Genomic DNA, 72,089 nt, shown 5'->3' with positions numbered 1-72,089 from the left:
CTCAGGTGAGGATTACAAAAAAAAAAAATAATAATAATAAAGTGAACAGTTGGGGCTGAATAACACTTTCTCAGGCTTTTAAATGAAATTAGGAGATTCCTAAATAAGAACTATAATGGGGATTTCCTTTTCTAAATGTAAGTTGAACACACCTTTATTTTGTGAATCATTATCTGTATAAGATCAATGTATTTTAAGCCAGAGGGTTTTCCCTAATCGTGTGCCTTTCCTAACCCATTCCACTAATCTTATTTTGGAGTCAATTGTCATCCTATATCCAAAGCTTACTGTGTATGCTGTCATAATTGTCACCTGGAGTGATACCTTCAAACCCTGGAGGAAATACTCATGTATAGTTATAATTTATGTCTCACACACACACACACATATATACACACTATTCTTTACTATTATCAATAAAATTCTGCGCCCTAACCAGTTTGGCTCAGTGAATAGAGCGTCGGCCTGCGGACTCAAGGGTCCCAGGTTCGATTCCGGTCAAGGGCATGTACCTTGGTTGCGTGCACATCCCCAGTAGGAGGTGTGCAGGAGGCAGCTGATCAATGTCTCTCTCTCATTGATGTTTCTAACTCTCTCTCCCTCTCCCTTCCTCTGTAAAAAATCAATAAAATGTATTTAAAAAATAAAATAAAATTCTGCTTACGGGGCTTCCCAGACTTCTAACCTATCTAAGAAAATATTAGAATCATTTTTGACATTTTATGGCTTGATACACATGACTAATGATGCACTTTGTAACACAGGATATATTCTGCTGCTGGAAAGCTCTAATGTACTTAAAATTGATGGAAAAAACTAATCTACTTGGGGTGACAAGTCAGTGTACAGTGAGTTAATTGCATGCTCAAATTCTCTTTTCAAGACAGGATTTTGTTTTCTAACACAGAATCGAAAAATTTATGATCAGATCCCCTCAGTAACTGTGGCCTCACCTCTTGGCATGTGTAGATAGTATTTTTAGTTTAGGTACATTTCACAGAGTAATTGTCTTCTGTTTAGCATCATCACCCAATGAGAATGAGGTTAACCATGTCAACTGTGAATGGCCTGACTTTGCGAATTGGAAATTTCCATGGAAAGGCTACACATACACTGATCCTTGGATAGTTTTCTCACCCTCTTGGTAGTTTCCTGTAAGGCCAACATATATATGTTTCTGGCTGTATCCTTCAAGCCCTTTGTCTATTAACTGAACCATAGAATTGGTTTCATTGCCTTTTCTGTCCCATTTCAGTCTCTAAAAACTTGTGTGGGTTTCTTTGCTGAGATTTTCTCACTCACTCTAACCTCTTAGGATGCCTTCTTTCTTACTGTATCCAATATATGCTTTCTCTGAAGCCTTCCCTGACCAGCTTGGAGATGACCTTGACTGACCATCAACTGAACTGAAAAATGCGTTCCACTTCTCCTGAAGTACTGTCTTGTCTTGTTTCCCTATGCGTATCCTCCCCACAATCCAGATTCTTGATTCTGAGCGCCCTAAGGGCAACTTTACTACCATAATTTTGTATATCTTTTCCTCATCCAGTATATAGATTTGTATATAGGTGAAGCAGTTGGGCAAATTGAAAATTTAATGTAAGTCCATCTCTTTGCCTTTATATTAGTCTCGTATCCTAAACCAGAAGATTATAAGCTTATTAAGAGCAGGGGTCATTGTTGACTTAACTTTGAATCTCCAACTCCTAGAGGCCATTGTGTTGTAGGCACTCAACATTGTCTGTTGAGCTGAACTGAATTATCTCTAGTAACTGGATATATAGCATGCCTATTTTAAAGATGTTCAGAAAAGAGATATGATGTAACAATCCTTGATAACTTGACTTCTGAATATTATTTGTATTTAACTGAAGGGATCCTGGCTGAGGCTGGCATTGAGATGGCTTCTGTTTTGGCTTTGGCCAAACCTTTCAATTTTTATTATGGTTTGACTTAAACCACCAGCTCCAATGAGAGTTGTGTTATTCATGTACACACACACACACACACACACACACACACACACACACACACACCAATTTTAAATATTTAAAAAATAAGATATCTACAATCCCAAGATATTTTAAGTTATATTGATGGAACATGTCCACTGAGAACTTTAAGCATAAATGGAGATGTGTAGCTACATTTCCAAATTTATCAGTCTAACCCTCAGCCTTATCTAAAGAATATTAGAATCACTGGCTAAAAAAGAATAAAAGTGAAGTCATTTGACTGATCAGCCTGACACTATTTCTCTGTGTTGACTGATTGATACACAACCCCAGTTAGCCCCCTCTGGTGGCAATCCCCGCATTTACCACCCCAAGCCTTTTTGGCACACAATATGGATGGTAGCTTATGAACAATGTCTAGACATGGCATTAAATCTCCTACCCTGCCATTTTCACTTGCCCTGTCATTTTTAGGGACATTCCAACCATCTTTGTGAATAAATCTACGGAGAGTAGACCCACCTTCGAATTTCCAGGTGGCTAGATTAATTGCCATTGACCTTTAAGTATAACTATAGAGATAAAAGGTGCTGATTTTAAAATGCAGTCAGAAGAGTAGGAGCTGGGAAGCTGCAGAGCACATAGCCTCTTTCTCCCACCCCCAGCAGTTTCTCAGCTGTCTGCATAACCTAAAGCACCGAAAGACCCTTCTTCTGAACCGCAGACCCGAGACATTTGTTGGACATGGTATATAGCCTGGATTTTACACTCAAGTAAATATGCTCTGTGTGTTCCCAAAAAGGCCAATATTTATATATCAAGCTCACCAAGTTAAATTTACTTTCCCACATTAAGCCTGCATGATGAATGGTTTTATCTTGCCTATTACAGCCTGTTATATCATAAATCCCCAGGCAGGAGAAAGAAAAAACCGACTTGAATGAAGAAAACCACGGAGGCGCAAGCCATTACCATTTAAGATGGTTATACTGAATCACATTTGCTAACAATAATATGTAAAATACCTTGGAAACCCCATTTACTCTTATTTCCCTCCCATTTCCATTTCTGTTGCTAACAACAACCAAAAAGGAATGTTGATGTAGGAATGTCTGACTAACCCCACATTTCCATTTCCCTATTTTATTGTCAGCATAATATAGTATCCCTTGAACCAATTTTACTTATATTCTTATTTGTTAGATGAATAAATGAATGAATGAATAAACATACATGGAAAAGGATTTCCATATTCTAGTTGGAATGCCCCTTCCAGTCACTGAAATTTTCACCTATGGCTCAGCTTTAAGGAAATTTCCTATTTTCAAAGAGGCTTTTTCTTAGTTGGTTGTTCTCTTCCTCCACACTTCCATAGATCTTTGTATTTTGTTTAGGTAATGTTGTTGTTGTTGTTGTTGTTGTTGTTGTTGTTGTTGTTGTTAATTCTCACCTGAAGATATTTCCCCATTGATTTTTAGAGAGAGTGGAAGGGAGGGGGAGAGACACATGGATTGGGTCTACCAGGGCCAGAGCCTGCAACCAAGGAATGTGCCCTTGACCAGAATCGAACCTGGGACCCTTCAGTCTGAGGGCCGACCACTCAATCCACTGAACCAAACCAGCTAGGGCTGTTCAGATAACTATTTTAATCTGCTTTGCAGTAAAGGTATTTAAGTAGTGTTAGTGGTCACTTATCAAGTGTCTCGTTCAATTTAAAACTACTCAGAGATCTTTATGCTTCTTTCTTTCCACTCCAACAAGTGGAACATAAGGCATTTAGAAGTTGGATAGCATCAGAATGACCAGATAACTTATAGTCCAAATTGGACACTTTTGAGAGGGAAGGGAGTGGTATTAGTGTGATGTTGGGACAACAGGCACAAGCCAGGACCCTCCCAGGCAAACCTGATGTATGGACTCACTAGGAAGCATGGACCATGATTCTGATTGCAGTAAGATTCAGACATGAGCGAGAGTTGTGCAGAGGGCACTGTGTTCAGGTCTGTTTTCTGATCTCTAAGAATAAAAGGAAATTTAACGGGAAGTTGTGAATAAATGTGTTCTTGGTATTCCTACTGGGGCTAAATATTTAAAGACAAGAGAATAAACATGCCTGGCAAATTATTGGATGGTTCAGGCTGCAATTCTTAGAGGTGAAAAGAAAAGTAAGATCTGTGGTTTCTACTGCACAGGTTTATTATGTGCACTGGTTGCTTTTAGGAAATAATTGCTTGTAGCTCAGCATCTTGCTTGTGCACATATTTGTCTTCATTACTAGACTGAACTACTTCAAGGAAGGAATTGTTTACTTATATTTGTATCTCTTACAACCCCTTATGTGCGTGTAGTCGAACACACTGTGCTGTGAAATTGTGTGAAAGTTTGAAAGAGTTTTGCTAGTTCAACCTTTGCTTAATGGAGGCTCTTCTATAAAATTATTGACTAGTTGAACTTTCCACTTATGAGGAATTTATTTTCAAAAGATGCTATTCCATTCTTGAATTGCCATGTTTATGGGAAAATGTTCCTTTAACTGAAGTGAAAAATATGTCTTGTTATAACTATGACTGGATTTGACATACCGCTCAAGCCATCTACGGGGCATTGTGAGTCCACTCGCTAGTGCTCACTTGACCTCAGGATGTACCCGGAGTAAATCTAATCCCTCTCCTTTCAAATAGTTGAAGCCTCATATCATGGTCTCCTGAGTTCTCTCTTATCAAGCTCTGGCTATACCAGGTTTTAAAATCCTTCTCATATGATTTTCTTCCAGACTAATTGCTATTCTTGTCATCTTTGACAGTATCCTACTTTGAAAGTATCTCTTAAAAAGGAATACACAGTGCAGAGCAAAATGCAGAGTACAGCAGGTTAGTAACAAGGCTGCCGCGCAGTTATGCAGATTGTACATTGTACAATGGTGTCTGACAGAGGTGGCATGGGGAAGCTAAATTCTAGCCTGCTCGTCACCCACCAAGCCTATGTCTTCACAGAGAAAGGAAGGACCTCCTTTTATTTCTTTTATTAGCACAAAGTGATGGAATGGGCTTGCCGACACCCCTCTAACCCCTGCTCACCTTGCCCACCTCCTAGATTCTGTATGTCTTTATAATGCAGCCTAAGATTTCCTATGCTTTTTTGGCAAGCATATCGTTCATACATTATTTTGACCTTGTAGCTAGCAAAAGTCCCTGGTCTTATTTATATGAGCTTCTGTTAAGCCAGATTTCTCCTATTGTACCTGACGTTGATATAAGTCATTGAAAGGATAGAAACTTTCAGAAACTTGTACAGATTTTCCCCCCACATTGACCTGGAAGTCATTAATCAACACTTTTGGAATACTTTTTTCCCCCCACCAGCTGTTAAGCCATACCACTCTTAGTCATTTCTCCATGTTCTCTAGAAGGATGTCTTGAACCATAAAATCTTTTGCTGAGTTTGTTATTTCACGTTCATGGTACTTCATGAATCAACCAGGTAAACGAATATTAATTCTTAGTAATCACTTCTTCTTCTTTGGAAGCAGCCACGCTTTATGTAATATACTCATTAGAATTTAATTAAGGCTTGATATCAATCTCACCAGTTTCTGGAGTCTGTTTTCTCTCCTTATCGCTCATTCCTTTTGAAAACCAAGACATTCATTTTTCTCTGGACACCTGACATCTTTCCTGTTCTCCTTAAATCTTCAGGGAGGAATCTGTGAAGATATCTGCCCAATTACTCATTTTATCCACCTTTGCCTCTGACCTCCTTTTCTGGAGCATGCCAGCAACCAAAGTAGGCGGGCTAGAGGACCCTTAAGGGTGAGTCTGTGCCTCCACATTCCCCAGAGACTTCTAAGAGAGCAGGTGTGGAGCTCTCTTCTCAAATCATTGAACAAAAGTCAAGGGACAGGTAACAAAGAAGGTGTTTTGCTTCACCATAAATATTGAGGTTGGTCAAGAGGATGACTTTTGAGATTTTGTGAGGAGTTCACATCTTCCTATCTGATGTTTTTGCTCTTCTGAGGGTCCCCAATCTTGCTGAGTCTGTGAAAGCATAATATGTTACTATGTGAGTCATCTGAATGCCTCCTGGTCTTGCCATGTACAAGAGAAATGCCTCTTGTATTTTAAGAAATGAGATTAGTAAGGTCTCATATCTGAGAAGAACCAGCTCATTCATAGCTGGCTTATTAGTATGAAAAATACCCTTTCCCTTCACTCCTAGTTTTCCACTGCATGAGAAATTTCAGTTGCTTAATCTCTTCAAGTCACTCAAGGAGCTCACAACAGTTTATCTGCAAGAGGAAGACTAAGCAGACTGTGTCAGTCAGGATATATACTAGACTTTGCTGCAATAACTAATGACCCCCTAAACGAAGTGGCTTAAAGTAAGACTAATTCTCTCATTCACCCTACTTTTCAGTGAAGGTTGGTTGAAGGGCTCTTTTCCATGGCACCATCATTCTTCCTACAAGACTCAGGGTGATGGGACAGCCACTAAGTGGCACAATGGTGGTAGCTGGGACGGAGAGAAAGGAATGTTGTGCAGCATGCACTGGTTCTTAAAGCTTGTGCTCTGAAGTTACCTGCAACACTTTTCTCACAGTTTAGTGGCAAAGCAAGTCACAGTTATCTTTTTATGGGCAGGAAGTATAGTCCCACATGTGTCTGAAACATGTGTGAATGGCCAAATAAACCACTTGAAAAGGTTTTTCTCTTGATATAGAAGTAATGGAATTGACAGATGCAAACTTTACCTCAGAGGCAAGACAATTATTTAAGGAGATGCAATTAGAATACCCAAATTCTAGAATTAAGAAAAAAAAAAGCTTTGTAAATTTAAAAATTCAGCAGGTACTTTGAAAGGATATAGTCTCTTCTGAAGACCAAATTAGATTCCTAGAAGATCAAGTGTAATAATTATCTCACAACACAGAGTAGAAATTCAAAATAATGAAGATATTAAGTAAAAAATACAAGAGACATAGAAGGCAGTTCCAAAACACCTTACAAACAAAAAAAATTAGGAAGAAAAAAGGACAGATGGAAGAGCAATGTTAATTTAAATAAAAGAAAAAAGAAGTTTCTTAAGATAAAAAAAAAACACTTGAAATTTCTGTTTGAAAAATATAATCAAGTTCCAGGCTGGTTTCATAAAGAAACAAAAGTATGTGTACATAGCACACATATATCTACACATATTTGTACACATACAGGGTGTCCCCAAAAATATATACACACTTTAACAGCTGATAGCTCAATTTTGAAAATGAATTTTAATAAACACTGCCTTTATAATTATTCAAAGTGTGTGTTTACATATTTTTGGGACACCTTATATATATAAATACACTTATGAATACACATGTGTGTGTACACTGGACTTATAAATACACATATATGCATATAACACATATAACATAGTAGTACATGCATGAAACATTATACGTAACATACATGCTGGGGCAGTGTACTAGTATATAACACATGGGTGTATATGTATAATCTTATCTCCTGGTGAAATTCAGGAAGGACAAAGAGAAGCATAACTTCTTTTAGGCTTGAATATATTTCTTAGTAGAGAAAGAACCAGACCAGCACTCGCCTGCAGCTATTGAAGCTATAAGGCAGTGGGATGTTTAAGAGTCTACAGAGAGGATGAGTGTCCAGGAATCTCATCTGAGATTTCACTCATCAATCAGAGAAACATTCATCATGCAAAGCCTCAGACTGTAATCTCTTCTTACATGATATCTGTGAAAATATTTGATGAGTTAATATAACCCAATGAAAATTGAGCCAGAATAGGTATTTCAAGATAGAGGAGAAGAATGATGAACAGTGAAGTTCATAACATATATTTAGATATTTACTCAACAAAAAAGTTCTATAAATGTGATACTGGTGGGGTTTTTTCCCCCAATTTATAAATGGGAAAATAGAGACTTAGAGCAGATTGGCATTCAGAGTGGCACAGTGGGGATTCAAGCTGAAGCCGTTTGAGAGCCGATGCTCTTAATTACTTATCCATGTGACTTTCCTTGAAGCCTTGGTGTCTTAATCTGCGTGGATTTCTATAACAAAATACCATGGACTGGGTGGCTTGTAAACAACAGAAATCGATGTCTCACAGTTCTGTAGGCTGGAAGTCCAAGGTTAGGGTGCCAGCATGGTTGGGTGAGAGCCCTCTTCCAGGTGGCAAGCTTCTCCTTGGATTCTCACAGAGCAGAAGGAGCATGGAGTGCTCTTTTATAAGGTCATTTACCGTACTTATGAGGACTCCGAATCACCTCCCAAAGGTATTGCTAATACCATCACACTGGGGCTAGGATTTCAATATATGAATCTGGGGAGGACACAACCATTCAGACCATAGCACTTAAATAAAGCCATTCTCTATACCGGGAGTAACAAAGGAAAAAGATACACACGGGTTAACAAAAAGTGTTTGACAAAGGATAACAAATATAAAGTCTAAAGATATAATATAGACTAGGAAAAAGGTATTTGTAATACATGACACAACAAAGTTGATGTAGCTAATATGATCAAACCCAATGATATAAAAAGTAAACAAAATTAAAAATCAGAAAATTATACCGAACAGGCCATTCATAGAAGAAGGAATGCAAATTGCCAATAACATAAAAATATCCCTCACCTAATTTGTCATTTGGGTGGGTTGCACAAATTAAAACATCATTGGAATAAAATTTTCCACCATGTGGATTGGCTACAGTTAAAAACAGGTATAACATTCACCATATAACTTATGAGGTCTGTGATCTATATACTTATACTGGAGGCCCGGTGCACAAATTTGTGCACAGCTGGGGTCCCTAGGCCTGGCCGGTGATCAGGGCCAATTGGGGCCGTCTCACCCAGTCCCGATCAGGGCTTGGCTGATCAGGGCAGGCAGATCAGGGCCAGCTGGCCGGAGGGAGGGACCAGCCTGGGGGAGGGACTAGGGGAGGTTGGCCAGCTGTGGGAGGTTGGCGGTGGGAGTGCACTGACCACCAGGGGGCAGCTCTTGCATTGAGCATCTGCCCTCTGGTGTTCAGTGCGCGTTATAGTGACTGGTCGACTGGTCGTTCTGGTCATTCAGTCGTAACGGTCGCTTAGGCTTTTATATATATACTAGAGGCCCGATGCACGAAATTCATGCAAGGGGCTTGGCCCTCGCAGCCCCAGCTGCCTCAGCCGGCCCTTGCAGCCTCTCGCAGCCCCTCACAGCCTCAGCCAGCCCTCGCAGCCCCAGCTTTGTCCGTAAGGTCGTCCGGACGGTCATTCTGCTCTTCGGTTTAATTAGCATATTAGCTCTTTATTATATAGGATAGATATGCTTATGGTATAGATTTATATATTAAGCAAAAATGATCTGGCAATACATCTGAAAATTAAAAAATATATACACTCAACAAACCCATTGGAAAACACAATTCTGTAGAAGTCACAGCAAAACATTAAGCATATTACATTAAGACATTGATGTAAAGGCTCTAAAGCAGTGATGGCGAACCTATGACACGCGTGTCAGCACTGACACATGTAGCCATTTCTGATGACATGTGGCCGCCTCAGCGGCCGCATGCCGAGGATGAAAAATTTGCTGCTCCTGAGGATGAAACATTTGCGACTAGAGTCTTGGAGTTACTCCAAGACTCTAGTCGCAAATGTTTCATCCTCCCCTATTAGACACTCTGTGCCGGAGGTCTGTAGGCCAAAACAACAGAAGTCCGGCACAGAGCGTCTAGTTCTGGGACTTCGGTTAAGCCGGGATCTTTGTCCTCACTTCCGCCGGCAGAGCAGGGAGCAGCGGAACGCAGCAGGGGATGCATCTCTGGGGGCCCTGCCATTACCAGTAACCAAATAACAGTTAACCATAGCAACCATTATCTACTGTTCTGGGGTGTCATGGATTTCTAATCCATCATTACTGAGATAAGTGAGGGGGAGGCTGGGAGAGGCGAGGGTTTGTGGCGTGCTATGGGTGCCGTTTCCCGCCATTAGAAATAGCGGCAGCCATTTCAATTCACATAAGGAACACCATCTTGCTCCATAGTGCAGACTCCATTTCACCACTATTACTGTTGTGCATCCTTATTAACCCCTATTTCTGCTTATTAACCCTGCCCTTTCCTAAAAGACAGTTATATGCACCATTTTGTGGTTAGTTAGGCTAGTTAACCCCTAATTGCCTGTAGGCCTAACAAGGTATCTATAATTCTGTCTTCTGTCACTGCCCCCCTGATGGAGAACCCAAAAACTAAAAAACTAAAGTTAAGTAAAGGAAGTGGTAGTAGCAGTGGCCTACCCTTTCAAGGGACATGGACCGAGATGTATGGCTTTATAGAAAAAAATGGCAGATCATTTTGCATTCTATGTACTGAAACGGTAGTAAGCAGAACATGGACTATAAATACACATTTTGAAACTAATCATTCCCAGCTCTTGGAAAAAAGTGAGGATGAAAGGAAGGAATACATTTCCAGGCAGCTACACCTTTATAAGAGCCAATCTAATTCCATCCTTAAATTTATGAAAGACTCTACAAATTTACCATCTGCAAGTTTGAGCATTGCTCACTCTATAGCTCAGCATGGAAAAGCGTTCAGTGAGGGAGAATTTATTAAAGAAACTCTCCTAAGATGTGCACCAGTTCTATTTCATGATATGCAGAATAAAGATGCAATTATTAAGAGAATATCTGAATTACCACTCAGTAGAAATATCATAAAAGACCGAATAATGAGACTGAACACAAACGTACAACATCAATTAAAGAGAGACATAAGGAAGTGTAAATATTTTTCAATCTCTCTTGATGAAACTACTGATGTCACATCACATGCTCAGTTGGCCATTATTGGTCGATATTCTGATGGTCTCACAATGAGAGAAGAGTTGATAAAGTTAGTATCAGTGTCAACAAGTAAATCAGGAAGCGAAATATGTAAGGTTGTTATATAAACATTTCGTGACCTAAGCATTGCTATCTCTAAAGTTGTGTCAGTGACGACAGATGGGGCACTAAATATGGTGGGGAAAAAACTCGGATTTGTCAAATAGTTTACAGAAGCTATTGGACATCCGATTGTGCCTCTTCATTGTATTATCCATCAGGAGGCTTTATGTGCCAAGGCAGGATTCACCGACTCAAATGACTTAATGTCAGTTGTTACAAAAATAGTTAATTTAATAGCTGCTTGCCCCCTTCACAAGCGAGAATTTTCGGCACTTTTACTGGAGGTTGATTCCACCTACAGTGGACTGCTGATGTACAATAATGTAAGATGGCTGAGCCGAGGCAATGTTCTTGAGCGCTTTGTGGAGTGCTTTGAAGAAATTAAGGTATTTCTTGACGATAAGGATCTGGGAAACTTTCCTCAGCTTAATGATGATAAGTGGGTCAACACCCTGATGTTTTTTACAGATCTCTCTGTTCATATTAATGAACTGAACTTAAAGTTACAAGGTTTTGGCAAAAGTATTGACGTTATGTTTAGATACATAAAAGCTTTTGAAAGTAAAGTTAAAATTTTCAAGTGAGATGTAGAAACTAAAACTTATAAGTATTTTCCTCGAGTAAATACAAAGTATTTTGAGAAGGCCAGTGCAGCTGTACAAAATGAAATGGAACTCTTGCATATGAAGTACCAGCATGTTTTAGACTCGTTACTTGACCAGTTTAGTGATAGATTTAGTCAATTTAGAAGTCTAGAACAGACCATGAAAATAATTAAGTATCCTGATGTAGTAGTCTACAGTAGTTTGGAATTAAATGGTTTCCAGTGGATGCAAATTGATGATTTGGAGATGCAACTTGCAGAATTTCAAGACCGTATCTGGGCTCAGGTGTTTGTCGACTTGAGGTCAAAGCTTGAGACTCTGGAAAGGTGCCGCTTGGAGAATCAAGAGGAGTGCCACTACGAACAGGAAATTTGGAGTGCCTGGAACCGACTACCAGGCACTTTTAGCACCCTGAAAAATATAGCAATGGCTTTACTCACAATTTTTCCCTCTACATACTTTTGTGAGGCCTTATTCTCAGCGTTAAATAATATCAAAACCAACAAAAGAAACAGATTGACAGATGAAGTTAGTAGCGCTTGCGTGGGCCTGAAGTGTACAAAATACCAACCTTCAATTGAAGATTTAGCCAATGAAATTCAGCAACAAAAAAGTCACTAATAGGCAGGTTAGTTAAAGAATTACCCCTCCCCCTCACTTATCTTAGTTCACGGCACCCCACACAAGCTAAATAATATCAAGACCAACAAAAGAAACCAACTGACGGATGAACAAAGAAGTCACTAAGCAGGTAAGTTAAATATTTAGTTTTTGGTTTATTAAATACAATTATATATAACAATTATACATTTATGTTATTTAAACTATAAATATCGCGAAATAATGTTTTTTCCTCAAAGTGACACACTACCCGAGTTATGCTCAGTTTTTTGGCGAAGTTTGACACACCAAGCTCAAAAGGTTGCCCATCACTGCTCTAAAGGAAGAAAAGAAAGGAAAGAAGGAAGGGAGGGAGGGAAAGAATGTAGGGAAGGAAAGGAAGAAAGAAAATTTCTTATTGTAGCATTTTTCATTTTCCATGGTATAAATACTCCCACCATGACCAAGTTCAAGCTACTAATATGCAGAGTTGGAAAAAGATGTTCACTATTGTATAGGCATGCTCCAGTTCATCACTGAACTAAGACTTGTGCACAAGAACCTCAATTACAACACAACTGTCATCCCACACTGTGTTCCATATTCTCTCTGTATTCTTATACTTGTTAAAACAACACATTTAATACTTCTGTAATTTTGACATTCTTATAAAAAATTTTGAAGGATGAGATTCACTAAATGGCCTATGGCTACCCCATAAAGCCTTTCCATATTTTAGGATCTGATTTATTGGGTTCGGGAGTCTCAAACTCAGTCAAATGCTCCATTACTATCTCCTCGTCATCAGTTAGACATTGTAAAGAAATCTGATAGCTCCCTTAATAAAATGCATCTTTAACACTCCAAGGTTGGCAAAGGAGAGATAGATAACTTCATTGCTCACCTCAGAGGACCTGAGTTGGCTGTACTAAGGGCACGGTCAGGTTTTCTTTCAGTTTTAACTTCACTAGAATGCAAGTTGCATGAAAGCAGAGACCATGTTTACCTTACTCTCCAAAGATTCCAGAAGCTAGCACAATTCCTGGCACTCTGGACTTAGTGAATAAATAATTAATCAGCTAGGAAAGAAATAAAGATGTACATTTTCTCTTTGCCACACTGGGCCCTTTTTCTTTGAAAACCATCTTGGTAGAGAAAATGACCACAGAAGACTGGTTATGTTCCTTTCCTGCTATGAACGTGAACTAGAGACTACAGTTAGCTGAACTCTCTCTACCTTTGTTTTCCTTGAGCTTAAAAGAACACCTAGAAGAAAATGGCTTCTCTATATTTTTCTAAAAACATCTGTGGTTCTTTCTCCACTTTAGCCTTCCGGACACTTTGTGTGTGTCCTTCACATTGCACAATTTGTTTTTCTGGCTTTGTACTCGCCCTTTGAAAATAGAAGCTCATTAGAGAGCTCTCTGTACAGCCAGTGGGTTAGTATGATCATTTAAAAATCTATTCCTGTTATGTTCATTGGATCTTTATGACGATATTATCAGAATTTCCCTTTTTAATAATTTCTGGCCTCATTTCAGCCATTTCCCTTTTTAATTTCTTAAGCCACGTTGTCATGGTTCTATTTGTTTTGGTCTGATGAGCAAAGAACTTCTGGTTTCCCAGCATCGTTAGTCTACTGGACATGGTGTCACTAGATACTGGACTGTTTTCTTCAGTTTTATAACCTATATTTGTTCCTCACCCCAAAAGCCCTTGGGCTGTAGTATATGGGACAGACATTTCACTGTCCCTTCACCGTTTAATGATGTCGGCAGTGTTTGCTGAATGCCCACATGCCTGTCTGAGTCAGTATTGCCTATTTTATTATAAACTCCTAGGAAAAAGCAAATGTCCAAGTATCTAATATAGTGCAATTCCTTTGGGCACTTAAAAACTGTGTGGGTGGTGCATGTGTATAAAGAAAATATTTGATTCACATGTTTCTAAAGGAAAGGGTCTGGAATAGGTTGGTATTTAAGTAATTCCAAGTGCTTTTAAAATAGTGTAGTGCCTGTGAGCTGTATGTGCGTGAGCTAATCAGGGCAGCCGCTATAGAGGGTTATGGAATGGAACCTTAGAGTAGAACACTGAGTGACTCCTTAATATCATTATAAAACTCTTTTCCAGATTAAAAATCAACTAGAAGAGGTTTCACAAAATTTGTCATAGCTGTAGGCTGTCTGTTGTAGCCCTTTTGCAAAACATGTGAAGAGAAGAGGAACCAGGAAATTTGGAAAGGGAAAAAGGGCATATTCTGTGCTAAACACAGGAGAGAGGCATTTTTCTGTTAGTTGCAATGCTAGAGAAAGTGAAAACTTAAATATGAAGAAAGGCCACATGGAGTTTAGGCACTCATAATGCTGGATAAATGATTTTGAATGAAGAACCCCATTCAAAGCACATGCACACACACACACACACACACACACACACACACACACACACACACACATATCCAAGAAACTTAGCATAGCATGAGGCCTAATCAAATTTGTACTTATGATCATGCTTAGATTAAGTGATGACTGATAACAGCATAAGGTTTATAAGCATGGCACGTAATTTTATGTAAGTATTTGAATTTGCTATTTCTCTGTGTTATTTGACTAAAAATAAAAAAGGTGATTGTTTTCTTAAACAGTTATATTTTATGGAAAAAATCTTACCTAAGTAGCATGACTGTGCTATTTAGAATCTGTTTTGTCCCATGAAATCATTGTTAAGTCACGACAGCTCAACTTGCAACTGACTATCTGAATCGTACCGTGTTTAGGAAGAAATAAATAGCCCCATTTAGTAAAGGCATGCCTATAAAGTGACAGTAAACTTCATTGTAATTAGCTCTTACATTCTCATTTGGAACATTAACTTGCCAAAGAATCTTTATCGTGAAATCTGTGGCCTAAACATTCTATTGTCTGAGTTGAGGTGACAGAGCTTCCATCTCCAAGGAACCTGGGTTCTTCATTGAGTTCCTCTCTGCTTTACCTGCAAAAAAATAGATAGTCTTTGTCTCTTGCTGGATTTCCAAGGGCATCTGAAGAATGAAGTCTTTAAAACTCTATAGAACATATATAAATAATCATTTTAATTAAATACCTTCCTTGGGCAGACAAATAGGCCCTGTGATTTGACAGGTGCCTTTTCGTCTCCATTACTTATGATGGGAATGCATAAATCCCACTCTAACCAGCTCATATGTAAATATCTCCAACAGGACCCTGATAGATCTGCCAAACTAGATGGATGTGATTTCTAGCCAGCTTCGTATTCCAGTCGTGTACCGAAGTAGAATGGCCAGGCAGACCCAATTGGGGCTTTTCACTTTGTCAAGCATAGTGATGAATTCTTTTCACTTTATCCTGTGAGAGCACTCAGAAGAATCTTAAAAGGTTGAAATATCTTAACATGATGGCCATATATGAATTTGTGTTGTAATTCAATTTAACAAGTTATTATGAGGACACCTACTAAGTGCAGATCATTCTACAAGTTGTTCACTAGAGGAAATGTTTCCACATGCCAACAATACTTGGCCCTGCTCTCAAGGGGCTTAAAATGTAATCAAGGAGGAAAATGAATACATACTTGATACTAGTAGAAACAAATTTTGGTGATGCAGAGTCTATAACCAATGAGAGATTGACCCTGTCTGTTAGAACAAGGGGTAAGTAGATAGAGAAGATGATTTGAAGCAAGCCTTGAGGACTTTAAAATGTACAATTATGCCCAGCCGGTATGGTTGAGCATCGACCTATGAACCAGGAGGTCATGGTTCGATTCTGGTCCAGGCACACGCCTAGGTTGCAGGCTCAATCTCCAGTAGGCAGTGTGTAGGAGGCAGCCAATCAGTGAGTCTCTCTGATCAGTGATGTTTCTATCTCTCTCTCTCTCCCTCTTCCTCTCTCTTCCTCACAGAAATAAAACTATTTTTAAAGGTATAATTATTATTATTTCTGCAGTTTTAAAGCTAAGGATCTAACTAGATAAAAACAAAAATGGCCACCCAAGATTGCCACCTGTTGAATGAATGGGCCTTAATGTGTCAAATCAGTGCCTGACTTCCAGTTAGTATTCATTAAGTCTTTAAGCAAATGAGAACCTTGGGGAATGTGAGAGAAGAAGCAGAAGAAGGCAACTCTGAGAGAAGGACCACAATTCTCTATGAGTCTTCCAAGACCATTATTAAATGGAGACACTGTGTGCTTAGCATAGACTTTCCTATTCAATGGATCTCAACGTGGTGATCATGAGTCTGAATGTGAACTTGAGAGCGAATGGAAGATTTTAGATCATTAGGATCTACTAGGAGACAAGATGTGAAGAATAGAGGAGGACAAAAGAAATGGAGTGCACACAAATGAGAGAAAGCAGGTGATGAACAAATTTTAACAAATCGGGCTCTATTTTCAGGTTTACATTTAAAGGGAACTTCATGTTTTGAGCTATCGGTTTTGTTGATTCTATTTTTTAAATAAATATTTTTAAATGTTTTATTGATTTTTAGAGAGAGAGGAAGAAAGAGGGATAGAGAGATAGAAACACCGATGAGAGAGAAACATCATCTATAGGCTGCCTCCTGCACGCCCCCTATTGGGGATCAAGTGCACAAGCCAGGCATGTGTCCTGACCAGAATCAAACCAGTGTCCTCTTGGTTCATGGGCTGATGCTCAACCACTGAGCCACACCAGCCAGGCAGTTTTGTTGATTCTTTACAATACTATCTATTGCCTGGAATTCCAAACACTTTATGCAGTTTTGCTTTCATAGAAGATAATGTTGGCTTCCTGAATGCTTTCCTTGAGAGTGTTAATATACATTAGCCCTGATTACCCAAACAATGGCATGGGATAATTTTGTTTGTCTATTAAGTAGAATAACATTCTTTTCCTGCAGACATCAAACATACCACTGTTTGTGATCATGATGAGGTTGTTGGTTTCTGGACTGTCATAGGAAAAGAGACAATTCTGATTTTATATAATGAATCAAAATGCAGGTCACTTGATACAGTAAGAATTTTTTCTTTTTAAGAAAATTAGTTGATGCTTTGGATTTTATTGAAAAGTAGAAACTATCTCCTATGGCTTTTATATAATAGAGAAAGTCTGGTAGTGTTTGTCCTCTCGCCCTTTCCCCCTTTATCAATAAGTTAAGACAGCCATATCAATTTTATCAGTTATCAATAGCAACTACAAAATTAACAGCAGCCTATTGGTTAATTTTGAATATCTTGGTGAAACTAATCCAGAGAAAGAGCGGTTTCTGAGCCAAGGGTTGAGTAGAAACTAGGGCTTCCTGGGAAAGTTTACTGGTCAGGAATGAGGAAGCTGTTCCTTGATTCTGGCTTTGCTGCCCACTAGCAGAGACTCGACTATGCTGTCTTTTCCTCTGGATCTCTGTGTCCGCGCTGGTCAAAGTTAGGATCAAAAACAGGTTTCTTGGTTACAAATAATAACAACAAACATGAAGCACTTATTTTCTGTCAGGCTCTCGGCTAAGCCCCTTGTTTGTATTACTTCACTTAGTTCAAAGGACAGCTCCTTTGAGGTAAAATTATCTCAGTTGAGGGAATGGAGACATAAAGTGTATCATGGGTATAATATACCAGGCATTGCACTGAGTGCTTTCTGTGTATTTAGTTCATTTTAATGCGATTCTCCTAAGAGCCCTGCAATCTAGCTGCATTTTAGACAGGAGGAAATGGACTCCAGAAAGCAGTGATTTGTCCGCCTTCTCCCTCTCAGAGCATCACAGATCCAGGACAAATATACAGATCTCCTGACTCCAAGTTGGCACCCTTCCAATACACCCTATTTACACTGAAACCATTGGAATTGGACTTTTTCCATATCTATAATTTTAAAATATATATGTTTTTCTTGATTTCAGAGAGGAAGGGAGAGGGAGAGATAGAAAACATCAATGATGAGAGCAAATCACTGATCGGCTGCCTCCTGCACGCCCCCTGCTGGGGATCGAGCGGGCAACCTGGGCATGTGTCCTGACCAGGGATACACCCATGACTTCCTGGTTCATAGATCGATGCTCAACCACTGAGTCACATAGATCTATACATATTTTTAGAAGAAACCTAGGAATTTGGCAACTTACAAGCCAAATTTGGCCTCATTTGCATGCACAGTAATTTAAAATTTTTGTAGTTGCCAACATATTAATGTTAAGAAGCTTCCCACAAATCATTGAGATCTCTAGCTTCTCTGAAAAATGAAAAGATCTGCTATCCCTAGGCTCGCATCTCTCCATGGCAAGTGGCCACAGGAACTGAATCGGGTGCTCTCTCGTTTCACACAGCGCCCACCCAGCCTCCTTCATTTGTGTTACCTCCAGGGCTTTTGTGTTCAAATGAGTTTGTGACTTCTGGATTCAATTAAAAATTTCTGCTGCTCCAACATCAAGGAATTTAAAGGTGTGCTACGGAGCACAGCGAGTTGGTTATTCTGTTTGGCTTCCTCCACATGAAATCAATGGCACTGAAAGTCCTCGTGGTGCGGTTTCTCTTTTTCAGGGTTTTCACAGACAGAACATTTCTCCAGCGTGACATTTTAAAATCAGGGAGGTGAGCCGAGTCATAATTGGTCCTGTCACCATTTGGGTTTGCTGCTGGCACCTCATGTGTTTGCCCTGGTTGAGTAATCTGTTTGCATCTGGGTAGACCACACGCAGACAAATGTGAACTCTGTTTATATTCATTTCCTGCCCGGGAACTTGGTTCCTCTGGGTCACAGCTTTGGAACGACTGATAGATTGGAAATTTACTGGTATAGACGTGGATGCAAAACGTACTTGAACCCATGTTGGGAGCTGTCCTTAATAACCTTCCTGGGCTACAGCTAAGGGGACTTTAGAACAATTGTGTAAGCATCACGTCTGAATACTAGATAGTCAATGGAATTGACCCTTGAACAATGCAGGGGTTAGGGGTGCCAACCCTCAGCGCAGTTGAAAATCTGCATAAAACTTTTGACTCTCCCCAAACTTAACTACTTTTGACTAGAAACCTTACAGGTAACCTAAACAGTTGATTAACATATTTTTTATGTTATATGTATTATATATTATATTCTTACAATAAAGTAAGCTGGAAAAAATAAAATGTTACTAAGAAAATCCCAAGGAAGAGAAAATACATTTTTAGTAGTGTTAATATTCATTGAAAAAAAATCTGTTGTTCAAGGGTCATCTGTATTCTCACCTAACAGATGAGGCATTTGAAACCCAGAGTTGTCTAAAATTATATTAGCTAGGTCAGTGGTCGGCAAACTCATTAGTCAACAGAGCCAAATATCAACAGTACAACGATTGAAATTTCTTTTGAGAGCCAAATTTTTTAAACTTAAACTATATAGGTAGGTACGTTGTTATTAACTTAATTAGGGTACTCCTAAGCTGGCCTTTGCTAAAAACTCAAAGGGCCAAAGAGCCGCATGTGGCTCGCGAGCCACAGTTTGCCGACCACTGAGCTAGGTAATTCCCATTATACCGCACCTATACCTCTCAGTAATGAGCAGAGTTCCATGTTATTTTCTGGGTGCCTCCTCCAGGCAAGTCAACAAGCTCCACTCCCAGAATTCCCAAAGAAAGGCAGATTCACTACCCCTCCCCCATTTCATGTGAGCAGCAGTCTGCAAAGGGCCAAGAGGAAAGTGATCAAGTTTAGGAGACTGGAAACTCCTAGGTCTGCTCTGTGCCGGGCCTGGGCCAACCACAGAGGATGCTTAGGGCCTCTTTCCCCATGGTGATGATTTGCAGAATCTTTGCAGAATTAACACCAATAATATCTCATTCTTAACCTCCATCTTCAACCAGTGGGTTACAGGTAAAAGTGGGGGAGAGGGGTAAATGAGACAATCCTGGAAGGCCTCTAGCAGGAGACTCATTGGTACCATCTTCATTAGGGGCACCTCTGTGGACCCATCCTTGGAAGCCTGGGGGATGTCTAATCCAAGATTGACAGCCCTGCAGGATGTCTTCTGTTGCAGTGAGCATCAGATATCTTAGTAGCAATTACAGTCTCCTGAACTCCATCTCCAGCATCCTACTTGGCATTAGGAGACTTACAAACGGAACATGCATAAGAAACACCTGCAGCCCTAACCGGTTTGGCTCAGTAGATAGAGCGTTGGCTTGTGGACTGAAAGGTCCCAGGTTCAATTCCGGTCAAGGGCATGTACCTTGGTTGCAGGCACATCCCCAGTAGGAGGTGTGCAGGAGGTAGCTGATCGATGTTTCTCTCCCATCGATGTTTCTAACTCTCTATCCTTCTCCCTTCCTCTCTGTAAAAAATCAATAAACTATATTTTTTTAAAAAAAGAAACACCTGCAGCCTTCACTGAGTTTATTTTCTAGCTGCTAAAGCCAAGCATGCGTATAAAAATGTTCAAATAGGGGCTTATAGGCTTCACTGAGGTACTATGTATCGGCATTATAAAAACACTCCACACAACAAATGGCCATTCCTGATGTATAACACCCAGAGACTGTCAGGGACAAAAACTACTTTGGGGAGAAAGAAAAGAATTGCTATACAACTAAGGTGGGGAGATGTTAAACTGCCTTAGGAGTGGAGACTGGGCAGAATTAGAATTGACTTCAAATAAGCCACCCTTTCATATTTAGCTGTTTTAGATATTAATAAGACAACCCAGGGGCCAGGTTGAATATTATAGCTTGCTGCAGGTTAAATAGTCAATGCTGTGTTCAATGTAAACTTGAGCACCATTGGGGATAGTACAGAATGCTTTAACCTCACTCTTAAGAACGCGCTAAAGTCTTCCTTCTGTGTTGGTAACAGGTGATGCCATTTTCATGCTGTCATGGTGCTCACACATGCAAAGAACCCACAGAGTAAAGGACCCAGAGGGTAATGGAACATGTTCCCTATTTCTCTTTATAGTTCTTTCAAGCAGCTTTAAAGGTGATTGTTAATTAAGCATTCCATTGGCATTGTGTTTCTCATGTGTGAGAAATTAGCAGGGAATTTCTCCCATAAATAATGCACAGCATACTTTTGAATTGACTGGATTTATCTAGAACTTCATTCCAAGACCCCACTGTCCTGGCTGTCCACGGCGGGGTCTATTTTCAGTGTAGTTGTGTCATACATGGATTATTTCCAAAGTGAATGTAGCTGGCTGTGAGATGAAGCATTTCTGTGTGGCTGGGGGCAGACGTTAGAGGAAGATGGTGAGAGCATGCTGTGTGTGCCTTTGTATTTGGTGCTTAGACGTCTCTGGTCTTCGTTGTGCTTCCCTTCCATGCCCTTCTTAATTCCAGCTTTTCCCTGGCCACATGACAGCTGTGTTTTATTCTGTTTGCCATTCATTTCTGGATGCATTACCCATTGCTCTGTCTGTTGTCATTGTTGTAGTTTCTTCAAGTTCCCAGGTGATGGGGGGAAAAACAACAACAAAGCAGTCTGGGCTTTGTAAAGGGCTGGACTTTCTATTCAAATTAGAATTATTTTTAGAAAGCTGCTATAGAGTTTAGATTTCCTTGAACAAAAGGCTTTCATGAAGCCATATGCCGGTGTGATTTCCTCAGATAAAGCCTTAGAAATGTTCTTTTCGAATGCCATCACTGGTGGGCGGCTGCATTCTGTGGGCAGGCCTGCCCCACACACCTGGGGGTCGGCAAAGTCACTGTGAGGTGTTGATGCTTGCGCTTCCGGTGGCCATTGGCTGAAAGAGTATCACAGTGAACTCTGTCATCAGCAGAGTTGGGCATGTGGAGTGATCTGTTGAAGCAGTACCTTTCCTGGATTGTCAGTTGTGAAAGGCTTAGAGAAAAATGCCACCACACTCAGTTCTGAAATAACGTGGAGTGTCATTTTACAGTTCTTTCATTCAGAGGGTCCTGTAGAATCTTTGTATCCTGGGGGCGGAGTTAATAAAGATTCCGGGTCTAGACTATCTGAAAAGCCAGCCTTTATTCTCCTTAGAAAGGGAAATAGGTAAGTGGGAAGGGCATAAAGTCTCCAGGGCCCAGGAGAGGGAAGAGAGAGAGCCCAAAGCAAAGGTGGGAGTGATGTGGAGATATTAACATTCACCACTGTCTGCCTCTGCTACTAGCCCTCCAAAGCCTTGGGGGTATAAGATGGGTCAAGGAAGGGCCTCCTCTTTACCTGTTTTGGCGCCTCACATATTAGCACCCAGTTCTTTGATGCGTTTTGAAGTGCTTAATCAATGAGAAGGCTCTGATTTTCAGCAAAGGCCCAGGCTTTTCCAGAAAGATCTCCCCAGGATGAACCTGACGTTGATCCATCTAGCTCATCTGGCTTAGTTTGTCTTCGACTGGACTCTCACTCCAAAATAGGCTCAGAGAACACACCTGATGCAGCAGCATCTCCCATACTGTTGGCCTGGAGGGCTCAGCCCATGCATGTGACTCTAGTGTCCTGACTTGGTGCCTAGACTCAGGGCCAGCTTCCATTCTGGGCTCCCAAGCATATCCTTCAAAGGGTTGAAAATAGCATCACCATTTCATTCTTGTAGGAGCTTTCTCACCCTTGACAAGCCTGTGGGACAGAAGCACCTGCCCTCTAGGGCCCCTTGTCTATCAGCCCTGATTGAATATTTACTCTACAGAGCATCATGCCATGCATCGTGGAGAATAATAGAAGAAGGTGATGATGCACTCCTGGCCTTTGAACATCTTATCAACTTACAGGATAGACAGAACCAGCACAAAGCAAAACACATGAGCACTCAAATGTCAGCCAGACATATATCATTCATTATTTATAAATCCAATTAACTTGGCCTGGGAATACATATTTATGTATATATTAGTCCATATACCTATAGGTACATAAAATTGAAGCATTTTTCTGAAAAGACTAAAGTGACTGGAGCTGGAAAAAGTGGTTTTCGCCCTAGCTGGTTTGGCTCAGTGGATAGAGAGTCAGCCTGCAGACTGCAGGGTCCCAGGTTCGATTCCGGTCAAGGGCACATGCCTGGGTTGTGGGCTTGATCCCCAGCGGGGGGCATGTAGGAGGCAGCCAATCAATGATCTCTCTCATCATTGATGTTTCTATCTCTCCCTTCCTCTCTGAAATCAATAAAAATATATTTTTTAAAAAGTGGTTTTCTAGTGCCTAAGCTTTTGTTCACAAGGAATGACCCAGAGACAAAGATTTGAAAGCAAGTAGTATGTTTGAGAAGTATTGGAAACACAAGTAAGAGGAGTGGGAAAGGGAGATAGGGGAAGGAAGGCAGCCAGCAAAGTGAAATTCTGCGAACAGCTAAGCACATGCATCTCACAGTTATCTCCCAGACTCTGTCTCCAATGGTTGAGGACTCCTTTCAGGACAAGTAACACCGAGATACGCTTGGACTGCCATGCCCAATCAAACAGTTTTGGGCAAAGCTCTTCATGCAAAGAGATGACATTAATGGCAGTTGGAGGTGGGCCTTGGAAAGGCCTTGGGGATAAGGGCACAATAGAGGTATCAATGACAGCAATGGCTTGGAAAATAAAGAGACTAGGGTTTCAAGCAATGAAGAAACCACTATCTATGAAGACCAAAATTAACAGTGGATGGCATTGAAGCCAGAAACTATCGGCTTTCTTATGCAAGTTTCTGGAGAGTGTGTGGCTCAAATGACATCAGGAAGAAGGCATAGGCTACCAGTTGAAGCTGACTGAAGGTGAGAGGATCCAGGTGGTGATGGATGCTCCAAGTCAGGATGCCCCCTGATTCACTAGACATGTCCTTCCTTCACTCAACTTGGTTGAAGAGGCCACTGGTAACCAACAAGCAGTGAAGATTGCATCCCAGGTCCCCTGCTGTAATTACAAAGGATAAGAATGACGGCATTAGGAGGGTGGTGGTGGGGTGGTCGTGGTCAGCACCTCTAACGTAGATTGATAATATAGTCTCCTTTTGTATTGTATTGTATGTGCCTTCTATAAAGATCTGGGCGGAGTTAAGACAGTCAAAGGCAGAGGGCTCTGGTTTGGTAGTCTGACACAGGTAGTGGTTGACGTATTGCTTCATAAGGCCTTCACCCTAGGCTTTAGCAAATGCCTCCTGCAAGGACTCCCATGTGTTGATCTTTGTTAATGGAAACATCCATGTGTTTTACCTGATTTTAGCTGCCCTGGTAGATGTGCCCAAGAATGAGTTCCTGGAAGTTGTACCTCAGAGGCTAGTTACTCCCTCCCATATCATGTTATATGCTTGGATGTGCTCTATCTCTATCCTGTATTTAGATGCTGGGCAAAGAAGATCTATAATAGAAATGTCAGGGTATGTTGATAATTTATTGATCGCTTTTATCTGGGGGAAAATGTAAGACATGCGGATGCATTCTTATGTACCCAGTAACATACTTTGTCCATGGAGAGGAAAAAGAAAGAGTGAGTTAAGCAGGATCCTGTCAGGAGACAGAGCTATACCAGTTACTTTAACAGAACGAATTAGTATGGAGACTTGGGTGGGGGAGAAAGAAGTTTTCCTCAACCCTCTTAGGCTGAGTCTGAAAATCAAACTGACAAAAACAGATTAACAGGAGAAAAGCATACAGAGTTAGTTAATATACGTTTTGTGTGTCATGGAGACCTCATAATAAGGAAATGAAGGTCTGAAGAAACAGACCTGTGTATTTTTATGTGAAGTATGATAAAGAGTGGGCAGTCCTGAAGGAATATGAGAGGTTAAGGAGTCCAAGGTAAGTGTAAACTTAGCAAGGCCTATTAGGTTTCTTCTGGGTGTCCCATTGTCTTTGGAGATAAGGATGCTCCTTTTCTCAGGGTGTAGGGAGGGCATCTCTCCCATGAAAATCTTATGACCTGTTTCCAGGAAGAAGGGTGACAGGGGAGGAGGTCAGAGTGAGCTTTCTGCCTCAGCTATCTTCTCAAATTCCCTAGCTGAAATATTCAAAGTGCCAATGTGTTATATTGGGGGTAGCCTGTCCTGATTCCCATCACTTCTTAACCAGGTTATTGGACAATCCAAGAGGTGCAGAAGTAGTAAATTGCAGGAAGCAGCTACACATTTAGGGCTGGGGGGACAAAGGGAAGAAATCAGGAGAATGAAAATGGAAATACTTGCAGAGCGGGACCCCAGACCTCTGAAGAGGGTATACTGGATGGCTGGCTGTGCTGGTGTCTCTGAAGGGGTCATCAAGAAACTGATGCCGGGAATATCAAGAAATTGCAAAATGGAATCAATTGCTCTTACTGGAACCAGTTACTGCTCCCAGGGTGAAGAGTTATCACTGGGTCATGCTGACAGATTAGGAAGCAAATAAGTAGCCACTCACCTCTCCTCCTGATCTTAAGTTGGAAACTCCCTGCCTACCCCCACTCCCCAACAGTAGACCTAAAAGGGAACCCACTGGCCCAGGGCGGGATATAATGTGTACAGTCCTAACCCCAGTACCGCTAAGTAGGGCAAGTTTGGAGGAGGGAGACAAGTTAAAAACCCACTAAAAGCCTTGGTGGTGTGCCCAGTTGTTAGAGCAGGATGAAGATACCATGAGTTTGCAGTGATGGGCCAAAGAGGGGGATCTGCCTGGGTGGCAAGGAGTGTTTTGTCACCAACATTGCTTACACTTACCGGTGCATGATCATAGTCAAAGGCAGACTTACTCTTAGTTTTATGATTGCTCTTAAATTCTTGACAGACAATGTGCCCTCTTCATTATGTGTGCCCAGGACAGACCACTCCCACCAGCCCCTACTCTTTGTTACACCACTAGTAACTGGCTTTGTTAGGATCAGTTCTCTTGAATGCCTTACTCTCTCTGTCTCTCTTGGTAACACTCGGAGTCCTCTGATTCTCAGTCTGTGTTCTTCACTGGTGCGCTACCCACCTTGTGTTCTGGGGAGTCAGGATCTATGAAGGACAAAGGGGTAGCCCTGGGTTTTCCATGAGTTTTGGGAAAGGAGGGTCCCAGGTGGAGCCAGGTGTCTGTCATGTTCCATTTCTGGAGCTCTTGTGCCCCAGGCAGCCTGCCTGGAGCACGCACTTTCTTCAGGATCCGAATGATGCTTTAGAGTCAACAAGCAATGCTAGATTGACCCAAAGGGCATGGACCCTGGGCCTGGAGGAATCTTCTTAGAGATTTGTCACTTGGTGAGAAGTTGAGAGTTTGAAGTTGAAGATTGGAATCACTGAAGAGAAGACCAGGTGGTTGTTGATATCCCTCCTACCCCAGCCCCTTGCCCATCCCTTGACCACCACCCCAGGGCAAAGGAAGAAGGAGGACCTCCTGCTAATTTTCAACTGCATTTTGCTCTCTGTTATGTAGTATTTCAGTGACAAGATCCACTGAGGAGAGTTGGGGCGAGGCTGGCTGAGGTTCTCAAGGAGCTGTTTTGAGTTCAGGTGCCCACTTGGCAATGGAATGATGCCTCCTGACCTTTCAGACCTTTGAGACCTCTGGGCGGTCTTAGAAATCACCTCAACCTCTCATCGAGGATCCGACCACCTGGGGGACATCCAGGGAAAGGTAGCAGGTAGAGTATCCTTTCTGAATTTTATTCTCTCTCGTCCTCCCACCCCTCCTATCTACGTCTCTCTTGCTCTATTGTGTCTCTTTCTCCTCAAGATTCCATAGACCAGTGATGCAGGGGTATTTATTTTATGTTCTTGTCAACAGACATATCATGGACTGAAAGGTGATGGGTACCCCAAAGAGCTCACTACAAGACCTCAAAGATTCCAAGCCACCGGCTGCTCCAACATATAAAGCCACCAGTCTGGAGAGGCAGCAGGAAGCAAGAAGCAAGCCTGGAGGAGGTGAGGAAACATCACTCTTTCCTCTGCCCTTGACTCCATCAAACTTTAGGGGTCCGATGGTTTGGGCCCAGGACTGATGGGCTTTCTCCTGTGTGTCCTTTCACAGGCTCTGTGGTTGTTATTGTTGTGGTTGTTTTTGGCCAGAGGACAGACCACCTTCTCAGGTGTCCTGGGGAACTGCTGAAGGACAGTGAGGAAGATGCTGCTGGTCCCCAGGACAGAAACACAGCAGCTGGAACCAAGAGGCACCTAGAGTGGGACTCAAGCCCTTCAGACGGAGCTCTGAGCTGCGGTGCCCAATTGGACTGTTTTTGCTTTGCCATCATTTGCATAACACACAGTTCTGGATGTTTTCCATTGGTTGGCTTTCTTTCTTTTTCCCCCCACCCCTGTCCTTTCTTTTTCTCCTCTTGGCCCTGGGAATTGTAAGAAAAGAATTGCTTTAGAAAGTATAATTCTGTTGGTGACATTAGCCTTGTTTTATGAACAAATTCTGTCACTGGGGATTTTCTGCATTGCAGTCCCAGGTTACCTAGTAAATGGGGCTGTGTGGTTTGATTTGTGTAGTACTGATCCTTAGATTAAAAATACATTCTCTTTCTTGCTTGCTTTTTTCTTTTTTTCTTTTTTAGTTTGGATTCAGGTAATGTCCTGAATCACATTTGCTTAGCTACTGAAGCGATCTCATTGTGGTATCGCTTGGATTTGAAATATAATCAAACATATATTATACCAGGGGCGCCTGCACACTGTTTGATATATATGTTACGCTGCAAAGAAACACAAACCTAATAGGTTGAAATTTAATTCCTGTCTGATCCTGCAGCTGGAACGGGGGAGAAGTTATACACATCAAAAATGGCTTCAACTACCCTGAATGTAAGCTAACCAAGAGTAAGTGGATGCTTTCCAAATGCTCTTTTCTAAGGCCAAGCAGAAACTGGAGATCAGCGGACCTCGCCACCCGGATTGCTCGGGTCTGTCTGGGGACCTGCCCGTGTGGAGGGATTAGGGAACAAGGCATGCCTCTCTGTCTGGGTTTACGGAAACTGTGGCATTTCTGACCTGCGTCCTGTAACTGTGCCTGCCTTGCAATAAAACACCTTAAGTTGACTCAGCAACAAGGTCTCTGTCCATTTCCTGCAATACTGTGTCCTTCCTCAGTGGCTTTGTGAGAAAGTCCAGGGCAGACCGACGGGTGGTTGACTTGCCAAAGATCTCAGCTGGGTGCCACCTTATTGCTCCACCAGAGGTGTCGCTGGAGCTCTCAGTTGTCTGCATGTGGGACAGTGTGTGTGGTCGACTTATCTACTCGGCATATCGTAGTCAACCCCAGGAATCTCTAGTCACGGCATAACCCTGTTAGGCCGAGTTGCTACCCTCTGCCACCATTCTCTAATTCTGCAGTCCCCACCGATTTCTCGGAGACTCTAGGACAAGCCACAAGCTCTCTGAACCTCAATGTCCACCTGTATAAGATGGGGCTGATGACACATGCTATAGTTATGGTGATAAGTGCCTCCTGCACAAGGACATCACATGGATGGTACATTATATAAACACACTGGATGTGGCAGCACTCGATACATGGTGTTTATTGTATTTGTTAATAAACGATGAAAAGGACACTTGAATTTCTTATAGTAGGGCTTTGGTTGAGAGCACTGAGTCATCTCTGAATAGCTTCTTAGGCCTGCTTGCATAACGCCATTCGAAAACAAGGTGAAGGCTCATGGGACACAAGGCAGGAAAAGAGAACCTGCCATTCCATACCTTGAGCATGTAGCTCAGTACCGCCATCCCCCCTTCTGTGGCATCGGGCAGGTGTGTTATCTCCTTTGCAGAGATGACACCATTGCTTTATAGCGGAGAAATGTACCACGCCCAAGTATGTGGGAGATATCATCTTCGCCCCTCTGTTTGCAGCATTGGGCCTGTTCTGTTAAAGAGCGGGTGAGTCTCAGTTCTGACAAAGAGGTCTCTTCACTGTGGGGAAGACTCAGGCCCATCTCAGGCCTCAGACTGCATTTGCCATTTTACTAGAAAGCACTTTAGAGAAGACCCCAGCACGCTCCACCACCACACCTGAGATTTCAGGATAAACACAATGTGAAACAAAGACAAGAGCTAGGGCCATGCATTTCCTGTTGGGTGGCTTCTGAAGGAGTTGTTCTCTGGTTGCCATGCGTGGGTTATAGTCCCACAGATATTAATCCTGGACTTCAGCCCATGCAGAGCAGAAATATTTTCCACTTTCTACCTTAAAGTAGTTAAAATGGTAATAACACAATAGCAATGGACAGTTATTAAGCACTTACCATATGCTGATCACTGGGCAAAGTATTTTACAAGCACTGGCTCATTTAACTGTCGCAACAACCGGTCGAGGTAGGTACTCTTAACTCCCATTTTGTGGGTGAGAAGCCAAGGCGCGAAATCACTAGATGACTGGGCCAGGCCACTCCAGTTGGCGGGTCACTGGAATGCACTGGGCTTTCCTGACTCCATTGCGCTCAGCTGCTTCCTCAGAGTCCTTGTCTGCTTTCCCGGCTCCTGACTTTGAACTTCACCTTTGGAAATTACTTACATCTTGGGGCTATTAATTATCATCCTCTCCTGCCGGAATCTCACAATTACTGTCTAAGCTCTTGGCAAATGTACTCCAACTAGTTGCAAATCAATATGAAAAGTAAAGGTTTCAATGTGAACAATGAGCATTTTTAAAAAATGTAAAATAGAAAATGTATATTCTTCCAAAATGGGTCCAGGTTCAGCCTTCCTTATGCTGAATTCTACTTCTATTTCACATTCTGAGGTTCCAGTGCATCATACCCCAGAGGGAGTCCTCACAGGATGTGAATGCTGAGCCCAGGAGCTATCTCAAGAGTAAACGAGAGAGCACTGACTGAAGGCAAAATAGTCTTAGATTCTTGAGCAAAATGATGCTGACTCTAACCTTAGCTCCTAAAACCTGTTTCAAAAGCATCACTCATGTCAGAGGAAAAGAACCTCTTCCCACTTCCCCCCAACAGCTTATCCAGAAGGGGGTGTTATTGTGTGTTTGTCTGAAGGACCGCAGGAGTTTAAAGCAGCTACATATTTGTAGACAGAATGTACCTCACACAGTTGGTGCCTTGTCCGTATTTCTGAGGGCCTTCTCTGCTGGGGGCATCTGTGTGCGTCCCAGGTCAGAAGTGCGGGGGCTTTTATTCCCCCCCCCCCCCCCCCCACTGAGACTAACCCTCACCCAAGACTGGAGAAAGTTGGTATATGAGTGCCCCAACCTCCTCACCCTTTGGGTGGACCCAGTGAGGCATGCTCTACACTGGTTCTGAGTTCCCCAGGGAGGTGACACGCCAGTGGCCCATGGTGGGAACTAGTTTGTTAGCCCATTTAAAAATACATATATTTTTATTGATTTTAGAGATGAAAGGAGCCAGAGAGAGAGAGAAACATCAATGAGAGAGAATCATTGATCGGTTGCCTCTAAGGTTCGAGCCTGCTCCAGGCATGTGCCTTGACTGGAAATTGTACTATGACCTCCTGGTTACAGGTCTACACTCAACCACTGAGCCATGCCAGTCAGGTTTAACCCATGTTTGTTGGCTGTCTTTCCTTCCTTGTCTCACACCCATAACTCCCCAGAAAGTAGTTAATTTGCATACAAATGCCTGTGTGAGGGTCTGCTTTTGCGGGGAGCCCAAGTGCACTAACAAGTCTGGTGCTGGTCAGTTATCTATAATAATAAAAGTGTAATGTGCTAATTAGACTGGACGTCCTTCTGGATGACCTTCCAGCCGAAGCCACAGCTGCTGGGGCCGAGGCAGCCGCTGCCACGGCAGCAGCCAACCCCATTGCACGAATTTCGTGCATCAGGCCTCTAGTAGAAATAACAATGTCCCAGAGAAAATACAGCAGCATCTTTCGGGGCTAAGCCCTTTCCCACCTAATTCTTCTGCTGGAACCTCTGCTACGTTAGCAACTGGAAATGAGACCTTATACACCTGAGGCCCACATGCCAGAGAACAACTTTCTTCCTGTGAAACAGGCATTGCCACACGTTCTGAGATATTTTTCCTTTAGATGAAAGACTCCACAAACATATGAGACCTGGGCCAGAATCACCTGATGGCAAATCAAATTACAATTCAGCGGGTAGAACAAGTAATTAAATAGAAGGGGGTAATGGGAAAAGGAGAGAGTCACAATCCTCAAGCCCACTTTCACCTCTCAAGGACTCCTATTTGCCTTTGAATAACTTCTGCTTCAATTAACATTGATTGAGCCTGCCTAGAGTGCCTGGCTCTTGTCAAATTCCATTACCAGAGGCTCTAAGACACTCTGAGCTCGAGCCTTTGTTGTGTGGGGACATTTCGGTAGGAGTATTGGATATTGTGTGGCGTAGCTAAGGCATTGATCAGGACTGTTACACTGGAGGCTTGCTTTTTCTGGCAGGGCAGTTTTGTATACAAGATTTCATCTTTGAAAATTCTCTAAGTTCAAGTTATGATGCTCTAAAAAAGCATGTCAGACCGACCCACTACTGCTTTTAAAAATAAATGTTGAACGTGTCAACGCGGTAAAGTAAGAAAATGTGCCCTAAGCTTTGTTTAGAGGCATTAAACACCTAATTTATTTTTATTGTAGCTGGGAGGAGGACACACAAAGAAACATATTTCTTTTATGGCCTTCTCTGTAAGGACTTTGATGTTTATGTTATCAGAGATGGGAAAATGAAATTATAGTATGTGTCAGAGTCTGTCTTATCTCCTTTCTCACTCTTTGCTGAGGTCTTGGAGGGTGGGGCTTACCATATTTTATGCAAATGAGGGTAAAATTCCTATTAGGAAAAAAAGCAGAGAATAACATTGTTCTTAGGATCTTAAATGACCAAGGACCTTTTTATACAGGGAAAAATACTTGCTACTATTGATACCTTTTCATGCCCACATTTTAAATCTCATTAATTATTATTTCTTTCACTAAACATTAAAATGCTACCTCTGCCACTAATAAAACATACTTTATAAATCAAATCATCTTAAGTATTTAAACCTGATTACAAATTTAAGTAGACGCATTCTCTTAAGTATTTCAATAAAATCTATGCCAATTTCATTTAAAAGCTTCACAAACTTTGAAAGCAGGTTGTATGCACATGCCTGCACACACACACACACACACACACACACACACACACACACAGGTAATCACAATGGAATTCAAAATGTATTATACCTACATTTAACTGATTCAGAAATATTTATGCTATGGGTTTGATTTATGTCTTTATTATTTATAAATTTGTTTTACCACTTCCTTTTTTTTTTATAACCCTCAATGTTTATACTTTCCTAGAGTTACAGTCATCTTGCTAGACTCGGAAGGAAAAGAATGGCATCTCAGAGCAGCCGAGTTTACGGATCTGGGGTTATCCGCCACTTGATTTTTGCTTGGCATTCCGGGTCTTAGTGGATCTTTTCAAAGGGGATGCAGCCCTGGGCTGATGTTTGCTGGCCTGAATTTTCCTTAAGAGTCAAGGTTCAGTTGCTATGTCAATGAATTGTTGGGAGCCCTTGTCTACTACTAGCAACACGGAGCGCCCCTGAGAGCTCCTGTGCCCATCAAATCCTAGTCCCAGGCAGTGAGCCTGGACTTCGTGATGCTTTGCTTTCTCCGTATTTTTTAAAAAAAAAAAATAAAACACAAGTTTAGAGGATGAAAGGAGGAGTCTGGTCAGCTTCCAACACACAACTGGACTCTCCACCGGCTATTACATAGGATCATAGGAGAGGATCATTTCTTTGGTCCATCAAGAAAAATCTCCAACTTTTCTTGTTACTTGACTTAAAATCCACTGTAGCTTTTTTTTCTATTTACTGTACTGAGAATCAATATGTATACATATGTTTAAATGTATACCAAATAAAAGTACCAGACATCTATATATGTATATAGAGCATCCATATCTATAATTTCTCACCTACTTATTAAAAATATTTATAAAAATATGCCCTCTTTGTTTTTTTAATTAGCTTTATGTATACCTTATACCTTTTCATTGTTGAATATTATTATGGATTCAAGGATTTTCATAGACATAAGTTATTCCAGTAACTAAAAATTCTTATTGCTTAAATTAGTGCGATGTGGGCACATCCTTAAGTATTCTCCCTTGTCTTTTCAGCATTCATCCTGAGACATTTTTGAAAGTCGCTTGCTTAAAGGCAACAAGATATGCCATGCTCATATTGATTTTTCTCTGCTAATAGTGACGATTTTGAGTTCCTCAGAAGCCCTGATTTCTATGAGTAGAGAACAGCACTAGGACTGCATATCAGTTTTATCCTCAGGAATGTGGTGGTGATAGCCAAAATCATACTACTTTTGACACTATAGTAGAGGTGCTGGAAAATTATGTTTTAAGTCATACATTTTCATTGCCATTTTCTGATATGAGTACTAATATTACCTATTGTAAATTTTTATCTAATATTATTTTTAAATTTATTTTAAAAATTTTAAGTTTTCAATTGCAGTGGACATTCAATATTATATTAATTTCAGTGTACATCATAGTGGTTAGACATATAACTTGCAAAGTGATCCCCCTGTAACTCTAGTACTCACCTGGCACCATACACAGTCATTACAATACTATTGATTATATTCCCTATGCTGTACCTTACACCCCTGTGACTATTTTGTAACTAACAATCTGTACTTCTTAATCCCTTCACCTTTTACACCCAGCCACCCCTTTTTCCCCACTCCAATCTGGCAACTAGATTGTTCTTAGTATCTACTAATATGAGTCTGTTTCTGTTTTGCTTGTTTATGTTCACTCCATATATGTGAAACCACAAGGTATTTGTCTTTCTCTGACTTATTTCTCTTAGCATAATACCCTCCAGGTCCATGCATGTTGTCACAAATGGTAAGATTTCATTCTCTGTTATCGAGTAATATTCCATTGTTAATATTACTTGTTAAAATTTATATTTACTGCACCATGCCTCCTTCTTGTATTATCTACTCAAACTGTAATCATACTCCTTTCTTATTATTTGTGTGAGATATTTTAGTGATCACGATTTTGTAGTTCTTTTATTGACCAACATGACAGGATCCACGTGGAGATGGGCATGAATACAGTAGTAAGATCAGTTTTCTTGTCTGTAAAAGGAATGCTCTGATGAGGGTTAGGACTGAGATTTTTTTTCCCCTGTGGGCAGTGGAATCCTCCTTGGAATTTTTACCATTGTCTAAAACTGTTTCTCAAGGTGGAGTCACCAGGAAGGGGGTAGTGGTGGTGGTAAAACACAGGTTGCTGGCCCCTACTTCCAAGTTTCGTATCACTAGGTCTGGGGTAGGGCATATCTCACAAGTCCCAGGTGTAGCTGATGCTAATGGCTGTGGGACCACACTCTGACGACCACTGGTCTAAGGAACATAAAGTAAGGTTTGCTGGCTAAGTAGGGCTAGCCTTCGGAGCCTTGAATTTTGAGGCTAAAAATCAAGTTGAAGATTGAAAAAAGGTACTAAGTAACAACTTCCAGAAAGACGAGTCCTTGAGTTATAAAAATGGAAATGATCCTTGTGAATTGTACATATTCAACCAGGTCCACCTTTTACTCCTTGTTTCCACTGTCTTCGGGCAACTCTGCTTATGTTCTGTGGATCTCATATAGAGAATGAAGAGTAGAGAGATATAGAAATCTCAATTTAAAACAACAGAATTCCATAATTCATCTAGAAAATTTTTACCATAAATAAACACCAATGAGTTTTTTTTTAAAAAAAAAAATCTTTGGAGGGGCCCCGACCGGTTTGGCTCACTGGATAGAGCATTGGACTGCGGACTTAAGGGTCCCAGGTTCGATTCCGGTCAAGGGCATGTACCTTGGTTGCGGGCACGTCCCCAGTAGGGGGTGTGTAGGAGGCGACTGATCGATGTTTATCTCTCATCGATGTTTCTAACTCTCTATCACTCTCCCTTCCTCTCTGTAAAAAATCAATAAAATATATTTTAAAAAAATCTTTGGAGGGGAAAATAATTCACACAAATAAAGGGAATTGTGTCTTTCAGTCCCAATCTTGTGTTGATTTTATTTTAAGGTTGAAGTGTACACCTTGTCTCCCCTTTCCTGACATCTGTTATAGCAGAAAGTCTGTCTTTCTAAGTGTTTAAGCAAGTGCCAAGTATGCTGTCACTTCGGGATGAATAATAAACAGCCATAATAAATGGATGTTGTGGGTGACATTAATAAGACACTTGCAATCCTGCAGGAAGACTCACGCTGCAAGATAAATAGATGCATTTATTTATATTATTGTTAAGAACTTGAACTTTTGACACACAGAGCAGGTGTTCAGTCTATTTTGGAGCTACCTGACAAACGTCTTTTGTTTTCTTATTCCTCTGCCTGCCCCCAAAATGTAGAGGTTCCTCAAGGTTCTGCCTTCTCTCTTTGTTCCTTGATGCCTGTGTTTTTCTATAAGTGAATTATTCCACACACTTTAAATTATTATCTCCAGAAGGGATGATTTCACAGTCTAACCTCTCCCCCCAAATAAACACACCTTGAGAATCTTCATTTCCAACTCACTGGGGAACATCTTTATTCATATGTCCTTCTGGTAACTCAAACCACCTGCTTGTAGCAGTACTCAGATTTTCCTCTTTCCAACTCAATGTATTCTTATTTTCTTTTCTCCCTGAATATAAGCCACATTATTTCCTTACTAACATCTCCCTCTTTATCATCCCAGACAGCCACAAGATTCAGCCTCTGGTATGTCTCTGACATTGATATCTTTATCTCATCTTCTACCGACAAAACTGTATCGTAGGCATCCAATACTGCCATTCAAATGGTTGTTAAAGCCTTTTAAATGATTTTCTCATTTTCAGTCTCTCTCCACTGAAATCCATCTTAAATATCTTTGCAACACACATTTTCCCAAAGATTGTGTCGCTGATTATGACAATGTCCTGTTCTAGAATATTTCATGACTCCCAGTATGTAAGGAAATATGTTCAAGCTCTTTGTCATATCAAAGAGCTTGAACATATTTGCAGCCCCCACTTATTTTCTCTTTCTAATAGACAGCCCTGGCTTGTTTCCTCATTCTTCTCTCTTACTACTCATATATGAACCCTGTCACTCCACTGGTGTAATATCAGTCTTTAAAGATACATTTAAATATATTCTTTGGTTTGTGTTATTTTTTTTCCACCTACTGATTCAATACTTTTGAAAGATGCATAATAAATGTTAATATACTTGTTGAGCATTGCTTGGTTCACCCCAACCAATGTTACCTCTTCTTTTTTAGCTCCCACATTACTTTATGGATCTTTCACTTCCAACTTGTGCATATACCTGGTTATTGTGACAATGGGGAACATTATTTGTTGGATCCTGAATAACCAAATCCTGAGGTATATCTATATGGGAAATACTGAGATGGATACTCTTGGCAAATGCATGTTGTTTACAAGCCATCAAATATTTGAGAGCCCTCTCTTGGCCAGGCACTGTGCTGGCATTGAGGCCACATTCATTTAGGCTCTCATAGAGCTTTTGTTCTAGAAGAGGGATAAAGACAAGAAATAAACTGATATAGATGGTGATTTTTACTAATTAGAAAACAGAGTGTTATTAAAGAGTGTTGTGGGTATAAGAAGTATGTAGTTAGCAGGATTACTCTGAGTACATGACAATTAAGCTTAGACTTGAAAAATGAGAAAAAGCCAGCCAGGCAGAGAACTGGGGGAAATATTCTCAACTGAGGAACAGTATGTGAATGGCCATGGCGTGGGAATGAGCTTGGTGTGTTTGGGGAAGAGATGAATGACTAGTGATAGGGAATAGATATGTAAATCAAAGTTATATGAAATGAGACTGAAGTAAAAGGGAGCTAGATCGTGTGGGGCCTTGTAGATTATGGATTTTATTCTAAGCCTGATGGGGAAACATTAAAGAAGTCTAAAGAATGATAATGCTCTGTGGGAATGGAGTTACAGTGGCACAAAAAGAAGAAGCAAGCAGGCTGTTTATTGTGCGAAGGTGGGAACTCCAAAGTGTTATTTGGAAACTCTAGGGTTGGGTTGGTAACTGGCCCGCAGTTGGGTCTCAAAAATTCCTTTAGCTCTGTGGTCTAGACCCATGGTCGGCAAACTGCGGCTTGTGAGCCACATGTGGCTCTTTGGCCCCTTGAGTGTGGCTCTTCCACAAAATACCACGGCCTGGGCGAGTCTATTTTGAAGAAGTGGCGTTAGAAGAATTTGAGTTTAAAAAATTTGGCTCTCAAAAGAAATTTCAATCATTGTACTGTTGATATTTGGCTCTGTTGACTAATGAATTTGCTGACCACTGGTCTAGACCAAAGCAAGTCAACATACCAACATGGTCTTTTCCCCCATTGGCCGCACCTTACTTTGGTACATCCTATGGCAAGTAAAGGCAGGCAAGAATAAACTCAAAGAGAAATATCTTAAAGGGGCGCAAGGACCACCTTACACAGTGACATGGGGAACATTTCAAAAGAGGGAAATTCTAAAAAGGCAGGACATTCAAAGAGTGCAGGCTATGTTGACTCTATAGTTTTTACTTTTTGCTTATAACCCTGGAGCTTCTATATTACACAAAGCTCCATGCTCTATCCTCAAGGCCAAAGCGTGATCTTGTCCTGTATCTCATGTCAGCATCTCCTCTTTGGAATGGGCAAAATACAATCTTGAGCTCTTTATAAAGGCATTCAATTTTTTATTTTCAGAAATTGCATGTATATAATAAGGCAAGAATCTATAATTGCTAAACTGAGTCATGTATTTTGTAAGCCACTGTCTTAATCAAAGACTCAGAGGTAGTCACACTCCAGAGTTTTTGCACTGTTAGTAGCATTATCTTTATACTGTGTTTTTATTTTTTCTGAGCCTGACAGCCTGTACCTTTTCCTTTGCCTACAAGTGACTAATTCTGTTGTATAACTCACTGCAGTAATCCCTTTAAAACATTTTAAAGGATCTAGCTATTATTTGGGAACTCTGATCTTTTTAGAATTTACTTCTTTATGCCCTTTTAAACCTCCCTTATTCTGAGTCTCATGACTGCTGGATCTTTCTATGCGACTAATGATTAGATAAGATTATTGGTTTGTTGATGAACAACAATGACTTAATATATCATCTTTCCAAGATTAAAAAAAAAAGTCATTTTTTTCCAGCGATCATGTTCTTTATATAAGGAATAGTGAATGAATCACTGTATTATCTGACATAAAGTATTTATTTTGCTTCAATCAGGTTCTAATTCCTATGCTAGAATCTGAGATAAATAAGGAGTAGTATATGACTTGAAAAAGTCGCAGTCTAGTCCTAACTGGTTTGGCTCAGTGGATAGAGCGTTGGCCTGCGGACTCAAGGCTCCCAGGTTCGATTCCGGTCAAGGGCATGTACCTTGGTTGCGGGCACATCCCCAGTAGGGGGTGTGCAGGAGGCAGCTGATTGATGTTTCTCTCTCATTGATGTGTCTCTCTCCCTCTCCCTCTCCCTTCCTCTCTGTAAAAAATCAATAAAATATATTTTTTTAAAAAGTCACAGTCTAACCACTGGTAAAATCTCAGGAAAGGAATATTTAAAAATATCCTCCAATGCTTAAATTTTCTCTAAAGAGTTGCTGCCAAATGATGCTCCAGCTTCCTTGGACGTGTTCAGTTTCAGGGAAGTCATTATCACCCATGGCCATCAGTGCCACCTCTGGGGAGCTCCTCCTCATTATCAGGTGAAAATTTGTGTAGCTGTGACTTTACTCTAGGATCCCAATTCTACTTCTAATCCTAGTTCAAATGCCTACAGAGGCTTGATAGATAATAGATGTGAGTTAAGCAATCAGGTATTAAAATAAAACAAGGTCAAGATTATATTAAGTGGCATCTGATATGTGGCCACAACAGTGAATACAGTAGGGTGTGGTAGGGTCTGGAGTAAACTGAAGAGCATGCCACTTTTCAGCTCTCATTTATTGTTTCTTTGGAGAAGTGTGGGCCAGATATTCTGATTTTTTTTTTTTTTTTACGGAAACCAGAATTTGGAATTTTTATGTCCTCCTGACTTTTAAATTGGCAACCATTTCAAAACCTTTAAAAACATTCTGCAGGCCAACATTCTGGGAGCTAAATAATACATCCACAGCTAGATTTTGCCTTTTGACCATTAATTCAAACTTTTGTTTTAAGCCCCACAGCTGCAAGGAAGGACTCCAAATTCTTTTTCATTGGAGAGCCCATCAGGCATTTGAAGATAGGAATCACCATCAGCCATTACCACACTTTTCTCCATAACCTCTTACTTTACTTAAACAGCACTTCAGCCAAACTCACATGATAATCTTGATCTAATCAGCAAACACCTGTCAGTAAATAATTGTGATTAGATGACAGTCTATACAAAAATTATGAAAAAATTCAAGGGCGATACTTAGAAACCCTTTGCCAAACTACTCTTCCAGAAGGCCATTAGAACACCAATATGAATCCAAATATTATTGAACGGTGGAAATTTCAGGGAAAATATTTGGGAAAGTCTTCCTCAAATCACCAATCATTTCTATCTACATATATCTCCAGTTATTTAAAATGCCTGGTCCAGTGTCTGCGTCTTATGGTAGGTAATCAATAAATATTTATTCCTGTTAATTATTTTCCATTTGCTTGGGCATCTACATCCTCACTCTGCCCTTTGTTCCCAGACTTTGACATGGAAGGCTGACTCCTCTGGACCACAGCACCCGGGCTTCCTTGCCAAATGCCTTCCTGTGGGGTTTGGCATTGGAATGATATCGGGGAGCAGAAGGAGAGCGAGGCCAGGCTATTCCTTCCACGTCCCCTCCCTACTTTGAAGCCCCATCTCTGACCATAGCTAGGCCTCCAGGTGATCTCAGCGTCTACCAGAGACCCCCTCTACCATGGAGAGTTCCGCCATCCTTATTTTTCTCCTCTCACCTCTTTGACTCTAGGGGCATGATGGCTTCCTCATGTTCCTAATGTTTGGGTGCCACAACATCCCTTGATTGCTCCCTTTCCCTTGCCAACAGGTACCTCTGTCTCTTGACTTTAAATGTTTGAGGCAACTTTTGGTATTCTGACCCTGACAGATACATCGTACTTTTCCTTTCTCCTTAGCTCCTTTAGTGCCATCTCTCCATTTCTGTTTGTCTAAACGATAAGAACTTGTCTCTAAAGAGAGATGTTTCACTATGAAGTTGGGAGTATTCACTCATATTTTCTTGTCTCGCTGTCTTGGCAAACTAAAGATCTTCTTGGATCAGTGACTCGCCACAGAGTCATATTTGAAATTACTAAGAACCATCCCATGGACCCATGAGCACAAGACTACCTTAATGGGTTCAGAAAGCTAGTTTGCCATGTCCAGCATCTTCAGGTGTAGCTTCTGAACATCCAGGAGCCATAGTTCTTCCTAGTTTCTGAACCAGAACTTACCTCCTGGGATGTTTCAGAAGACATTCTCACCAGCAGGATAGGTCCAGAATTAGACTTGCTTTTCTGGTGATCTTGAAGAAATGACCATCAAACCCACCCTTTAATTTATGCACTTTGGTTCTGCTCCTGTGTACTCTAAGTTCATGCCTAGATAAAGACCAAACTTCCACAGGGCTGCACAGATTCTAGACTTAAGCCTCTTAGGGCACTGGAATTTGATCCTCTGGCCACAAATCCTATTAGGCCCTTTGGCTTAGGCCCCATCTCTTTCTTCCATTTTCCATATGTTCTTCAATTAAAGTCCATCAATGGCTTGGGGAAGACTATGAACTAGTTATGAAGGTATACTATAACAGGTCACCTTCTCCAAACAATTTTATGAGCATTAAATGTCAGGGACCAATAAACATAGCATGAGCCAGTCCTGCATATGTAGAATCCACTAACAAGTAATTAGGGAGAGGTGAGTGGAGGTTTTATGTTTAGAAATTCAGACCATCTCTTAGCAAAATGCATTTTCAAAACAATATGGGTTTTTAAATCTGCACTAATAATTTTAATATGGTCTTATCTTTAAAGCACATTGTAAGTGCTAATTCTCCCAGCATGCTTCTGAAGTATGTATCATTACCAAAGGTGTGTGCCAGCCTGGGTTATTTTCAAAACAAATTAGTATAGTGAATAAGCATTCTGTTTTTACCTTAATATTTAAATTGGATATTGGGGGTATCATTTAAAACTACAGAAACAACGCAATTAAAGTTTTATTCATTGGGTTCAGATAGAGTAGGTTACATATAAACATTTTACAATGTGAAGCAATGCCCATTTCTTTTATGTAGTATATTCCTACAGAGTGTTCTCTAGAGCATGGATTCTCAACCAGCAGGAATTTGGTCCTCCATGGGATACTAGCAATGTCTGGAGACATATTTTGATTGTCACAAAGATGGGAGAGGAGGCAATATGATACGGGTATGCAATGGGTAGACACCAGGGCTTCTAAATATCTTGCAATACACAAGACATTCCCCCTACAACAAAGAAGGACCCAGCCCAAATTATCCAAGGTTCAAGAACGCTCTCTGTCACCTGCCTGCTCCTACCTATTTATGACCCCCCAAACTGGGGCTAACATAACCAGGCCATTTCAACTAACAAGTATTTTTGCTCAGAATTTCTTCAATCTTGTATACTCACTATGCATATGATGTTGTCTCTGTGGAAGAATAGAGACTGCCCTGGCCAGTGTGGCTCAGCTGGTTGGAGTGTTGTCCCATTCACCAAAAGGTTGTGGATTTGATTCCTGGTCAGGGCACATGCTCAGGTTGGAGGTTCTGTCCCTGGTCACAGCACTTGTGGGAGGCAACCAATTGATGTTTCTCTCTCTCTCTCTCTCTCTCTCTCTCTCTCTCTCTCTCTCTCTAATCAATAATAAATGCATTAATAAATGAATAAAACTTTATTTAAAAAAAGAAGAAGAAGAGAAGAAGCCCAAGGTATTCATCAGGATCTCTCAATGAAAACATATGTGTGTTTAGGAGAGGAAATTGTTATTTCAAACCCAAACTAATTGTAGATGCCTTTTCTGCTAAGAGAGAAAGGGAGGGTGGGAGAATACATAGATGGGGGCACCGTACTTATAAATGATTATAACAATTGCCAAGTCATTAATAACTATCAGGGACTGGATAGGAAATGCTGTGTTTTGTTTTTATATTACTCTATTGAAAATATAACATTGAAATTACAAACTGCATTATTTAGTGTCACAGGTTGGGTTCTGTAAGAAGATGCTAAAAAGGAGTTGCTAGGAGATACGTATAGTGACCAACGTAGCTCTTTTTAGCTAAGACAGACATTAAAGGAGCTGCCAGTTGGAGATCTGGGCTGACTGCACCCCAGGTAGCTGGACAGATATTCTTGCCTTTGTAGGGGATGTGACATACATTTGGATCTGGTTTGCTAATATTCTGTTGAAGATTTCGTCATGGTTTCAAGAGGGATATTTGTCTTTAGTTCTTCCCCCACACCCCTCCCTCCCCTTTCTTGAAATTTCTGACATCGTTATTAAGGAAATCCTGGCTTCATAAAATGAATTGGGAAGTGTTTCCTCCTCTTCTGTTTTATTAAAGAGATTATGTAAAATTGGTGTTAATTCTTCTTTAAACATTTGATAAAATTCTTAAATGAAACCCTCTGGTCCTGGAGATTGCTTATTTAGAAGCTTTTAACTTACAAATTTCATTTCTTTGATGGTGATAGGCCTATTCAGATTGTTGTTTTAATATTAGTTGGATTTGTGTATTTGTAATGTTTGAGCAATTGATTAATTTCTTCTAATTGTCAAATCGAGGGCCATAAAGTTGTTCATAATACTCCCTTGTTATCATTTCAATGCTACAAGTTCTGTAGCTATAATCCCTAATTCCTGATATTTGTGCCTTCTCTCTCTCTTTTAAAAATTTGTTATTCTTACTAAACATTTATTAGTTTTACTATTTTTTTTCTGAAGAACCAGCTTTTATTCATTGATCTTCTTTATTGTTCTTTGTTTTGTTTCAATCCACTGATTTCTGTTCTTACCTTCATAATTTCCTATTGTCTTTTCGCTTTGGGCTTACTTTGTATTTTTCCCCTAATTTTTTGAGATAGAAACTTAGATGATTGACTTAAGACTTTTTTTCACTTCTAATGTAAGCATTTGGTCTTATAAATATTCCTCTTAGACCTGTGTTACCTGTGCCCCAGAAAATATGATATATGTTGTATTTTGTTTTGGTTTAGTGCCATGTAATTTTTAAAATTTTTTGAGACTTTCTCTTTGACCCAGGGATTATTTAAAAAATGTGTTGTTTATTTTTCATGTTTCTAGTGATTTTCCTGTTGTCTTTTCATTATTGATTTCTAATTTGATTACATTATAGTCAGAGAAAATACTACTTGTATTTAATTCTTTTACCTTAGTGAATGTTCTATGTGCACTTGAAAAAAATGTATATTGTGCTATTTTTGGATGGAGTTTTCTATTGATTCTGTTGGTTGATTGTGTTGTTTAAATATTTTATAGCCTTGCTGAATTTCTGCCTATAAATTCCATCAGTTGTTAAGAGGGAATACTGGGCAATTTTTTTTTTTCATTAAAACCACATAAATGCAATTGTTTACATACAAGTTCAAGGAGTTTCTAGATTTTTCCATTGTGCTTGTATGGACAGGAGTCTCTACTTAAAATCTCTCATCTTGGTAGAGGTTTTCATTCTCTTGCATGCCACTAGTAAAAGAGAGTGTCTGATAGTCTTAAAATAGGGCAATACCTAAGAGGTCTTTTATCACAGAGAGCTGGTGAAATGATGTTGGCAGTTTGCATGTCATATTTCACAATTTTGCCCATGCTTGGGCATGGCTGCTTTAATATTAATAACAGCAAAAGTATCTCCAGGAATTGCAATTAGGGGTTGTGATATTTATAAACAGCCCTCTGAACATAGGGATGCCACAGGTGATGCTCCAAATGTCAATCATCTATCATACTATAGTAGGTACAAAGTTTATATGTTCAGGGTCTTAGTACATATTGACTCCATTTAGGTTAATAAATGTCAGGTAGACCAATTAATCATGTGGCGAGGAGACAAAGATGAGGCCTATATCAATTAGATAGTCCTATATTAAAACCACCCAAAAACAAAGGGGCTTAAAACAATAAATATTTATTATTATGTAGAGTCTTTGGTTCAGTTGGATAATTTTTCTGGTCTCAGCTGAACTAACTTTGTGTGTCTGAGTTTCATGTTGAGTTGGCAGCTCTGCTGATATTGGCTGGGTCCTGTCACATATTTGAGGAATTGGTTGGCCATTGCCTGATCATTGATGCCATCCTAAGTTAGGACAATGTGAACTTCTTCAACATGGTCTCTTATTTCCCATGAGCTGTAACCAAGGCTTATTGTGCTGATAGTGATGGAGGTTCTGAGATTGAGAGTCTAAATATGCAAAGTGTCTTGAAAGCTGGCACCCCGGACATGTACCCTAACCAGGAATTGAACCAGGCTTAGAATTGACACACTGTCTTCTCCTGCCACGTTCTATTGGGCAAAGCAAATCACACGGCCAGTCCAGATGAGAAGAGAGGAAATAGACTTCCCGTCTTGATGGGAGAAGCTGCCAGGTCACATTGCCATGTAAGAGGATGCAGCATGGCCGATAATTGGGTCATTAATGCAATCCATCTTCCACAAGGCCTTTTGGCCGTCACTCTTGACCAGATTCCTTAAGCTGTAATATCTGAAAATAATTTCGTTTTCAATCACTTAACCTTGCTTTAAAAAGCTTTCTGCTACTTAAAATTTTTTTTGAGGTTTTGCTCTTTGTCTTAAATAAATTGGGTGCTATTTTCTTTGTGGTGGGTAATATTTGTTATCAGATGTTAATAGGAATAAGACTGTAAAACAAAGAGGGAGGCCAGGGAGAGAGGTAAGGAGAGATGGAGAAAGGGAAAGAAGGAGACAGAGAGGTAGAGAGAGAGAGAACAGCCTTGTATTATAAAATCCAGACTTCATATAGGTTTTCAGGGCAATCACAATAGTTGTTTATTCTGTTAGGTAGAATAGACCCTCCCTTGTTATTTAAAGATAATCCTGTCAAATGTAGTAGCTCTGTTGGAGGGCATTAAAATTATTTATTCAGTATTGATAGAATCCTTTATATTTGCAAAGTGCTTAACAATCTCTTTATTTTACTTTTTCTATTAGTATTTAGGTATTTTTAAAAATTGATTTTAGAGAGGGGAAAGGAGAGATACAGAGAAATATCAATGAGAGAGAAACATCATTCAGCTGCCTCCTGCATGCCCTCTATTGGGGATTAAGCTGGCACCCCAAGCATGTACCCAGACCAGGAATTGAACCAGTGCCCTCTAGGTTCATGGGCTGATGCTCAACCGCTGAGCCACCCTAGTTCTTCTTTGAAAGAACCAGAGACTTCCTTGAGGTTCCATAAGGGAGGGAGGATAGAGAAAGTATCCTAGTGTTGTGGATTATTAATGCTTCCTTGTCAAGGCATTTTTACTTACACTTTATAGCAGTGGTTAAACTCTTGTCCTACTATCATCTCTTCAATATTATCATAGAGCCAAAATGGCCTTTGAGAGGCCAGGAGATAAAGAAAATTCGGGGGTGTTTCATTTAGTCTCTGTAGAAGAGAAGTTTCTGGAGACCAGGTAATGTCCTATGGAATCCCCATTTCAATATTTTGTCACTGTGGTGGGTAAGTCCTTCTTTATGTGCAAACCTAATTCCTACCATTTCTTCTTGTTCAGTCTTACAAGGGCATAGAAGGCAATGTGTTGGCCTCCTCCTAAGATCACCATTAACAAAATAGATATTGTCCTACAGCTTTCACTGGAGAAGAGACATTTTTTCTAAAGTTGTTGGGAGATTTCTAGCGATAGTTCCTTAATGCAAAATCAATCTGAGAGGCAGAGCAAAATAGTGTATATATGCCAGATAAATCAGGGTGAAAAACTAGTGTTCATTCATGTAGTTATTCAATCAATCAAATACTTTCTCTGGACCATGCACTGTGCTGGGCCTTGAGGTGATAAATAGGACACATTCCCTGCCTTCAAGAGCTCGCATTCAAGTCCAGGAAAAACAGACTCATAAATAGATAAATTATTATATTCTGTCACAGGTTAACAGGTGATTACTATACATTTTGTCATCCATGTTGTTTAAACTAAACATTTATAGGACAGATATTCTGACCTATTCCTATTTACCATCTGCTATAGTGAGATGCCTTGGGTCTTTCTTGCACAGAGCTATTGTCTGCTCATTCAGCCAAAGATTATTTGTTGCATTCTAATTCCTTTAGGACTTAATACTAGATTCTTGAGGTTTTTCCACAGTGTAGCAAAAAAAAACAAACAAACAAAAAAAACTCATACTATTTTAAAAGTGCCATGGAAAAGCATACTTTTGAGAATGAACAACTTGGTAATAACTTGGACCAGTTGGGCAGTTGGCAGGGGTATGGGATATGGTGTTGTGCTTTATTTGGATAATTGAGACTGGGATAGTTTCAGATGGAGACATTTGAATAAGTGACTCAGCTCGCCTGTGAGGTTTTTGTGATGGGCCTCATGACCCCAGAAAGCCTAGCCATCAAGGAGGTACTTGAAACAGTAAAATGGATACATGAGCAGAGATTAGGTCAAATCATTAATCAAATTCCCTAACTATGCTAGGAAAACTCTGCTCATAAAGTGTCACAAGAATATAAAGTAGAGATGGTGTTGGATCCTTATCAAGTAGAGATACTTGGTATTAGCATCCTTGTCAAACAAAGGGAAAATTGTCAAACAAAAGGAAAGTTTGTATTTTTGGATGAACTCAAGTGGGGAGAAGGAACTACTCAAACACAGATCTCCATCACTTAGCAGAGAAATAAAGCATTTTGGAGATGCTTTATGAAAATTAGTTCACTGATTACCTTGTCTCTACCAACCAGAAGGAGGATTGGAAATCCTCAGTTAAGTGGTACTAAAGTTTGTACCAATGACAACACTGATTTGGGAGTGTTTTAGACCCTATTTAATGTACAGTAAAGAGGAATAGGGTGCATATAAAAAGCAGTATCTGATATTAAGATGTTTGTAATGATGAGTTAGATTACTTAAGATCTTGGGTATTCTCATACCCAAGGCTCAAATTTGTTGGCCTGTTCTAGAGAGATGAGTTCGATTTCTAAGTGCATTAGTCAGGATAGGCTAGGTTATGCTACTATAAAAACCATCTTTCAATTTCAAGGCCTTAACACATAAACACACAATTTTTTTTCTCTTTTTGGTCAGGGAAGAAAGCAAATATCGTGGTTATTCTGTGGAAATCTTTCCAATGGTGTATAGATAGTGAACCTGCAAAAATGAAAGTTAGCAGAACTGCAAAAATATGTTTTTGTTCTAGCTTCCACTTTGGCAATCTCAGGACTGAATATAAGAAGGTGTTCTTGGTTCACCTCCAAATAGAAGGCACATTTCTTTGGCAGGTTTTTCCATTCTCATATTTTAGCTGAATGAGAGTGGGAACCAGAAAAACTGGTTCATTTATTATATGTGATTATAATTAAAGAGGATCTGGGTTTTTGGGGAAAGAAGTTAAAAATAAAATTATGAGAGATTGAGATTCATACACACAGAGCATGTTACTGTAGAAAAATACTTTGTTTTAGGTAGTATTCATCAACTCAGAAATTGTCTGATTTTTTTTATCACCTAGTAATATTTAGAAACCATGAATATTTTAGCTGTACTGTAGTGAATAATTTGTCCTGGTGCAGTTAACATAAACCATGCAGTTACCTTGGTTTGTGTCATTTCAATGAAACTTGATTTTATATCAAACTAGATGCCCGATGCACAAATTCATGCACCAGTGGGATTCCTCGGCCTGGCCTGCAGGATCGGGGTGAGACTGGCTCCCTGATATCCCCCGAGGGGTCCCAGATTGCGAGAGAGCACAGGCCAAGCCAAGGGAGCCCACCGGTGCACCATCGGGGCCTGGGAGGGATGTGGGAGGTTGGCCAGCCTGGGAGGGACTATGGGAGAGCTCCAGGGTGTGTCCAGCCTGTCTTGCTCAGTTCTGATCTGCCAGACCCCAGCAGCAAGCTAACCTACTGGTCAGTGTCTGCCCCCTGGTGGTCAGTGCATGTCATAGCGAGCATTAGAGCGGCCTTAGCATATCATTAGCATACTAGGAGCCCGTTGCACGAAGTTTCGTGCAATAGACTTTTCCTTCACCTGGCTGCCGGCACCAGTTATCTGCCAGCAGCAGTTTTCCTCTGGCCACCCACCGATCAGAGCGCCTCCCGCCAGCACGATCGGCCACCCCGAGAAGAACTCCGATGGGGAGGCGCTCCGATCGGGCGGGTGGCCAGAGGAAAACTGCTGCTGGCGGAAAACTGGTGCCAGCAGCCACGCAATCGGCCACCCCGAGTTCCGCCACCAGCGTCTTCCGCAGCGCCGGCCTAAGCAGGGCCAGCCATTTAAGCCGGTGGGAGGAGCGGGGGCCGGGGACTCGTGAGTCCCCGCCCCCTGCTCCTACCGCCAGCCAATTGGCCACCCTGAGTCCCGCCCCCCCGTGCCTCCAGCCGGCCCAATTGTGGGCGTAGCGGAGTGATGGTAATTTGCATATTACCATTTTATTAGGTATGATTATGCTTTGGTTGACCAGATGACCAGACATTTAGCATATTAGGCTTTTATTATATAGGATTGAAAATCTCATTCTTCGCTATCTAAACCTTTGTGAACTCTGTTGTAATAAGATGGAGTTAGTGAAGAGTTTTTCAACCTCAACACTGTTGACAATTTGGGCAACATCATTCTTTGTTGTGGTGCAGCTATCTTGTGCATTGCAGGATGTTTAGGAGTAACCTAGACTTTACTCACTAAATGCCAGTGACATCTTCCTCTGGCCCAGTTTTGACAATTAAAAATGTCTCCAGATACTTCCAAATTTCCCCTGGGTATCTCCCTCCTCTCCCCAGCCCTCCAGGGTTGAGAACCAGGGGTGGGTACCCAACTGAGTTAAAGGTAACAATAGTTAACCAATTGAATTTGTATTTTTATGGGATTCTCATTGATAGAGAACAATCAGAATGTTCCATTATAGCTTTAATCAAAACAGGCCAATTCCTTTTAAAACAATTTCAGTTTCCCAATTTCATGTAGCAATCATTTGCACATAGATTTTATAAATTGCCATAGATTTTATGAATTGTCTCAGTTGGCAAGGATCTGAGAAGTCATCTATTGTGACTCCCTTTTGACAGATGAGGAAACTGAGGATCAGGGAGGTGGCTTGCCCAGGTTAGAGGCAGCCCATCGACACTGACAGCGCAAGATAAATAGTGCTGTCTTCCTGATGCACTTTGAAGCAGTGTTTAGACCTAATGATTTTCTATGCTGTGTCATTTTATGCTGACATAGTTTCTACAGAAACGGGCCAGAGTGCTTTGGAATAATTTGACATCACTCTTAAAGAGACTCAGGAAGAAAAGAAATAGGGGCACCAAGGTGGTTTTCATCAAAGGTCTCTTCCTGCAGCTATTTTATCTGGATCCAAGATCTGCAGTCCCAGGGCTATAGCTCGGCCCTACCGCGGTTTTGAATTCATTTGCCCCATGCAGATTTTTCTAAAGAAACAGAATGTGTTGTGGATTATTAATGCTACTTTTTGTGAAATGTTTAGCAGACCTTATATTATTATGCATTTGATGTGCACGTTTAATGTTGGGAGCTGGAATATTACAATGTTCTCCTGAGAAAAAAGGGAGCCCAAGACCCAACAGGAAGATGAAAACAGAAAGATGACCATTTAGAAGAAATAAAGCTAACATCTTAGAGGTAAATATATGCTTGGCACATTCACATTAAGGATAATAACATAGCATTATGGAATTAAGAAATGTAGGGACTCATGGTTACATTTGGATTAGGGAGGACAAACATGGAGCAGCATTCATAAATCACTTCCCCCTCTCATGCCATGATAGATGTTATTAACCAATCTTGACACCCTTGATGGACACAGGCTCATTATCCTTCTCAAGACAGCACTCTACGAAGTCACTACCGATTGCTTAGCATTGACAAGTAAATCTATATGGGATTTAAACATACTTTTCACCTTACAGATAAACCATCTGGACATCATTTTTTAAAAGGTAATAACCCCAAATCATGCAACCAGTCAGTTAACGTATTAGGAACCAGAGTGTGTAATTTTGGACTTCCTGGCTGTTTGGCTGGGGTATTTTTGTTTTGTTTGTTTTTTTCCCTTTCTACCAGGTTGGGAGATTGGACTGGAAATTTTTCCACCAGAACATATATGATGGGGAAATAAACATGTGCCAAGTATGGATTAGGGCAACAACTCAAAAGAGTTGGATGGTTGCAGATCAGCCTTGTTGGCAGCAGAGAATGGGGAATGGCCTTCTCCTGAGAAAGCTGGTGGCCCAGGGTGACTCTGCAGCCACCTTGCTTTGCAGAACAATGCTAGTGAAGGGATAGTGTTTCCAAAGCTATGGGCTGCGCTGGGAGCTAGACAAACATGGGGCATGATTAAAGAATGGCTCAACCTCCTCTCCGGATCAGTGGAGTTCTTTGAAAGAACCAGAGACTTCCTTGAGGTTCCATAAGGGAGAGAGGATAGAGAGTATCCAGAAGAGGCCAAATAAGCCAGACTCGGAACGAAGAGGAAGCAGAGAGTTCTGGTTCCCTGGCAATATTAGGGGCCTTGTCAGGAAGATTTGGGGGTCTTTTCTCTCATGCCATGCAGCTCCCTCAGGAAAAGTGTCCCTGGCCTGGTTGCTTCTATCTGTTCTGCCATTAACTGCCCCATTATTTCTCTCTCTTCAGAAAAAACACACCACATTTCTTTGCCTCATTGCTCTTACTTACTTATAGCTTTTGTTCTTTATAAGACTTGTGTGTCATAATCTCCCACAGCTCTTACTCATTAATCCCCTCTCCACATTTCTTTTCATCTCCCTCCTCCACTGTTAAGTACCGCTTGCTCTCAGAATTTCCTGTTTTACATCTTGAAGAAAGAGAATCCGATTGGCCTAGCTGTCCTATAATTTAGAGGTTTTCAACATATGACCCCCCTGACCACTAGCAGCAGCAGCTGGGAATTCATTAGAAATGCACATTCTCGGGCCATACTGCAGACCTCTGGGGTTGGGGCCCAGAAATCTGTTTTAAGAGGCTTCCAGGTGATTTTAAAGCACATTTAAGTTTGAAAAACATAATCTAATCCCAGGTCTATGGATTGGCTACTCTAGTGGTCAAGTTCTCACCACTAGTCCAGTGAGCTATGGACGTGCCATTGGAGTTGGGTAGAGAAAAAAAGAGTGCAGAGAATGACCTGGTATAAAACATGGCTACCCAGGGCTGTCTCTCCCTTGGTGACTATGGATGGAGCAGGTACAACAAAGACTAACAGTTCTCATATATCCTCTGTCTAAACCAGCACAGAGACTGGAATCAAAATTCCAAATCTTAATTTTAATTGTACCTCTATAACTTAGAAGTTTTCTGACCATGGTCAAGTCACTTTTCTCTTGTAGTCTCACTTTATTCATAGGCTAAAGATAGATAGCAACGCTCTATCTATAAGGATCAAATTATGATAATAGCTAATATTTAAATAGACTTCGCAGTTTATAGCACATTTACTCATGTTTCTCAATCGGTCCCTTGGGTAAACGTATGTAAATGCACTTGTAAGCTGCAAGCTACTATAAAACTGTAGCTGTTGTGGTTATTATATTTTCCAGGAATGCTGGAGGAGGAGAGAGATTTTCTGTGGTCAGACCAGCCCATTCATGCAATAACCGTGAGCTTATACCCCATGGATCTGGTACTGTGATCTGATTTTGTAAAGAGAATATGTTGAAGCCCTGGTTTCTAATGCTTGAGTAGGCCTTGAACCAGGCAGTTTCCACCCCCTTGCTATTTGAATTTACTTAAAATTGGGATTTTCTTTTTAAAAAATTATATTAACCACATGTAATTTTTAGAGAATGTCATAGACTCAAAAGTCATAACTTTGGAAACTTATCAAAATTTTATTCATGGTATGAATGTAATCTCCATAAATGAGGATCTCCATACTCTGAGTTCCTATGACATCTATAGTTGACTGTCTCTCATAGGTCAGCAGTTCTCAAAGTGTGGTCCTTGGACCAGCAGCATCCATGTTATCTGGGAACTTGTTAGAAATGCAGATTCTTAGGATCTACTACTGCAGACCTACAGCATCAGACATTCTGGGGGTGGGGCCAAGCAATCTGTGTTTTAATAAGCCTTCCAGATGATTTTGGTGATGCTAAAATGTAAAAAGTCACTGTCACATCTCTTCTGAGTTATGCTGAGTATTTTTTTGAGAGTAGGTTTGGTCCGTTCACTCTTTCCATTATCTTCCTCATAATGCCTTGCTCAGAGAACATACTCGATAACCATTGACAATGGCAGGGTAAGATGTGAGGAATGCCAAATTGGGATCCAATAGATCTCAATCCAAGTCTTGGATTGGTTACTTAACAATTACCACAGAAGCTCATGTCCATGGACTGTTGTGACATCAATGTGTCAAAGTTAGAATATTTCATTTAAGTCTTTCTTTCAGTGAGTCTTCTTGTTTTGGGAATTCTTGGTATTGAATGAAAAGCCACCTGTTCAGTCCACTTGACCCCTGAAACCCAAACTTGTATCTTCTCTCAAACTCTTGAACGTGTGTTCCATTGTGAACAAATATCACTATATGTTCACACTTACCACTGAGTGATCTCTCCACCTCTTCATGCCTAACTGGAACCCCAGTTTTCTAGAAGGCTACTACTTGCCTTGTAGCATTCTTCTATAGAAGCTGCACCATCTTTCCTGGCTCCTTACTGCCAATTTCACAACTGTCCACACTTGAGAAAACATTAAAAACATTATCTTATTATCCCCCTAGCAGCCTTCTCCAGTCTACTTAGTCGCCTGCTGTCAGCATTTCCTAATGTGAGAATTGATTATAATCCATGACCTCACCTCAAATCCTGACACCTGGGAAACTTCAGTACCTTTAACCCCTTTCTTATTTTATTTTTCTATTTTGTGAGTCTCAAACCTAATACAGTCTTGATCACAGAGAAAGTACTAAATCTGTGGTCGGCAAACTGTGGCTCACGAGCCACATGTGGCTCTTTGGCCCCTTGAGTGTGGCTCTTCCACAAAATACCACGCCCTGGGCGAGTCTATTTTGAAGAAGTGGCGTTAGAAGTTTAAGTTTAAAAAATTTGGCTCTCAAAAGAAATTTCAATCGTTGTACTGTTGACATTTGGCTCTGTTGACTAATGAGTTTGCCGACTACTGTACTAAATCATTTCTCACTGGATGATTTTGAAGAACAGCACATGGTGAAGATAGTTGAGGGACATACATGAGAAGAGTTTAAGGGTTCTCAAATTTGTCAGTGATAAAATCTAAATTCTGAAACAATTCCTTGGCCTATGAATTAGGGGCTGAATGAATTTGGGGTCTATTTTAGTACTGAGCATGCTTTCTAAGGTTCACATATTTATCCTTCTCACTCTTCTTAGAGGAATTTTCTGGACAGATTCTGAAACATACTTTTTTAAAATGCAAAACTCCGACATGGACATTATTTTAACCCTTTGCACTTGCTTGCTTTTTTCTCGATTCCTTTATTCTACTCGGGATTTAATTTTTTAAATACCCCAGATTTTATAAAGCGCAGCAGTAGAATAAAAAACTGGAGTTTCTTTTCATACAAACTTATTTATTTGGATTTTTTAATATTTCAAATTATTGATACATTCAATAACCATCACACTCGACATCCGAGTGCAAAAGGTTAAAGTTCAAAAATATAAAAGTCCTATGTAATTCCAATTATGATGCTGGCTGTTGCTTTTAGGTACTTATTATTTATCTGTTATGATAGTCTACTACTTATAAAGGCTTTTTCTTTTTAATCAGTTTTTTTCTTATTACCAAATGTCCTTTGGCATTCTATAAGATGATTATGTAATTCCTCTTTCTCGGTCTAATGATGTAATGCATTTTGTTAATAGAGTCTCTAATATTAAACCTCTGTTACATCCCTTGGATAAACTCTGGTTAGTCATAAAGGATAAAAAAATTATTAAACTATTGACTCCATCTTACTATTGTGTTTTGCTCAAGGATTTGTAACTTAATTTTAAGAAGATTCCATTTTCAACTATACATCCTCACAGAGAAACATCTTTTTAACTTTTTAAATATTTTTTAAAATTTATCTTCACTATTTAAAATGCAAACAGTACAGGATATAACATGAAAATTAAAACTTCTTCTATCTCAAACATGGCCTAACTTTACCCCTTACTATGAAAACAACTTTTTTTAATGAAACTTTATAGAAATTTTTATGCACACAGAAGCATGTTAAATTATATGTGTAAAGCTATTTAATACAAAGGAGGTTATTCATGTTATACATGTTATATGCTGTAATTTTTTTACTTGAGATGCTTTATTATGGAAATATTCCCCTTGAACAACAACAACAAAAACCATTACAATTGTATGTTGTTATTTTGTAGTAAGTACATTTTGAAGATCTTTCAACATTGCCAAAAACAGAGTAAGAGGTGCCTAATATTTCATTGGATGACCATGTAGCATCATTTGATTAGTCTCTTATTGATGACCATTGGTCCAGACTTTCAATACTGTAAACCAAGCTGCAATACACATCTTCATGCACACATCTGTATACATCTGTATATTTCATGGGCAGATACATATTTCATTTCAGTTGGATCAAAGTTCGCTTGTATGTTCATCAAACACCCAAATCCATAAAGTTGATAGGTAAGAGGTAGATGATTAAATACTTAATAGGAAAGGTATATAATAACTTTGGCAGTCATTGACCTTCTCATAATCTCAGTTTTCTCATTCCTGTGCATTTTGCTAATTTTTAACATTGTGATTAATGGCTCCAATTTGCACTAAGAAGTGATTTGTTCTTGACATAGGAAGTAAGCCCATATTTTACCTTGTTGGGTAATAGTCTTATTGAAGGTTAGCAAACCTCAGGTCCAGCCTCCACCAAGCACCCTCGCTGGCACCTGGAAGGGTCATCACTGAAGTCATCTTGGCTGCTTTCCCCGTAAGCTCTCTCTACCTTTTCTCTCCAGGGTCATAATGAAAACCATAAAGAGCCTTTATTTCTACTCATGATCTAGAAGAACTCTACCTCTGAGAGTGTTTCATTTCAAAATTCTCCACAGCCTTAAACAAAATGTGAATCTCTTTTGCTTTTTAAAGGAAAAGGCATTTCTGGCAAACATTCCAGAAGAACGGGTAGCAGAAGGTCCCATTTGGTCCCCAAGCAGTTGTGCTTTTAATAAACACCAAGGAAGTGCCCCAAAGTTGCCCTCAATTGCAGCCTCTTTCCTCGCTCCCCAGAGGACAGTGCCACCGTGCAGCCTTTACCCTGCTGAGCTCTGCCTGTTTCCCTGTCTCCGTTAACAATTAGGATGTTTCTGTCCTCGCTCACTTTACCCCACTGTGCCCTGCCTGCTCTGCTGACAGACATGTTGTCTCCTCATCTATCCCAGCCCTTCCCTGTGGCTTTCTTTTATGAGTGAGGCACAGCTGGGCTCATCCCCTCCTGTTGGAATTCACCCAGGCCTGTGCTGACTATTCTACCATAGCTATAGGAGACAGGGCCAGGTCATTATAAAAGCGAATAAAGCTTCTATCCATTTTTTTACCTTTAAAAATCATAAGTGTCCCCCTACTGTAGTCCTGCAGAGCCTCATTTCAGCTGCTCTATTTTGCTTATGTGTTTATGTGAGGTTGGTCAGGTTTCTGAGTCTCCCCAAGAAGCGCAGTCATTGCACCCCAATAATTAACCTTTGTCCACCACTGTGGTGGGAGAGGCCGCATCAGGTTCTGAGTCACACAGTCAGAACATAACCTGGCAGGGAGAAACCTGGGGGAATCAAGATCTCAACCTCTCTCCTCTTCTCCTCTGAGCTCCAGTCAGTGACTAAGTAAACTCACCTAGAATTCAGTAGGCCAGGGAAATAGTTGATGAAGTTCACAGAGACCACCTCTTGGAGCCCAGAGCAGAGTGAAGACAGGACAAATGAAAACTAAACAGCCAAAGTTGCCTCTAAGATATGGATGTCTGGAATGCAGAGGGCTAAAGCTATGGGTGTAGGAATCAACAGTTTAAAGTGGTAATGTAACCCATGAATGTGGATGAAGAGCACATAAAGCTAGGATGGAGCCCTGAGCACCACCAGTATCCATAGTAGAAACTCCTGAATGGGCCTCCATTGCCCCCTTGGAAGAATGAGTAGAGAACTGCATAGAGCGGTGGTCTGTTGGTTGTTTTGTTTTTTTGTTTTTTAAAATATTTTTTATTTCAGAGAGGAAGGGAGAGATAGAGAGAGAAACATCAATGATGAGAGAGAATCATTGATTGGCTGCCTCCTGCATACCCCACACTGGGGATCAAGCCTGCAACCCAGGGATGTGCCCTTAACTGGAATCGAACCTGGGGCCCTTCAGTCCACAGGCCGACACTCTATCCACTGAGCCAACCAGGCTAGGCCTCTGTTGGTTTTTTTTTAAAGGCCCTTTTATGCTAGGAATCAAACTACTTGCAAGTCGTTGACTCCCCAAAATTGGCCAGTCAGTGATTATTTTTAATGCTCTTTGCAATACAGTTTTCAAGCTTTCCATCCTTATTATTTCTTTAAATGCCTAATCACCACTCCCGGGACCCACTTGCTTCCTGCTAATGATGTGTACTTGCTGAGGCTGTATTTTGTGTTTTTCTGATTATTGTAAGATCCCATCATCTCGTTTCCCACCTCAGACTGGCAGGTAAACAGGCGGGGAAGGCATGATTCTTCGGTGGCTGGAACTCCCTAAGAGAAAATGGGGATGGAAAACACAAATTTGGGAGAACTAAAACATTATAGGAAATTAATATTTTAGAGACGAGAGGGATAAAAAAAAAACAGAGAAAGAATCAGAAGGGATGAGAGATGAGAGCAATTCTAAAAGCTTGTTTGTCAACTGAACAGGAGGCTGGAATCTCAGTGGGAATAAAGAGGTAGGAAATAGGGGGAAAAAGGAATGGCCTTTGGAGGTCAAATTCAAGGGGCTTGCTGAGCAAAAACAGCCTTTGGGTATATGTTTGGGGTTGGAGGTTCCTAGAGTTGCTGCTGTGTTTGAATTGTTAGTCAGGAAATACATTGAAAGCAGAGTCTATGACAATATCTAAGTTAAAAGTTCAAGGCCCAAGTTAGGGTTTGCAAAGGGGCTCTAGTGACTGAAAGGAAACTGGAAATCAGAGCCTGAGCAGAAGGCTAGTTAGGTAAGCTTATTGGAATCAAATGGTGAAGATTAGAGAGCGAGGCTACTGCTGCCTGATGCTCATACAGATACCTGGGCACCAGTCCACAGTGGGCACACTGGATGTAAGTTTCCATTCCATCTCTGTAATTGTGAGGGTGCAACCTGGCAGAACATGAGAAGCAGCTTTTCATTAGCAGGTGTATATAATCTATTGCCTTCACACCACCAATTCTAAAACGGAGTCATTAATGCCAGAATAAAGGTAAGTGGAGAGCTGTGGGACCGTCAGGGATACTACTACCTAAGCCTGGCAGAACCTTGAAAGTTGAGGAGGATTTACTTTGGCGCAGAGTGGAGAGGCTACAGATGGAAGGGACAGCGTATGGCAAAGCATAGTAGTATGTGTGGGTATTGAAAATCGGGCTGCGCAATAAACAGAATTTTGTGTCACTTAGTCTAGAAGTTAAAAATCTCTAAGACCAATGAATTTTTAATGTAGTTCTTCAGTCATTTAGTAACCAGATACTACAGCCTTTTTCAAATATATGTTACCAACCTGCCGCTCAGTTAGCTTTCTTGGATTTGCTAACTCATGTTCATATCGTAAAGGCTGCAGCAATGGGGAATGATAGGGAGTTAAAGAAAAACTCAGAGGAAGATTATGGAATCCAGCTTTGAGGAGTCAGTGGAGATTTCCCAAGAAAGAGACACTTAAGTTACATCCAAAAGGTGAGTAAGAGGTAGCCAGGTGAGGAGGGCAGATAGGGAAGAGTTTTGCATCAAGAGCGAGGTAGATATTAAACATGGCCTCAGTTCTTTACCTCTCTGGATTAGTCAGGCCCATTTTCATGGAACTCTGCAGTGTCTCCATCCCCCAACTCTGAACTCAGCCACATGACTTGCTCTGGCTAATGAGATTTTAGTAGACATGATGCAAGCAGAGGCTTAAATGAGCAAGTTTTCATTTCTGGTCGGCCTCTTCTTGCACTCTTCCATCATCAGGAGAACATTCCTGTGCGGATGCCAGAGGATGAGAGATATGGAGCTGAGTCGAGGTGCTGTGGTCGTCCAGCTGAAGCCATCCTAGCAGAGCCACAGTCAGCCAGTTCTTAGACATGTGACTGAGTCCAGTCTAGATCTACCTTAGTGCAAGAGCAGTGAACACATACTGTTACATGCCATCACGGTTTGTTATGCGCCTTATTGTGGCCATAGATAACTGAGAGAAAATTCTTGGGGGCCAGTGAAAAATAGGGTATTAAAATCATTGAAAGGAGCTGAAACAGGAACAATTCTCGTTGGTTATCTAAATATATTGTCTCTAGGCTGCTGTGGAATAGTTTAGAAACAGTTCCCTTGTATGATTAATACCAATAGAAAGACTGTTGGAGAGCCTTGAGGCAAATTCTGATGTGGGTTCTATTGTCCTTAGTCAAGGAAATTGAAGCCAGCTTAGCAGTTTTATAGCTAAAGAGCCCTGACTTAGTGATGGAGGAAGAGTTCAATGGATTACTTATTTAGTATCCCTGAGTAAAGATTTAGAAACAATCCATAGTCCTCTCTTTTGTTGTTTCTCCCAAATTGGAATACAACTTGATATTGCTGGGATTGTCTGATATGCCATTTAAACATGGAATCAATCAAATGACTAAAGCTCATGAAAAACAAGGCAATTAATAACCTGTTCCTGTGTTAACACGTTCTTTAATGACCTAAACATTGAACCTAGTACTCTACCAGCAGTTCTCAGACTCCTATGTGCATCAGAAACACTTGAAGGGCTTGTTAAAATCACATTGCTGGGCCCACCCCCAAAGTTTATGACACAGGTGATCTGGGGAAGGTCCAAGAATTTTTGTTACTAACAAGTTCCTGGCTGACGCTGGTTGAGCTGGCTGGAAACTGCACTTTGAGAACCACTGTTACCATGACAATGATGGTTAATTTTATGAGTCAACTTGTCTAGACTGTGGTGCTCAATTGTTTGGTCATACACTGGTCTAGATGTTGCTGTGATTAACAATTAAATAGGTAGACTTCGAATAAAGCAGATTAACCCCTGTGATGTAGGTGGACTTTATACAATCTTTGGAGACCTCAAGAGCAAAGTCTAAGGTTTCCAGAAGGAATTTTGCCTCCAGACTGTAAACTAGAAATGTTGACTGAGTTTCTGGCCAACCGTTAGCCTGAAATCTGGATTTAAGGATGCAACATCAACTCTTATGTGAATTTCCAGCCTACAAATTTCAGACTAGTGAGTCCACACAATCATATGAGTCAATTCCTTAAAATCCTTCTCTCTCTTTCTCTCTCTCTTTTTGTGGGCTGCACCATGGTTGTATTATAAACTATTTACCACAGATGATGTCCTAAACAGCTTGGTATTATTTTAACCTTGTCAGCATTATATAATTCATGAGTCCTGGCCCATAGTTAGCATTTAATAAGTATTTTGAATGAATAAATTAGTGGAATAATGGCTTCTGTTTTTAATGGAATTTATTAATGCATGAAAGGGCTATAAAAATAAAGAACTACCAATTAGCCCTAAGAAATTGTATAAATACATGAATATATTTTTACTATACCAGGCTCACCAAAAACCTGTGAGGACAATAGCTGCTAGCTGGTATAGTGATAACTGGAACATTGGTAATTTAACTGTAGGCTCATTCATCCATTCAACAAGCATTTATTGAGTGCCTACTGTGTATCTGGCACTTTGTATTACTTGTCACTCATTATGCCACTTTTCTTCAACTTTTTAAAGAAATTTTTATAAGCAATGTTAAGACAATATATTTTCACACATCTAGAAAATTAGGCATGATTTTCTTACATTTTAGAAATTAAAAGAAAATTAAGCAAATAGCACTAGAATTAGAAAGAATGAGCAATTCATTAGGCAATAAGAGTATTAACTAGAAATCAGGAATCTCTTTCCTATTTTAGCATGCACTTGAGCTTAATTGGCGAAGTTTTGAATATGGGGTGATGAGTTGAGTTGTTAATACAAATAACACACCTTTTATGTACTTAATAAAATCCAAGAGTCTGGGACGCATTTACGTTGTAGACAATTTATCTGCAGGAGTCAGTGAGTTGAGTAATAGAAAGAGATAATAGGAAATCAGTGGCTGAGAAACCTATAAAGTAAATTAACGCACGCCTTACTTTATTAATTTATAACAATAATGTAATGGATAAATCAATGAGGAGTGCTTTGAGAGAAATGGATAGAGAGAAGAGTTTCTCCTTTTTCCAATTTGTTGAAATTATTTCCTCTGCAGGTGAAATGTTGGCCAGAGGTAAAGAAATGTCACGCTCTTGGGACAAAAAGAAGTACAAGTATGTGCTTAGCAGAATCTGGGGGTGCTCTGCTTTATCGCCTGGGCCTTACGGTTTTAGAGACTTCCCTTTGACTTCCAAATGCTAGTATTTGCATCTCTTTGCCTGAAGACTCTTTTCCAAAGCCTCCACATTAGGAGGCTTGCAGTACTTGGAAAATAACTATTTCCTGCTCCTCAGTAGCCTTCAACCAATGCCTGATAGGTGTGTACTAGGTGTACCGGTTAATAATGCAGATTTTTTTCAATAGATAGAGTTACACATATGTTGATATATATGTGATTTGATGTGTATGCTATTTCGTCGTATTGCTTCTTCAGATTACCACTTGTTCCGATCGGTGGCACACGCACTTTCTGAGCAGCACTTCAGAACGTAAGAACAAGTGGAAAATTGGGTCTCTGAACTGTTTGCCTCAAAACAAGAAAAGTTCTATTGGGACGGTATCCACAAATTACCTGAAAGATGGGGAAAATGTGTAGCTAGTGATGGACATTGCTTTGAATAAAGCACTTTTGATGTTTCTCTTGAAATTATCGTGTTTTCTTTTATTACAAAATATGCATTATTTCAGTTAATAATGCAGATTAATTATTAACCAGCTAATAGTGCATATTAACTATTAACCGGTTAAAAATGTAGATTAACCATTAACCAGTTAAAAATCCAGATTAACTATTAACCAGTTAATAATACAGATTTTGTAATCCAAAGAAAACACGATAATTTCAAGAGAAACATCAAAAGTGCTTTATTCAAAGTAATGTCCATTGCTAGCTACACATTTTCCCCATCATCACTTTTAAAGCGTTTAAACCAGCATTCACAAGTATCTTGAGATGGAGCATGTTCACCATAAGCTTCCCGAAGTATAGGATAACTTTCAGCAGCACTTTTCTTCAAAATAAAGTAATGAATTAAAACTTCCTGCAAATGCTCTTTTTTTGGCATGAAATTCGACATTTTTAAGCGTAAAAATACCTATGATGTTAACACCTTCAGAAAATTTGACATATGAAGTTTTGAAGCTTGTTGTCAATACACAATAGCATACATATCAAACCACATGTATGTCAACATATGTGTAACTTCATCTATTGAAAAAAATCCGCATTATTAACTGGTACACCTAGTAAATAACCCAGCTCTCTTGTTGCTTGGGTGCTATAACTCCAAGGTATTATTTTACAGTTTCCACTCAGGATTCAGCCCCACTTATCTACAAGGGAAGCTGGCTGGATGGGCTGCCTTCTCTCCCCGTGTCTCTTCCCCACTTTCTTAGCAACACTTCCTGCATCTCCCAAGTAAAGGCTGCCACTTAAATCCCTGCTAGGGGTAGCTTCTGGGAAAACCCAAACTAAGGAGGAAACAAAGAATGTTGGCTCTTTGTACCTGTTATTCTTTGTTCAACCTGGGCAAGGGGCCTGATTTTTCAGGTCCTCCAGTCCTGATTTGCAAGTACTGGTTCCAAAATCCCAGGTATTCAGGGACTTAAGGAGCTGGTTTTGGGTACGATTCTGCTGACAGAGGAACATTCTAGGTAGATGGGCAGTTATTTTAAGGCCATTTAGCTGAACTGTTCTCTCTTGACCTCTCCCCATCCGTGGTGTCACGTAGCCTTCTCATCAACACACAGCTGCAGACGACAGGTTAGTGATAATCAGACTGAGCTTTATTCATTTTTCACTGGAGACAGTAAACATGTATCTCACTAACATTAAGAAGCATTTTTCTTCTTTTACTCCTTGCATTGCAGTCTTAATTAGCAGTGTGTGCCAGTTACATCCTGCCTATTAGAGATGACCATTCCATTTAGGGAGAGAATGTCCCCTTTCAAAACTATGTGTGTCTCTGTGGAGGGAAGTTGTGTGATATGAAATTTTCTCCCAGCCATCATCTTCCACTTTAACTCCTGTAAATAGTCTTCTCACTCACCTCTTGTTTCTTTTTCTAAAGCCACAAGGATTTATTTTCCAGCTAGCAACTAGAATGGTCAGTTAAGATAGAAATTCCATTTATGACCTTTCTCCATAAAGCCATCCAGTGGCTTCTTCTTCTTTTTTCTTTTTTAATATATTTTTTAATTGATTTTGGAGAGGAGGGGAGAGGGGGAGAGAGAGAGAGAGAGAGAGAGAGAGAGAGATCAATGATGAGAGAGAATCATCCATTGGCTGCCCCCTGCACACCCCCCACCAAGCTCTCAACCCTGGCATGTGCCCTGACCCGGAATTGAACTGTGACCTCCTGGTTCATAGGTCCAAGTTCAACAACTGAGCCACACCAAGCTCAACCACTGAGCCATGCCCAGCCAGATTCCAGTGGCTTCTAATAAAATCCAAACTCTTCTCCCATATTACAGGGTCTCACGGCCTCATGCCCTTCAGTGCTTTGCTCAAATGCTACCTCAGATAGGCCTCTCCTGACCACCCTATTTGAACTTGCAAGTTTATTTGTAGCACGCCTATCTCCCTTCCCTGCTTTGTTACATTTATAACACTTACCACTAGGCGATTTACTGCATGTCTGCTTATTTGTTGATTACCTTCCTTCACTCGGACAGTGCTTCTCTCACTTAGAACTCATTTGAAATTCATCCATCTTATTGTGTGTGTCAGTGGTACGTTTTTTATTGGTGAGTAGTATTCCACTGTGTGTTATCCATGCACCAATTGAAGGACTTCCATTCAGATTGTTTCTAGTTTGGGGCAATTATCAATAAAGATGCTGTTAATATTTCTGTACAGGTTTTTATGTTAATACAAGTTGTCATTTCTCTTGGGGAAATACCTAGGAGTGGGATTACTAAGTATATGTTTAACTCTGTAAGAAACTGTCAAACTACTTTCCGAAGTGGTTGTACCATTCCATATGATCTCCAGCGATGCATGAGAGTTCCAGTTGTCCTAAATCTTTGCCGGCACTTGGTATTCTAGGTTTAAAAGCATGGGCAGCACTTTAGAAGAATACTTGAGACCCGTTATTCTATTTCCTCAGAATTTCCAGGTGGGACCCAATTGCAGGTCTTGTTTATAGTTTGTTTTTTATTTTTTTAAAATATGCTTTTATTGATTTCAGGGAGGAAGGGAGAAGGAGAGGGAGAGAGAGATAGAACATCAATGATGACAGAGTGATTGGTTACCTCCTGCACACCTCACACTGGGGATCAAGCCCGCAACCTGGGCATGTGCTCTGACCTGGAGTTGAACCGCGATCTCCTTGTTCCTGGGTCAGTGCTCAACTACTTGAGCCACACTGGCTGCGCTTTTGTTTTGTTTTTGATAACATTTATAATTTTTTAAATAGATTAGTATTAATGGAGTTCAGATTTATTGAACAGGTTTAGGTTAACAGAAAAGTTGTGAAAGTACAGGCAGTTCCCACATATCCCTTCTCACCTCATTATTAATTTCTTAGATTAGTGTGGTACCTTAATTACAACTGGTAAACAATATTGATACATTATTTATTAACTAAGGTTCATAGTTTATATTAGGGTTCACTCTTTGTGCTGTATAGTTCTGTGTGTTTTGACAAATTTGCAAATGTTATATATCTACTATCACAGTATCTGTACAGAATAGCTTCACCTTCCTAAAAATCCCCTGTGCTCCACCTACCCACCCTGTCCTCTCCTCCATCCACCCCGAGGCCCTGGCAACCACTCATCTTTTTACTGTCTCTGTACTTTGGCCTTTTCCTGGATGTCATATAATTAGAATTTTATAGTCTGTAGCCTTTCACACTGGCTCTTCTCACTTATTAATGTGTATTTAAAGTTCCTCAGGTCTTTCTAAAAGGCTTCTCAGGAAATGATAATGTGTGGCCAGGTTGGAGAAGCACCAAATTAGAATTTAATTTCTCAAAGGGTATTTCTTTCCTTTACTATGTTTTGTTGATTTGTATACCCCGGAGCCTAGAACACTGCCTGGCAGGGAATAGATTTTCTCTAAATAGCAAATGAGTAAATGAATGAATGATAAGGCCCAAATAGGTTCTCAGAGACCTGAATATTCCTCTCCATGAGCCTCTCTTGAGCTCTAAGAGTGGTTTCACAACTAAAGTGGCCCCAACTTTAGTGGCCCCACTGAATCGATGAGTTTAACTTGACTGGAGTTCGCCACTTAATTATTTTGCTGTACCATACTTTGTTATTCCTGGAAATACAACACACCTTGAATTCCCTCTGTAATTCCTTTATTATCACCTTCATTTAGAAACTGACTCTTCCACTCTGGCTCCCAAATCCTTGCAGACATTCTACACCTAACTAAATTTGATTTCTTACAAAAGACCTCCCCAGGTGTCCCAAACCTTTCTCTAGACTCTTAAAGTAATTATCGCTTGTAGATTCATTGGACATTATGAAGTTCCATCTGTTCTTTCTATCCTATTGTTCTCCGGAGATCCTATTTACACCTGATGGTGTTATTTTCCTGTGTTTCTGCTCCACCCCGCAACCAGACACCAAGGCCGGAGACAATATTGTTATTTACTTTATTGACTTTAATTCCCCCTAACGCATAGCATTGTACCAAGCTTGATAAAAAATTTTTTTTCTAGTTCAGGAAATGATGAACTGTGGGGACTGAGAATGATGTGCTGGGAACAGTGTGTGTCCAGGCAACCAGAGACTGGGAGACCTCTCTAAGCCTTCGTTTCCTCATCGGTCTAATTAATCTTTATACTAGTTTCTAGTTTCTTCTCTATTGTACCATTCTGTAATTATCATTGCCACAATAGGGTAATGAGACAGATGCCATGATTGGCCTAAATAGATAAAGCTTCAGTTGGGATTAAACATCAGTCTTTGAAAACAACAAAGGAAAAGGAATAAAGCTGTTAGCTAGAGGTCATTTCTAATTTTCATGGAATGTTCCTGAGGTTATTTTCCTCCCCCCATGCCCTGCCTTTCACGTGGGATATCTTCTTTTTGTCTACACTTTCCCAGTATTCAAAGGTACACTCAAATTCCACTTCATAGACCCTCCCATGGTTTGTAACAATTTTATTTGCTTTTCCCTTGTTTTTGTATCTTTCCTCTGCTGTCTGCTATCTTCATGAGAGAAGAACTGTACAAATCGTGTCCATCATTGTGTCAGAAGCTGACATGTAATAGGTCCTCACTGTCCTGCATACAAAATTTGTTTAATTTTGTTACCCCAGGATTTCCCAAGTGTGTTTGATCATGGATCTCCCCTGTGTTTTATTTTGCTTGGATCATCTCTTTTCCCAATAATCACATCCACATTAATAATAATAAAAAAAAGTCGCTAACCAGTATTGACTTCCATGCGTACAGCACAATTTCAAGCACTTTATCCAGGTATGCCTCCTTTTATTGTACTTCATTTTATTGCAATTCACAGATATTGCATTTTTAACAAATTGAAGGTTTGTGGCAACCCTGCATTAAACAAGTCTTCTAAGAGCAGTGCATGAGTTAGGGGGGGCTAAATGCTGGAACAAACAGCCTTAAAATACTATAACTCTACTCAATACAACTATGTCTTATTCACAAAAAGTCCAAAGTGGACTTTCTGAGTGGGCAGCTCTCTTCCAAGCTGTGACTTAAGTCCTTCATTGCAGCCTCTGCCTTCAGCACAGAGATAAGGTAAAAGCAGCCAGACCACCTAAGGAGGGATTTTAGATTATTACAAATGCAACACTTTTTTTTTTTATTGCCCCATCATTCAAACATTGACCCTGGTTGAGTCATGGGAACCCTGGGCACATTCTTGTTATATTTAGGTCTAGAGGTCAAATTGTCCAGCCTTTTGTAATTAGCAAAATTATGAACATGATTTGAAGTTAATTAGTTTTCCATCTATAATTGGATATGGTCAAGTGAGGCAGGTGGTTCAGCTTACAGTGAGGAAGGGAGGATACAGTTGTTAAAGAGTCCACTATCATCTCCATGCTTCACCATTCTGTAGACCATTTAAGAAAATAAATTTTATTATGTTAAGTATGTAATTTGATGAATTATCAGAGTAAAACATAATGTAAGTCATGTCAAGTTTTTGTTCATTGTGAAATGTCTTATTTCACTTTTATTTCTTTTCTCTCAACACTTTAAATATTTCACCTCACTCAGTTCCTCATGTTGTGGTGACCCCCAACCATAAAATTATTTTTGTTGCTACTTCATAACTGTAATTTTGCTACTGTTATGAATTGTAATGTAAATATCTGTGTTTTCTGATGGTCTTAGGCTCTACAGCAGCGGTTCTCAACCTGTGGGTCGCGGCATTAGAAAGGTTGAGAACCACTGCTCTAGAATTAGTGTGTTTTCTCTCTCTTGCTTCTTTATGACTTTATCTTTGATTTTGTGTAGTTTGAAGATTTAACACTTATTTGCCTTGGTGTGCTCCGAGCTTCCTTCCTGGAGCTGTGGTTTGGTGTCTGACATTAATTTGTGAGAAGTCAGTCGTTACTGTTCCCTTCTTTCTTCTCCTTCTGATGTGTCTATTATGTGTATGTTGCACTTTTTGTAGTTGCTAGAATTCAGTCTCTGTCTTCCAGTCCTTGTACTCTTTGCTTTGCAGGTTGGGAGGTCTCTATTGATAATGTCCTCTGGTTCAGTTTCTTTCCTCAGCTTATCAATGAAGACCTTTAGTCTTCATTTTGTTCATGGTTTGTTTGATTCTTTATCTCAAACAATTCTTTTTGGTTCTTTCTTAGGTTTCTATCTTTCTGCTTACATTGCCCATCTGTTTTTGCATGGTGTCTGGATAGAGAGCCTATAGCCTATTAATCATAGTCATATTCTTAATTTAAGCCATTGTATTTTTTTAAATATTTTTTCTTTATTGATTAAGTATTACATATGTGTCCTTATCCCCCTATTTCTCCCCGCCCCGTTCCCTCCCCGCCCCCCCCTGCTCATGCCCTCGCCCCCCTCCTGTCTGTGCCATTGGTTATGCTTATATGCTTGCATGCAAGTCTTTTGGTTGATCTGGCCCCTTTCCCCTGACCCTCCCCTGTCTTCCCTCTGAGGTTTGACGGTCTGATTGATGCTTCTCTGACTTTGGGTCTATTTGTGTGCATCAGTTTATGTGGTTCATTATATATTTTTTTAATTCTAGAATTTCCACTTGATTTTTTGTAGATTTAAGTTCTCTAGTGAATTTTTTTTTATCTTGACTCTACTTTCTTGAACATATTAATCACTGTTATTTTAAAGTCTGTGTCTGGTAGCTCAAATATCTGGATCACCCTTAGGTCTGTTTTCTTTGCTTATTGCTTTTTCTGTCCTGTCTCTTTATAAGCCTGGTAATTCGGAACTGAATGTCAGACATTGTGTTAATAAATGTTAGAGTCTATGGATGCTGTTATCTTTCTCCAGAAAGGATTTTGTTTAAGTTTCTGGCTAAAGGATTAGAGCTGATTTGAGGCTGCATTTCAGTCCTTATAAAATCTGGTCCATTTCTGCTTCGTTCTGACTGTGGGGTGTAAACTTACAGAGAATCTGCACATCGGTGGCACTAACCTTGTGATTTTATTCCCCCAACAGGATGCATTGCCACTAGGTCTGCTTAGCCTCTCAGTTTTCTAGCAGCTGCTTTCTGCTCTGTTTCTTCAAACTTGTAATTTGTCAGACACATTGATAGATGATTGGATTGCCATAAGTGGTACAGAAAGTCATGCTCAGCTCATTGATTATTTGTATCTGGTCAGTAGCATCATGGTCCTTCAGGTTCCATATGCCCTGATCACTCTGCAAGGCTTTCCAACATACCTGATGGCTGCAAAGAGATGTTTTCAGTTTGTGTTTTGCTTCACTTTGTTTTTCCATTTTATCTTTTTTCCCCTGGTTGTTTCCAGCAGGAGGAGTGGTCTGTCAGAGGCTGATACATTAGATCCAGGAGCGCAGGTTTTAGGCGCCAGATCTAGAAGTGGTATATATCATATTCCTTCAGATCCCATTGGCCAGAAAAGACCTCCTGGCTCCTAGATATGAGCTGGGCTGTGAAATATGGCCTTCCTGTGTGCCCAGGAGGAAAATAAAGCAGTTTAGTGAAAATATGGCACTTTTTCTGCCACAGGCAATGACTAGTGGATTTATGATATACTTTGAAGGTTTAAATGTGATCTCTATTCATTTTCAGCCCAGTTTTAAGCTAATGCGTAAGAAACAAGGAAAGGGACCATGGGACAATCTGTGTGTAATTTTTAAAAAAGTCAATATTTATTAAATTCCCTTTTTGTTCTTGGTATTACGCTAAGCACATTCACAGCTGTCCCATGCTTGAATCCTCCTCACATGCGTCCTGCAAAGTAAGTATTAAAATTTTCCAAATGGGGAGTATGAGACTGAGGTTGTTATTTCATTTGTGTTTTGTGATGGAGACTAAGACTGGTTAGTTTATTCCATAAGATGATTTTCAAAATATTGTTGTAAGTTGCTCTTATCATATCTACCCAAAAGGTAATATAGTAATTAAGCCCAAGAGCCCTGGAGCTGGGCTGCTGGGTTTCGATACAGTCCATACACTTCTGATAGTTCAACCAGGAGGCACCTCACTTCACTTCTCTGTGCCTCAGTTTCCTCCTCTGTCAAAAATAGAGCAATAGATGGTTGTAGTGATATAAATTAATTTGAAAAAAGACTAGGAAGTGCCTATTACCTCATAAGCACTTAATAATGATTAATTATTGCTATTATGTGGAAGCAGAGGATTCCACTGCTATTTCTATTACAGATTTACATAATGCTGTGCAGCTTTGTAGAGATGCAGTAGAGTGTAAGTTCCGTGTGTTCCAGGACTTTGTCCCTCAGCAGTAAGTACAATACTTGGCATCAATGGAGGGTGCAGGCTATTGAATTTCTGATGGTAAAAGGAAGAACATTTGGCTCCCTTTTTCACCTGTCCTTGTCACTTCCAGCCAACAGCGTCTATCATATATCTTTCCCTTTTTTATTTGACAATTTTTTTTTTTTGCAAAGAAACACTTCTTCCTTTATATTTAAGATCCTAAACAGCTCTGAATATATCAGTTACCAACTTACGTCTCTTGAATGGGAGATCACTGTAGAGCATGATGAAAATGTGGGGAGGAGCACATGTAATTTGGATGGTTTGGACAGAATAATTTCATCATTCTATCTCGAAAAATGTATGCATTTACACTGTCACAAAACAACTTGTACTGTGACTTGTGTTTCATAATTTATATAGTTGAGATCTTGTACTTTTGACAGTTCTTTCCTGTTTCTGACAGATTGTTTTTCTTTTTAGAAAGAAGGAAAGCACACATTTTTATATTTGTTTTCACTTTGGCTCTGCTTGTGGTATCTCTCTCTTATCACACAAGATGTAGTTATCTGTCAATCAATATTTTCTAAGCACTTACAGCAGCTCTACATGCATACCACCGTATTACAGTCTGACTATGGGCAAAAGAGCATACAAGGAAAAGGAAAAGGATTGCATGTAAATGATTGGAAATGAGTTAACCTGTGCCAAAGCATGTTGAAAATAAGGAAGGTCTTGTTTTCTTATTGTTATTATGTGGTGTATTAATTTCCTCAAGCTGCTGTAACAAATTACTACAAACTGGATGGCTTCACACAACAGAAATGTATTCCCTCTCAGTTCTGGAGGCCAGAAGTCCAAAATGAAGATGTTGGTGAGGCTGGGTCTTTCTGCAAGCTCTGAGAAAGAATCTGTTCCATGCCTCTCTTCTTTTAGCTTCTGGTGGCTGACAACAATCCTTAGTGCTGCTTGGCACATAGACACATCACTCTAATCTCTATCTTCGTCTTCATGTAGCTTCTCCTCTGTTTCTCCTCTTCAGTTAGTATCTTCTCCTCTTATAAAGACACTTTTCATTGGATTTAAGGCCCATTCAGATAATCCAGGATGATCTCATTCATCTCGAGGTTCTTAACTTAATTACATTTGCAAAACCCATTTCCTTTTCCAAAAACGGTCACATTTACAGGTTCTGAGTAGACATATATTTTGTAGGGCCATCATTCATGGTGGTCTGTATTATTTTTCCTTGAATTTTATTTTTTCTCAGGTTCATTGAAGTCTCCCTCCAGGACTAGGAACATATATCTTGTGTTCCCTAGAGTCCAGTTGAGTGCTCTATACAGTTGAGTGTCCTCTTTATGTATTAAGATGCATATGTATCTTAAGGTATCTTAAGAGTCATTAAAGGAGCCCTAACCGGTTTGGCTCAGTGGATAGAGCCAATGCCTGCGGACTGAAGGGTCCCAGGTTCGATTCTGGTTAAGGGCATATACCTCAGTTGTGGGCACATCCCCAGTAGGGGGTGTGCAGGAGGCAGCTGATCAATGTTTCTAGCTCTCTGTCCCTCTCCCTTCCTCTCTGTAAAAAATCAATAAAATATATATATTTTTAAAAGAGTCATTAAAGGAATGGATAGCACACAACACATGCAGAGGGGAAAAAAGCAAGCTCATGATATCTGATGACACCATTGGTGTTTAGTGATGGGACTGACAAAGTAAAACACAGCACAGTGTGAGAGTGGTGAGTAGGTGCTATGATTTGGCTCAGTGCATATAGAAAGGCATCTGATTCAAGTCTAGTGGGGGAGTTGGAAAGGCTTTCTGGGGAAGTAGACATGGCAAATGATTGAGGAGCTGGGTAGGAAGTGACCTGTGAGAACAATGAGGACAGGTATTCTAGGTACAGAGAATAACATATGCAGAGATTTCCACTGGGAGACCTCTGGGACCATCGGGAGTATTTGGTGTGGCTGGAAACATGGTGCACGAGGTGGAGGTAAGACTAGGGTTGGTGAGTGGAATGGCAAGAAATTACACTGAGATTTCATGAGGGCTGCGTCATGAAGGATTTTGTATGCTCTACCAAGGAGTTTGCATTTATTAAAACAAAACAAAACACAACAACACAAAATCATTGATGTGGTGGCTGAGAAAGCATCAGATGAACTTTTTACATAATGGAAATAGTTGAAAAAGAGAGTAGTTTAGTGAGGCTGGAGGCAGGTTGCCAATTTTACAGTGTTGGTGTAATCCAGGTGAGAAATGATGGAGTGATGAATGCCTCAGTTTATGACTATCTTGGCAGAGGTTGGAGGCGTTTTGAGAGTTATTAAAATGATGTAGTTGGCATATAGTAACTGATTGGAGTTAGGCCACATGGAAAACAGAGGGATAAAGAATAGTTTGTGACCCACCGAAGTGCCTCAGTTGGTTGAGTATCATCCTGTGCACCCAAAGCTTGCGGTTTGATTCCCAGTTGCGGCGTATACTTGGGTTGTGAGTTTGATCCCCATGTACTGAAGGCAACGAATTGATGTCTGTCTGTCTGTCTGTCTGTCTGTCTGTCTCTCTCTCTCTCTCTCTCTCTCTCTCTCTCTCTCTTCCTCTTTCTCTCCATGTCCTCAAGTGAGGATTTTTAAAAAAAACACA

Source organism: Cnephaeus nilssonii (assembly GCF_951640355.1).
Source record: "Cnephaeus nilssonii genome assembly, chromosome: 17".
In the NCBI taxonomy this organism is placed as follows: Eukaryota; Metazoa; Chordata; class Mammalia; order Chiroptera; family Vespertilionidae; genus Cnephaeus; species Cnephaeus nilssonii.
Note: the sequence above shows the minus strand (reverse complement) of the source record.